Here is a 72,089-nt window from a genome sequence, read left to right as displayed (position 1 = left end):
TGTATAAATGACCAACAGATATATGCAAAAATATTCAGCATCACTAATCATCAGGGAAAACAAATCAAAACCACAAGATATCATCTGAGACCCATTAGAATGGGCATTAAAAAAAGACAAAAGATAACAAATGTTGATGAAACTGTGGAATTAAGGGAACATTATTCGCCATTATGGAAAGCAGTGTGCGAGTTCCTCAAAAAATTAAAATAAAACTACTGTATAATCCAGTTCTCTCACTACTGGGTATGTATCCAAAGGAAATGAAATCAGTATGTTAAAGTGATATCTGCACTCCAATGTTTATTGCAGCACTATTCACAAAAGGATATGGAATCAGCCTGAAGCGTCCATCAGCAAATAAATAAAGTATGATATGTATACAAAATGGAATACTATTAAGCCATAAATAAGAAGGAAATCCTGCTGTTTAAAATAACATGGGTGAACCTAAAGGACATTATGTTAGGTGAAATAAGTCAGACATAGGAAGACAAACACCTCACAATTGACTCATACGTGGAATCTTAAAAAGTTGATCTCATAGGGAGTAGGATGGTGGTTACCAGAGGCTGAGCTGTTGTGTGTTGGTGGGGAGAAGGGGCAGTTGGGGAGATGTTAGTCAAAGGATATAAAATTATAGTTCAATAAAAGGAATAATTTCACGGGATCTATTAAACAGCATGGGGACTAGAGTTAATTATGATATGGTGTATTCTTAAAATACACAATCATATCAGAGTGGATATTAAGTGTACTTACTACAAAAATGATTATGTGAGGTAATCCATATTTAATTAGCTAGATTTGGCTATTTCACTATGTATATATACTTCAAATCATCATGTTATATAAAACAAATACATAAAATTTTATCTATTTAAATAAATAGATGAAATACATAAATAAGTTTGAAAAAAATTATTTCTCACTCTTCTAAAGGCTAGAAGTTAGAGATCAATGTGCTAGCAGTTTCAGTGCTTGGTGAAGGTTTGGTCTTTGCTTCCTTTTTTTTTTCCAAAGCCTGTGAAATTTTATTTGTACAAAAGAATAAAAATAGCTATTTAAAAATGATTGATTTAAACATGTTTTTCCATTTTTCCTGTTCCTTGAACATGAATCTGCTTCCAACTCAGAAAGATTTAAGATAGGTAATTACTAAATACTTCCCTTACAAAAAAACAAAGAGCTGAGTTTCCCATTTTACTTACGATAAACCAGATTATTTTCAATTGTGAATATTGGGAACTGCATGAAAGAGATGATCAGATGTGTCAGCAGGAAGGTATGAGCTGTACAAAGTCATTACAAAAAGAACTCAAAGAAAATAAGATGATAAAAACAAGAGAAAAATAAGAAAACACAAAGCAATATAAGAAAATGCCAGATATCTACAGCCTTCATCTGAAATGTAACTTGTGTTCTACTTTCAGCATAAAACAAAACCAGAGAACATTTCTTGATGCGTATCACAGAGGAAGCTGGTACCAACCACTTTAGGGGGAGAGATTCATCCTAAGAAGGGAGAAATGTACAGTTAGCAACTTCCTGGGATTATATATGTCTTGATCTTCCTGCAGTTCTGTTACTAAAAGTGACATAAAGTAAATGATTCAATGTATTATGGAAATGACTTGTTTGTCACCACATTTAGAACAAACTACTCAAAGTCACAGGCACTGGGTCTGGGAGAGCAGAGGTGGATGGCCACGAACTCAGGTGAAGGATGTTTATCTTTGTGAGGCCAGAGAAGGGAAGCAGGGCTCTACAGCCTGGAAACTTCTGCACTAATGTATCTCCTCATAGTCAGCTCATGGTTTTTTGTTTAACTTCAGATCAATCCTGTGTCGGTTTTTTATTCTTTCACTTTTTATGGCTGCTGTGGTGACTCCCTGAGGCAGTAGAGGAAGCAGCCTTCTGAGGTTTCATTCCCTGCACAGATCCATCCAGATCCTCAGGGTCCTCCTGGCTGGGCTAATTTTCCTGATTGTGGAAGTCTGGAGAATGTCACTTTCCATCCCAGTTCTTGGCTCCCTCTTTCCTTCCTTCCTTCCTTCCTTCCTTCCTTCCTTCCTTCCTTCCTTCTTTTTGAAATTTCCACATTTATTTTTCTTTCATGTGCATAGAAAATGGCAGTGAAGTGTCCTACGAACGAGGCAAGGAATGGGCATGGCGCTGCAGTACCAGCCTGGACATTGTGCTTCCAAAGTACACCATGCATGGTGAAGACAAAGGGTGTCGCAGTTTGTTTTTAATCGCTCACAGTTCCTTGGGCTTCCCATTTGTTTTTGAAGTTTTCAGTTTCTTCAAATCTCTTTTCAAGTGACACTGCATTACAAATGATGGCACTTAACCAATGTGGCATTTCCATATTTACACCAACAAAACAAATTTACAAGACATAATAGCATACAATCTTGACATTTAGTAATAGCAATAAAACGTGGGCATCATTTTATTTTTTCGGTACAAACTATCAGAACATGACTTTATTCACATTAAAAAATCATCTTTAATTTGGTTTGACCTACACATCCCCATTTCATTTCACCCATTTCTCAAACCTCTCATCACGTCACCCACACCTTCACCAGACTACAAAATATACAAGTAATTAGATCTAACACCTAAATAGAGCTTAGAAAGTCCTCTCCCAAATGTTTCCTCACTTCCCTGATAATTCCTTAAAAAAGAAAAAAAATGCACTTCACTCATTCCTTCCACTTCACTTTCACATTTCAATCATCAAATCAGCAAGATGGACTTTTCACCTCAATCCAAACAAGGTTGGAAAGAAAGAGTTCCTCTGTCGGGCATCTTGATACTGCACCCATGAGTCTGGGGACACTGGGTACTGTTCTACTCTATAAGAAGGTCGTTTAATGGAATAAAAGTCTACATAATTTGTGGTCGATTTCAGTCCATACTGTGTTGACTAATCAGTAGAAGCTGGAAAGTGAACTCGGTCATCAAAATAAGGATCTTCATAGCTATGAGGAGACTGCAAATACAATCTGTATGAATCAAAGTTATTTTGTTGGAGTCATCTTGACTATAGTATAGCTGTTGATGCTGTAGCTGTCTATTTAGTTCTCTTGCTGGTGAGGAATACGAAGTGATGTAAATTGGTGAAGGTTTGCTGGAGGCTGACTGAATGATGGGTGACATCTTTTGGTTGGTGATAGATAAGGAAGGATGTGATTTGAATCAGTCTTGCTCCAATGTCGACACAGGTGTAATAAAATGGTTCTGATTCCACCCATCCTTTTTATAAATGCTCCAGAGGTCCGGATCTTGCCAGAATGTATTCAAGACCTGGGCTGCTGCCTTCACTACTTTCAGAGATGATCTGTCGCCCCTGCCTTTGGTTATGTTCACCAGCTTCTCTATGCCTCCCGAGTTGGCCAGGGCTTTGGCGTTCTCCATGTTTTTGCTGGTGACCTCGTGCAGAGCACAGCAGATGGCTGCCATGGACTCGTCAGACAAGACGCTGGGGCCGTTGCTGCAGGGAAGCCGGTTGACTAGGTCTTGCATGGCGTATTTGCCTATGAGCTCCTTGTTGCGAACATCTAGTGTCATCTTCCTCAAGGCAGTTGCCACGGAAGAAACAACTCTATCGTTATCCATTCTCAGAAGTTCCACAAGGATGGGGAGCCCCTTTTATTTTCGGACGGCTGCCCGGATGTATCCTGCAAACTTCCAGTTGCCAGCAGAGAGGTTCTGGAGAGATCTGGCAGAGCCTTCCAAGGTGGCTGCGTTGGACCTTTCTGCTAGAAGAGTCAGATATAGCTTCACCACTGATGGGTGCCACAGCATCTCAGCCTCTTTGGGGGACTTCGACAGTCGTGGGATAAGACCAACTCCATCCCATTGATCTTCTTGCTGAGTCCTCTTTTTGTTTTTCTTCCCCCAGCAGCGTGGCTCAGAGTCTTTGCTGGGAAACTTTTTCTAGTAAGTCATCCCATTCATTCAGTCCCAGTAACTGGGCCTGGGGCACCTCCAGCTCCAGCCAATAGGACAGCTTCCTCAGGGTGCACATGCAATTCTCCATCTTGCTCTCGTAATCGGATGTGTTCATACACGTGTAGATCACATACAACAGCGAGTCCACCAGCCCCTCGCAGGACCGCATTTGCTTCCAAGCTTCTTACCCCGCATCGCTGAGGTTCCTCAGGCAACCTGTTGTACTACGCAGAACTAGTGAATTCTGAAATTTAATTTTATGGCCATCATCAAGAGAGTTATTCCATCTAGAATGTGGAACGATCACAGTGTTTGTCAAGGTTGAGAGAGCATCTCAAATAATTGTCATTTTTACAGCATCACATGAGGATAAATTCCAAAGAACTCCTGTAACAAGCTCCCTTACTTCTGCATCAATATTGATTTTCTCAACAGTCACAACAAGGCAGATATCTTACCAACATCCTTCATTGCTATTTTATTTTCATCTGTAGACTTGCTGAAAAAGAGGTTTCGAAGGGCATCACAAGCGTTCTTCTGAACTTCCAAAACTCTGTGGTCCAAAAGGTCAACCAGATGCTTGATTCCCCCTAACCTACACACCTTCATCTTCACGTTGTTGTCGCCAAACCACAGGTGCTGCAGGTAGGCTGCTACATTTGCCTGAACACGTGGGAAATGGTGCTGAAGGATGTGAATGACGTCAGGCAACTCAGGATCATGCCAGGCAAACTCGCTGGGGTCCTTCTGAATGCTGTCTATTGATGGGGATCTTGTGGTGCCATCATTAGCTGGCACTGTGTGCTGAAGCCTGTTATAATTGCACTCTTGCACTTGGTATTGTATGGGCCTGGAGGGCTCCACATAGGTATTCAGAGCATAATTATTTCTTTGGTATGTACGGGTACTTCGTTGGCTGGACATCCTTTGTAGATTTCCAATACCTACTGCTGGCTCCCTCTTTTAAATGAGCTAGTCCTGAACTCCTGCCAATGCACTTAATGCAGCTGCTGAGGTAACTGAGGATTTAATGAAGAGCTGCTTAGCTTCTTTAAACTTCTGGTTCCTTCTATCATTTTTGCTATAGGAGTTTTTTTGGTTGGTCAGATACCGATCCCAGTCAGAAGTAATATTGCCATACATCTGAGTGTCTTCCAGGTAGCTTCCCTCAAAAGCACAGATCTGTCACTCCAAGTTTGCCAGTGTTTCCCATGAAGGCCATGCCCTTATGACTTACTCACCTCCTAAGGGCCACATCTCTTAATGCTTTCACATTGGCCACTACATTTCAACACATGAATTTTGGGGACACATTCAGACTATAGCATATCTATTCTTGCATTTCATGTATCACTCTTGATACTGCACATTCCACCATGCCTATAACTTAGGTGTAGGTTGAAATATGATGGCTGGTGGACTAGCTCTCTGAGAAACATGCAGAGGATAAGAAATTACTCTATTTTTATCACTCTCTAGACCTAGGATCATTCTAAAATTGAATGGAAAATAGTTGGGTGACAACTATATTCCCCTTTCTAAAGAATTCTAAACTTGCTCGAAGATAACTGGTTAGAAAACAAGACTAGAATGAAAGTGGATGAAACCATAACAGAGACATAAAAAACCATTACAAGTTCTTAGAGAATTTATAACTAAGTCTTCAAAAGCAATTGCAACAAAAACAAAAATTGACAAGTGGGACCTTATTAAACTAAAAAGCTTCTGCACAGCAAAATAAACTACTGACAGAATTAAACAGATACCCTTCAGAAGGAAAGAAAATATTCACAAACCATGCATCTGACAAAGGTCTAATATCCATTATCTATAAGGAACTTAAACAATTCAACAAGCAGAAAACACATAACCACATTAAAAAGTGGGCAAATTACATGAACAGACACTTCTCAAAAGAAGGCATAAAAGTGTCCAGCAAACATGAAAAAATGTTTCACATCACTAATGATCAGAGAAATGCAAATCAAAACCACAGTGAGATACCATCTCACACCAGTCAGAATGACTATTAATCAAAAGGCAAAAAATAACATACTGGCCAGGCCGTAGAGAAAAGGGGACACTTATACACTATTGATGGGAATATAAATTAGTTCAGCCACTGTGGAAAGCAGTTTAGAGATTTCTCAAAGAATTTAAAACAGAACTACCATTTGACTCAGCAATCCCATTACTGGATATATAGCTAACTGAGAATAAATCATTCTCCCAAAAAAGACACAAGTGTGTGTTCACTGCAGTACTATTCACAATAGCAGAAACAAGGAATCAACCCAGGTACCTATTAATGGTGGATTGGATAAAGAAAATATGGTACATATACACCATGGAATACTACACAGTGGTAAAAAAGAATGAAAGCACGTCCTTTTCAGCCACATGGATGCAGCTGGAGGCTATTATCCAAAGTGAACTAAAGCAGAAACAGAAAACCACATACCTCCTGTTCTTACTTATAAGTGGGAGCTACACAGTGAGTACACATGACATAAAGATGAGAACAATAGACACTAGAGACTACTAGATGGGAGGAGGGGGAGAAAGGGTTGAAAAACTACTTATTGGGTACTATAGTTACCACCTGGGTGATGGAATCATTCATATCCCGAGTCTCAGTGTCATGCAATATACCCATGTAACAAACCTGCACATGTACCCCCGGATCTAATATAAAAGTTGAAATTCAAAAAAATTCTTTGAATAAGTGTTTTGTAACCCACTTTCCCCTTTCTTTCTTCTACTTGTTTTACTTTTCCCAAAGACTTAAATGAGTTCTTATCTTTCATAATGAAAAGTAATTTTTTCACTTTTTTATTATTTCAAAGTTAACAATTTTTTAAGTGTATTTAAACGTAAAATTGAAGGTTGTGTGATACTAATTATATTTGTTCAACTGAGGCCCCTATGCCTGAAATTCTGTGTGTGGGAAGAACACACTGTCAAAAGGGTAGAATAACGAATCAATGTGGGAAGGCTGAAAATTCTCTGAATCTATCAAAATGTCACAACCAAATTCAGTTTAATTAAAAGCTAAAAAAAAAAACAACCCGGTGTCGAATCCCACAAAATTGTTTTAGAAGATTACTCTTTGCAATATTAGTACTCAGTATTTTAGCTTCTTTCTAATCCACATTACAAACCTGAATTTCAACTATGATGGATGCTTGCCTTTTTGTGAGAATAGGATACTGGAAATATCTGGAATTTCATAGCTAGAGATTTAGTATGTTATCCACCTCTGATGGGATGCTCTTGACTCAACTGGTCAATAAAAGTCAGAGAATGTTCTCTGGGTAAGATTGGGGGCACTTACAATATAGTAGCCTTGCCATCAATGCTTTTTTTCTCCTTCTGCCTCACTCTGTTCTCACATATACTACAAAGTAATAGGATGGATCAATGCAATGTCCCTAAGAGCATTATTCACACTGCAGATTCCTCAATAGCAGGAAGCACACATCATCATATTTGTATCCCCTCAGCTTGCACCAATGAAGGAGTAAATAAAATGCTAAAAAAATTCCAAGAAGAATATAAGTACTAAAAATACAAATAAGTATAGTATTTAGCAATATCCCTCTTTACTTTTTCAATGGAATTGTGTTTTAATAAGGTCTGTAGTATCCTCATATGATTTGGGGCATATCTGATAAAACAACATTTGACACAGTTTTGAAATGCCTCCTTCACTTGGCTTCTAAGATAATACTGTCTTCCTTCCCTCCTCCTCCCTCCGTCTATTCTCAGTCTCCTCTGCTGACATTCCCTCATCTCCCTGCCTCTATACATTGGAGAAGCCAAAGAAGTAAATCCAGGATTTCTTTTATTTTCTATTTAGTCTCACTTTCTTGATGCTATGACTCTAAATACTATCTACATGCTGATGACTGTCAAACTTACATTTCTAACATGAGCTTCCCTCTTGAACTCTTGATTGTTAGAGGGAAAACTGACTGCTTAACATCTTCATTTAGATGTCTAACACACATCTTGAACCTACCGTTTCCTAACCAGAACAGTCTTCACCTTTCAATACAGGACAACAATGTTCTAGTTGCTAAGGCAGAAAACTTTGTCATCCTTAATGTCACAATTTTTCTTTCTCCCTCCATTCAAACTCACAGCAAATTCTCTAGCATTACATACAAACTATATCTATCATGCATTCATTTCCTGTGTTTCTGCAGTAGACTTTTGACCTCACCACTTGGACCTTGCAACACTAATGTCTTTTCTCTAGATAGCAGCAGAGTAGTGCTGCTAAAATATGTTAATCCATGACAATTCTCAAATCAAAACTCTCTAGAGCTTTTCCATAGCATGTAGAATGTAAACCAAAGTCCTCATAGTGGTTGAAATTTCCTACTGATCTGGGCCCAGTCTTATCACTGATTTCCTACAACTTTCTTCTTTGCTCACTCCACTCCAACCATACTGGCCTCCTTTCTGTTGTTCTAGAATAATAGGTAAGCTTTTTACCCAAGGCCTTGGCTAGAATCCCTCCCTGAAGTCTCTGTTTAATTCACTATGTCTCTTTCATCAGGCATACTCAACATCCACCATCTCAAAGAGAATATCCCTAGACATCCTTAACTAAAAGTGCAACTCTTTCCCTTGCCCTAAACAACTAAAAAAGTTACTATCCCATTTTCCTTCATTTTATCCAAAAGAATTTACCAGCATCTAAAATACCATATAGTTTACTCACTAATCTTGTTTGTTGCATTTTCCCCACTACATCATAAGGTTCATGTCATATGGCTGTCCTAGGGTAAGGCCAGCAAGGCATCTAGGTTGCAAAATTTAAGGAGATAGTCACTCTTAGGTCATGCAAGTGCATTCATGCTTGTCACAGCCCTGCTTTCATAAAGGCAAAGATTTTATTTATTAACTGATACTTTCAAAATGCCCATCATAGTGCCTGACATATAGTGGATGTTTACTAAATACTTACTAGCTTAATGTATCTCAGATACTTAATAATAGTTTTAGAAAACCCAGTATGTCCCCATTAGTATCTGCTGATCAGTATTGTAATTTAATAAGAACTTAATCTCCAGTGACCCACTTTGGTTAAGTTATTTCACATTAACAAGTTGTAAAATGCCTGGTAAAGTACAGAGGTTCACCTTTTTCTGCAGAGCATATGTTTCAAGACCCCCAGTGGATGCCTGAAACCATGGATAGTACCTATATATACTATGTTGTTTTCTTATACATGCATGCCTATGATAAAGTTTGATTTAAAAATTTTACACAGTAAGACATTAACAATAACTATTACTAAAATAGAACAATTATAACAATATACCTTAATAAAAGTTATAAAAATAAAAGTTTAATAAGTTATAAAAATAAAAGTTATTTGGTCTTTCTCTCTCTCAAAATACCTTTTTTTTTTTTTTTTTTTTGAGATGGGGTCTCGCCCTATCACCCAGGCTGGAGTGCAATGGCGCAATCTTGACTCACAGCAACCTTCGCCTCCTGGGTTCAAATGATTCTCCTGCCTCAACCTCCCCTCCCAAGTAGCTGAGATTACAGGTGCCCACCATCATGCCCAGCTAATCAAAATATCTTATTGTAATGGACTAACCTGTTTCCAGACTGTGGTTGACCCCAGGTAACTGAAACCACAGAAAGAAACTGTGAATAAGGAGGGACTGCTGTATTAAAAATTTACCTATGGCTGGGCACAGTGGCTCATGCCTGTAATCCCAGCACTTTGGGAGGCTGAGGCGGGCAGATCATGAGGTCAGGAGATTGAGACCACCCTGGCTAACACAGTGAAACCCCGTCTCTACTAAAAATACAAAAAAATTGGCCGGGCGTGGTGGCGGGTGCCTGTAGTCCCAGCTACTCAGGAGGCTGAGGCAGGAGAATGGGGTGAACTTGGGAGGCGGGCTTGCAGTGAGTGGAGATCGCGCCACTGCACTCCAGCCTAGGTGACAGAGCAGAGCAAGACTCCATCTCAAAACAAACAAACAAACAAACAAAAACTTACCTATATAGGATATGTTTACACCCAATTTAGAAATGGACTTGATAACAAGTAATTCTTTACCCCCAGATAGATACTTAAATCTCCCACATCCAAAGATTGTATAACACATAACCGCATTGACCACAAGTAAAATTCAAGGTGTTTACATTTTGTTGGGACATAATATATGAGTAAAAAAGAATAATTTTCGCTAGTGTACCGAAAAAAACTAGGGTATGATATTACCAGAAGAGAAGTGCAGAATGTTTTTTAAGGACTTATCTAAACTGCGAAAATATAGATTTGCAGGGAAACTGTGTGGACACAAGTTCTATTGTATCCTACTTACATATCTGGCATCCTACTCAGGATCTGGTTGTGGGAGAATTATCAGGGTAATCCCTCTGAAGAAAGGGGAAGGTATTGATTAACTGATGGAGCCTCTGAGGACCTGTGGCCTCAGAGTCTTTCTCTGTAACTAGTATGAACCCTGAACACTGAAAGAACATATGCTTCCCAGGTAAGGGAGAAATCTGTAAGAAATACAGGCATGTTGACCAGGTACGGTGGCTCACACCTGTAATCTCAGCACTTTGGGAGGCTGAGGCGGATGGATCACCTGAGGTCTGGAATTCGAGACCAGCCTGCACAACATGGAGAAACCCCGTCTCCACTAAAAATACAAAATTAGCCAGGCATGGTGGCACATGCCTGTAATCCCGGCTACTCAGGAGGCTGAGGCAGGAGCATCAAATTGCTTGAACCAGTGAGGTGGAGGTTGCGGTGAGCTGAGATCACGCCATTGCACTCCAGCCTGGGCATCAAGAGCGAGACTCTGTCTCAAAAAAAAAAGAAAAAGAAAAAGAAAAAAAGAAATGCAGGCCTATCTGAGAGTTATTGCAGGTCCAGTTACACACCACACGGTAAAGCAAATCTTGCAATAAAGTGAGTGGCATGTTTTTTTTGGTTTCCCAGTGCAAACAAAAGTTATGTTTATACTATACTAACTAGTCTAAGTGTGCAATAGACTTACATCTAAAAAAAAAATACATACCTTCATTTAAAAATACGTTATTGCTAAAAAAAAAATGCTAACAATCATCTGGCCTTCAGCAAGTCATAATCTTTTTTGCTGGTGAGAATTTTGCCTCAGTGTCGATGCGAGCTGACTAATCAGGGTGGTGGTTGCTGAAGGTTGGGGTGGCTATGACAATTTCTTAAAACAATACAACAGTGAAATTTCCATTGTTCGACTCTTCCTTTCACAAAAGATTTCTCTGCAGCATGTAATGTTGTTTAATACCATTTTGCCCACAGTAGAACTTCTTTTAGAATTGGAGTGAATCCTCTCAAACCCTGCCACTACTTTCTCAACTGAATTTATGTAATATTCAAAATCCCATTTTATCATTTCAACAATGTTCCTAGAATCTTCATCATGGGTAAATCCATCTCAAAAAACCATTTTCTTTGCTCGTCCATAAGAAGTAACTCCACCCATTAAAGTTATATCATGAGGTTGCATCAATTCGGTCACATCTTCAGGCTCCATTTCTAATTCTAGTTCTCTGGCTATTTCCATGACATCTGCAGTAACTTCTTCTATTGAAACCCTGAATTCCTCAAAGTCATCTATGAGGGCTGGAATCAGCTTCTTCCAAATTCTTGATAATGTTGGTATTTTAACCTCCTCTCATGATCACACATATTCTTAAATGGCATCTAGAAATGGTAAATCTCTTTCAGAAGATTTTCAATTTACTTTGTCTAGATCCATCAGAGGAATCACTATCTGTGGCAGCTATGGCATTACAAAATATATTTCTTAAATAACAAAACTTGAAAGCCGAATCACTATCTGTGGCAGCTATGGTATTACAAAATATATTTCTTAAATAACAAAACTTGAAAGCCAAAATTACTCCTTGATCCATCAGCTGCAGAATGCGTGTGGTGTTAGCAGGCATAAAAATAATATCACTTTCTTTGTATATCTCTGAGATCAGGGCTCTTGGGTGATCAAGTGCATTGTCAATGAGCAGTAACCTTTTGAAAGAAATCTTTTGTTCTGAGCAGTAGGTCTCAAGAGTGGGCTTAAAATATTCAGTAACCCATACTGTAAATAGATGTGCTGCCATTCAGACTTTGTTGTTCATTTAGAGGGCACAGGCAGACTAGATTTAGCACTGGCTTCATGTTAAAGTCACCAACTGCATTAGCCCTTAATAAGAGAGTCAGCCTGTCTTTTGAAGCTTTGAAGCCAGGCACTGACTTCTCTTCTTTAGCTATGAAAGTCCTAGATGGCATCTTCTTCCAATAAAAGGTTGTTTCATCTACATTGAAAATCTGTGATTTAGTATAGCCACCTTCTTCAATGATCTTAGTGAGATCTTCTGCATTATTTGTTGTAGTTTCTACATCAGCACTTGCTTCTTCACTTTGAACTTTAATGTTATGGAAAAGACTAATTTCATTAAACCTAATGAACTAGCTTCTGCTACCTTCCAACTTTTCTTATGCAGCTTCCTCACCTCTCACAGCTTCATACAATTGATGAGAATTAGGACCTTGGTCTAGATTAAGCTTTGGCTTAAGGGGATATTGTGGCTGGTTTGATCTTCTATCCAGGCTACTAAAATTTTCTCCATATCAGCAAGAAGACTGCATGGCTTTCTCATCACTTGTGTGTTCACTGGAGTAGCACTTTTTTTTTTTTTTTTTTTTGAGACGGAGTCTCGCTCTGTCGCCCAGGCTGGAGTGCAGTGGCGCGATCTCGGCTCACTGCAAGCTCTGCCTCCCGGGTTCACGCCATTCTCCTGCCTCAGTGGAGTAGCACTTTTAATTTGCTTCCAGAACTTTTCTTTTGCATTTACAACTTGGCTGTTTGTTGCAAGAGGCCTAGTTTTAGACCTATCAGGGCTTTTGACAGGCCTTTGTCACTAATCTTAATCACTTCTAGCTTTTGATTTAAAGTAAGAGCTATGGGACTCTTGCTTTTACTTGAACACTTAGAGGCTATTGTGCAGTTATTCTTTGGCATAATTTCAAAATTGTTGTGTCTCAGCAAATAGGGAGGCTTGAGCATAGGGAGAGAGAGATGAGGCTGGTCACTGGAGCACTCAGAACGTGCACAATATTTCTCAGTTAAGTTTGCCATTTTATATGGGTACGCTTCATGGCATCTCATAAAAATTACAATAATAACATCAAAGATCACTTATCACAGATCACGGTAACTGACATAATTAATAATAATAATAATAAAGTTTGAAATATGAGAATTATCAAAATGTGACACTGAGACATAAAGTGAGCACATGCTGTTGGAAAAATGGAGTCAGTACACTTGCTTCATGCAGGGTTGTCATGGACCTTCAATTTGTGAAAATAACATAGTATCTGTGAAGTTCAATAATGCAATAACCATAAAACGAGGTATGTCTGTGGATAGAATCCATGAAAACATTTTTGAATAAACTTGAGAAAAAGTAAGGAGAAGAAAATGCATCACAAGGAGAATTAACTGACAGGGAAGATATTTGACCAGTAGTTCCACATGAACTATTGGAGGAACTATTCTCTATAGTTCCACATGAAATGTTGATCAAACAAAGCATCTATTAAAGCTCAACAAAGGTGTAGTGAAGTTCAAAGAAATGATTAGAAGATAACAAAAGAGATGAAAAGCAAACTGGATTATTTCTGTGGGGAGGGATGATATAATGTAAAGTATTCCAGAGGCAAAGCAATGTTACAAGCCACAGGGAAAATTATACTAGAGTGAAATTATAGTCAGGGTGGCAGTAGAAAGAATTGAGGAAATTTTGCAATCCAAACAGGTAAAGATCTAGTACAAAATATAAATGATAAACATTATAGGTTTGAAAGATAGATATGCAGCATAAACCTAAGTAATTTTCCTTATGTGCATAACCAAAACTTAAAGAATAATTATCATAACATATATTGGAAGAAACCTTTCCCAAAATAATATGTGACTCTGTAGATGAAAAGAACTTCAGGTTTTGTGGTAAAAATATTGATACAAAATAATTAACACAAAGAGATAATCCTGTAAAGCTCATTAAAATTCAATAATGAAGAAAAAAACCTTAAAATATCCAGGTAGGAAAACATAGTGATGTACAAAGGAGAAGAATTTCTCCAGTGAAAAACATATTGTAAGAAGACAGTGGAGCAATAAAAGATCTGAGTAACATGATGCCTTTATATACTCTTACCATAAAGGTGAAGATGTACATTCTGAAACACCAATTCAGGAACACAGCACTCTTGAAATCCTACTTGATCATATCCAAATATTGAAGAAATAAATCAGAACAAAGAACTCAGATATATTAGTTTTGTATTGCTGCTATAACAAATTACATGAACTTGGAGACTTAAAACAGCACAATTTTTAAAGAATCATCTAGTTTTGGAGTTCAGGAGTCCAAAACGAGTGTCACTGTACTAAAATCAGGGTATCAGTGGGACTTCTAGAGGGTCTAGGGAAAAATCAGTTTCCTCGCCTTTTCCAGACCCTAGAGATTGACAACATTCCTTGGCTCATGGCCACTTCTTTCATTTCCAAATCCAACACGATAGTATTTTCAAATGTGTCTCTGACTTTTGCATTATTAGCTTCCTCTGTCGCATATAAAGACCCTGGTGATTTAAATTGGATCGATCCAGATAATCCAGGATTATCTTCCTATTTCAATATTCTTAACTCTGGAAAGTTCTGGAACATAATGTAACATATTCACAGGTTCTGGGGATTAGAATGTGAATATCTTCAGGAGTTATTCTGCCTACCACATCAGTTATAGGGAAACCATGGTAAAGGACTGACGTAAATATTAAACCTGTCTAAAAACAGAAATAAGACATATATTGTATAATTTCAGCAATGAATTAGAATATACATATTATAAATAGAATAGAATGTACATATAAATTTTGAACATATAAAAATATATTTTTTGATAAAATGAATAAGTAAAATATTTTTAAACAATTGAGAGATATACAATAACAGAATGTAAACAATGATTATCTCTCAAAGGTGGGATGTTGTGGCTTTTATTTATATTTTTCATTATTTTCCCAATTTCTATAACAGATATGATCTGTTTTATTCCTGTGTCTCCAGGTTATTCAATTTTTGTTGTTGTTAAGATTCTTGAATGTATTATTATTATTATTATTTTTGCCTTTGATTTAGCCCCAACACACATTTTCTCCACAAGAATTTAACTGTTTCTTTGGGAATACAGCATCTTAATGCGGGTTAAGACCAGGTCCTTTGCCATAAAACAGATCTACATTTAAATCCTAGCTCTACCACTTACTCACTACATAATTTGGGGCAAATTATGTTTCTTAGTTTTACTATTTTCAAGATAATAATAATGACATAGGGACTTTGTTTTTTCTGAAAAAAATAGGAGGTGTTATATCAATTGATTAATGGTAAGAAAACCGTAAACTTTCTACAAAAATGAAGATGATTATCAGATATTATGTTAAAGAAGTTAAAGAAATTAAACATTTTACAAAATGTCTTCAAGAAGAATTTTTGTAAGTAAAACTTCTACAAAATTTAAACTAAAAAATACTCTGTTTCTTGAAAAAGCAATAATCGAATAACATACACATGAAAGGCATATGAATTTGGAAGCCAAGAGTAGAATTTTTTTAAAATTAAGAAGGATTAGTTTGGAAAAGCTTTGTGAAGGATATGAGTTGAAAATCAGGTTTTGAAGTAAAGTGCAACAAGATTTGGCAGCTTAAAGGGTGAAGGATATTTTAGATGCAATAATAAGGGAAATAGGTTAAAATGTTGACAAGGGTATGGATATAGCAGTTTTTTTTTTTTAAGGAGCAATTTGTCACTGTATGCTACCTCTTGCAAAATCTGTTTGTAAATTCATTTATACTCTCTTTCCAAAATTGCAGTGAAACTGTTAAGACTAAAAAAGTACAGACACTATAAAAACAAGAAAGACAAGAATTAAGTTTTTTTAAAAAAAAAAAAAGAGTTAAGAGTGGAGAAATTTTAATTCCACATTTTCTGCCACAAAATATCTATTCTGTCCAAAGACTGCTGAGGTGAGAAGCTTTGTTACGTTATGATCAACACACTTTATTTTCTTCTCCAGCTTATTTATTGGTCCCTCCCTCCTTTTATTTTCCTTCTTGCTAATAAACATTTTATGTTCCAAATTTTAACCCCTTATTACATGGTAGAGATTTGAGGTTGAAAAGGCAATGTATATAGCTTCCTTTTAATTCTAGTCATGAGAGGCCACCAGTGTTTAACCTGGACATTGTCAATTACCTAAATTGTGAAGTAAATGCACAACAAAGACATAGCCAATTGAAATGTGTAAGCAAATATAATAAGAAGTTCAGTATTCTCTTCTGATGTTCAAGTGGCTGGCCTTCCTATGGGCAGTCTTCTCTCTTCCATCATCAGTCACAACATGTGAAGTTAAGAGCTACAAAGCAGTATCTGCATTTCTCTTTAGTTGATTTAAATAAAAGTCAAGCCATGGTTCAAAAAGAAGTGGGTCTTCACTGGTAGAAATATAATTCATTTTGTGAAAAGCAATGAGGAAGACAAAGATGTAAGTCTGGGAAAGTTGAGAATTTCCAGTGCCAACAGTATAAAAAGCAGGAGAATAAAAACTCACTGCACACTAGAAAAGATCAGCATCTTCAGTAATAACATTCTTGAATCCTTACTATGCAGAGGAAGCTCTTCTCATTGCCGGAGATCAAAATCTAAAACATATCTCAGAGCCTTTTTGGGGAGATAAGACAAGAGAAATGTGAACAGGAACAAGAAAACAAAAAATAAGTCAAACAAAGAGACACCAAACAGAGAAACCTTTTGGGAAAGTATTTGCCTTCTTTGTCTGTCCTCAACCAGAGAACATTCCTTTTCCTCTGCAGAATTCATTTGATTTGATCTATTAAAAAGGACAGAGCTGATTGAAATGAGAGTTTAAATGTGTCACTAGTAAGACCTTTCGATCTTTGGCTCCTCCAAGTCTGCTTCAGAGCACTCTGTTCTTTCTGTGCTCATTTCTCACCAGTATTTCTTTATCCCAAAGAGTCAAGTACCAAAAGTAATTTTAAAATAGATGAGTGCAAGTGTTCCGGGACCAAACTGAGGTTCGGGCTGCTGTTTCTCATGGCCCAATAACGAGATGCAGATGAAGAAGAGAGCTTTTATTTCTGTAACCAGATACAAGGAGAAGGCCTGAAAAATACCACCAGACCAACTCAAAATTACAAATTCTCCCAGAGCTTATATACTTTCCAAGCTATATGACTACGTGTAAACGTGCATTCATCTAAAGACATAAGTTATTAACTTCTTTTAATCTATAGCTAAGATCTGAGTCCTGAAGACCTTCCTCTGGAGCCTCAGGTAAATTTACTTAATCTAAATGGGTTCAGGTGCCGGAGTGATTACCTTTCTCTTGTCTGCTGCTAAATCATGGAGGTTTGGGGAGTTCCTTCAGACCCCCAGTAAACTTGTTTGTGGAGGCCTGGGGAGTTTCTTCAGATCCCTAATAAAACTTGTTTAATCCCAGATGGGTCCTGTTAAGAGTTTATTCATTATTTTGTCATGCTTTAAGGCCCAGGAAAGGCCTAGGCAAAATGCTCGGTGGGCTGTTGTTACATTCCAGCCTTTGCATAAGGGCACGGGCTCTTTCAGCTTTTAATATTTAACTACTCAGTCAGTACTGAGACAGTTGTTATGGAGGCCTGTGTGAAACCTGGCCTGCCACACAAGGTTAGGGAAAAAAATGGATTCAACCAACAGATCGTGTCTTCTCCCTAAGAAATCACTTTTGCAATGAAGAACAAGAAAGAAGCCTTTTTAAAATCACAGTTTGAGGTGAGAAGTGATTCCATTTAACTTTGAATTGAATGAACTCTGACATGTTTGTACTGCATTTTCCAACAATTTGGGGTAAAATTTAATACTTTAAAAAAATCTTGATATTGCATCCCTACTACTACATTTCCTTGCTTTTTAACACCAATTCCACTGCTTTAGATTGCTAAGAGATCAAGTTCTAGGTTAAAAATTAGAAAACCAGGCTTCTGTTTGCATGTCTGTTACTGACTGTGTAGGACTTGGTGGAAATTCTGCACATCCATTTGTTCAGAAAAATCATTTTTTAAACAACCTCACTGCTAAAGAATAAAATACAAGAACCTATTGTTGAGCATGAAATTAAGGAAAATTACTAGTAAGAAAAGAAAAAAATGATTTGGAAAATTTTAAAATTATTTTATTTATAGAACTGTGAGCCATAGATCCCAAAGCCTCCCTCTGTGTTTTTGTTTAACAGCTTTGTCAAGATATAACACATATATTACACCATCTCTCCATACACCCTAGCCCTAGGCAACTACAATCTATGTTCTATCTCTATAGATTTGCCTTTTGGGGTATTTCATATTAGTAGAATTGTTACAGGAAAGGGGTGTCCATCCAGACCCCAAGAGAGAGTTCTCATGCAAGAAAAAAATCAGGGAAAGTCCATACAGTAAAGTGAAAGCAAGCTTATTAAGAAAGTAAAGGAATAAAAGAATGGCTACTCCATAGAGCAGCCCCGAGAGCTACTGGATGCCCATTTTTATGGTTATTTCTTAATTATATGTTAAACAAGGGGTGGATTATTCATGCCTCCCTTTTTTAGACCATATAGGGTAACTTCCTGATGTTGCCAGGGCATTTGTAAACTGTCATGGTGCTGGTGGGAGTGAAGCAGTGGGGACAACCAGAAGTCACTCTTGTGGTCATCTTGGTTTTTGTGGGATTTGGCCAACTTCTTTACTGCAACCTGTTTTATCAGCAAGGTCTTTATGACCTGTATCTTGTACCTCCTGTCTCATCCTGTGACTTAGAATGCCTTAACTGTTTGGAAATGCAGCGTAGTAGGTCTCAGCCTCATTTCACCAAGCCCCTATTCAAGATGAAATTGCTCTGGTTCAAATGCCTCTGACAGAGTAATAGAATATGTAGTTCCTTGTGATTGGCTTCTTTTACATAGCATAATGTTTTCAAAGTTCATAAATGTTTTAGCATGTACCTACTTCTTTTTATCATTGAATAATATTCCATTCTATTAATATTTATTGACTATTCATCCATCAGTTGTCAGGCATCTGGGTTGTTTCCACCTTCAGCTATTATGAATAATGCCACTGTGAACATTGGTTTGCAAGCTTTTGTGTGAATATGTGTGTTAATTTTTCATGGGCAAATACCCAGCAGTGGAATTTCTAGTAATGTGTAAATTTATTTAAATATGTGAAGAACTGCCAGACTGTTTTTCAAAGTGGCTGTATCATTTTATACCCTCAGCATATTCTCTCCAACATTTATTATTATCTATTTTTTTTTTAACTATAGGCATTCTGGTGGGTGTGAAGGACATTTTGGGTTTGCATTTCCCTAATGGTGAATAATGTTGAGCATTTTGTGATGTCTTTATTGGCCATTTGTATATCTTATTTGGAGAAATATCCATTCAGATTTAAATTGTCATTTGTCATTTTATTTTTGAGTTGTGACAGTTGCTCTGTTTTTTCCCAAGCTTGCAAGTCCTGTAACTCCTGGCACAGGGCTGATTTTACTTGATTATACAAAGAATCCACCTGTTCCCAGCAAGCCTTCTCCTGGCTATCCATTCTAGAGCACAAGTTACTTGATTTGTAAAAAAGGTCTTCATGGTAAATTTAAGCTGGGGATTCAGATAAAGCAAAGTTTAGTTCCAGAGATGAATGAACCCACTTTACATTGTCAGAAAATAAAAGCTAGGCAGGCTTTCCTCATTTTCAGCAGATGCCAGAGAACTTGGAGACGATTAATTTACTCCCCCAAAGAGCTTTAAATATATTCAACTACAGGGCATTTTGTTAGTTTCAAATGGGATTTGATTTATTGTCTATGTAAATGCCTCTTTTTCCATATATTTTAATCTCTATGTCATCCGAATTTCTTTCAGAAACAGGAATAACAGATCTTTGGGGAAATAAATACAGGCAAAATGTGAAAATGGTACTTACAAATTTTTATCTACCAAAAATATTACTTTTTCATCTTTTCATGCCATAGAAAATGATCAGTGTCTCTGGGAATAAAGTCTAAGGCTACATGTTGTGTAGGGAAGAGAAAGAGAGATCAGACTGTTACTGTGTCTATGTAGAAAGGAAAGACATAAGAGACTCCATTTTGAAAAAGACCTGTACTTTAAACAATTGCTTTGCTGAGATGTTGTTAATTTGTAGCTTTGCCCCAGCCACTTTGACCCAACCTGGAGCTCACAAAAACATGTGTTTTATTAAATCAAGGTTTAAAGGATCTAGGGCTGTGCAGGACGTGCCTTGTTAACAAAATGTTTACAAGCAGTATACTTGGTAAAAGTCATCACCATTCTCTAGTCTCAATAAACCAGGGGCACAATGCACTGTGGAAAGCCACAGGGACCTCTGCCCTTGAAAGCGGGGTATTGTCCAAGGTTTCTCCCCATGTGATAGTCTGAAATATGGCCTCATGGGATGAGAAAGAACTGACCATCCCCCAGCCCGACACCCGTAAAGGGTCTGTGCTGAGGCGGATTAGTAAAAGAGGAAAGCCTCTTGCAGTTGAGATAGAGGAAGGCCACTGTCTCCTGCCTGCCCCTGGGAACTGAATGTCTCGGTATAAAACCCGATTGTACATTTGTTCAATTCTGAGATACGAGAAAAACTGCCCTATGGTGGGAGGCGAGACATGTTTACAGCAATGCTGCCTTGTTATTCTTTACTCGACTGAGATGTTTGGGTGGAGAGAAACATAAATCTGGCTTACATGCACGTCCAGTCATAGTACCTTCCCTTGAACTTAATTATGACATAGATTTTTTTACTCACATGTTTTTTGCTGACCTTCTCCTTATTATCACCCTGCTCTCCTACTACATTCCTTTTTGCTGAAATAATGAAAATAATAATCAATAAAAACTGAGGGAACTCAGAGACTGGTGCTGGTGCAGGTCCTTGGTGTGCTGAGAGCCGGTCCCCTGGGCCCACTGTTTCTCTATACTTTGTGTCTTATTTCTTTTCTCAGTCTCTCGTCCCACCCAACTAGAAATACCCACAGGTGTGGAGGGGCAGACCACCCCTTCAATGTTGTATATCAAATTGTAAAGGTACAGTTGTCTTTACCAACAACTTACAAATTTTTATCTACCAAAAATTTACTTTTTAATCTTTTCATGCCATAGAAAATGATCAGTCTCTCTGGGAATAAAGCCTAAGGCTACATGTGGTATATCAAATTGTAAAGGTACAATTGTCTTCACCAACAAAAAGAAAGTCATAAAGTCTTTCTAGATGAAAGAAGGTAAAGAGTAGAATGAATTTTTGAGTTAATGAGTTACAGTATTTTCCATCATTTATAGTGACCTAGAGCTGCATCTCTCCCCATTAACCTGCCAGAGCCTTTTGTTGTGTGGTGGTATCATGTAGTATCCATTCTTCTCCTACACTGTAGGTAAGGCCTAGACAAGACTTTAGATTAGATTCATATTTTTTGGGGGTGGAGGAATGGGTTAGATACAGCCTCTCCCTTTTAACAGTCATATTATCTCTTCCAGTTCCCATGTGCTTCACCAGGTTACTTTTAATCAAGTATTCATTTATCAAGTTACTCCTCAACCCTCTCACTCAGAAATATTTGCATTTTCACATAACATTATAGAAGAAAAATCTTTCATAACCAAGAGAATGCATTTCTCATACTACATTAACATTCTTCTAGGGAAACTTTTGTTGGTTTGTTGAATATTTTTTCCCATTTTTTAGAAGATAGTAGCAGGTATTCTTCATAGTCCCACTCAAAAGAAAAAAAATTCAAAATTGGCTTGCATACATAGTTCTTTCATAGCTTACCTTTATTTTTGTTTAATCAAAAACTGAGGCTCAATTTGACAACTCACTTAATTCATCCCCCTAATCATTTGTTTTGATGAAAAAGCCAGTTTTACATTCCATAGGAAATTTGCCATCATGGATAAATTATGAAAAGAATATGTCAAATGCTTTAGGGGATTTTAAAAAGAGAATAATAAAAAAACTTTTTTTTTAACAATAAAAGTATCACAGTAAAAATGCAAATAACCCCCTAGCACAATTACTTTGAAAAAAACCCACACAATTTTTAGTGTTTAATTATTTGTTTAAAATATGAGCCATTATACTATACAAATAAAAGTTTTGCAGGCAGTAACTTTGGTTATTTTTCTAATGTTTAATATGAACTGTATATTTCTGGCCTGCTCTGAGACAAGTGAAAACACATGATAGCAGCTGTGATTAAGATAATCTCTTACTTCTGTAGCTTGTCTCCTGGCCTCTTGGAAAACTTGGTAGGCAGCTGACCAATCTGCTACTCTCTGTGCATTAATTTTATAAGAAAGGGACTCTAAGACAGATTCTCCATGGACTATAAACTTTAAGAGGGAATTTCTTCACATTGGTTTAATTTCCTGGTTGGAGATTTATTATTTTTTTAATTGGTGGGTTTCTGGCCTTTTCAAATCCTGAAAATCATTTTACCTGTAATTGTAGTCATTAGAATATTGATTACAGACACAAAAAATTAAAAATTCAACCAGAAATATAATCAAACTAGTATTTTTTTAGAGACAAATCTCATGTAATAAGCTTTTAGTTACAAGGAACAGAAAGTTCAACCCAGAATGGCATTAGGAAAAGGGGAATCATTGGTTTAGTGTAGACTCCAGAGCTATGTGCATTTTCATTTATATCAAGTGGGAACTCAAAAGAAAGTTCAATTCCCTAAAAATTTCAATATATAGATTTGAAGCTCTTCAACGATGATGAGTCAGACCCAATCATGTGACCAAACCTGAACCACCTGGTATCTGAGGTTTGAAAAAATGTAATTGGATTAAGCTCATGAGATCACTCTCAGAAGCTGGACATAGAATCAGGCTTTATCTATGTCAGTTTCAACACTTTTGGCTACATGTAATAGAAACTCAACCTCATATTAGCTTAACATCTAAAGATATTTAGTTAACACTAAATATCTTATTTATCTTGTTATCTTCCTTGTTATTATCTTGTTATTTATCTTCCTATTATCTTTGGATGTTATTATCTTAACATCTATCTACAGTTATCTTTAGATGTTATTATCTACAGATAATCTGTAGATAGATGTTAAGATAATAACATCTAAAGATAATAGGAAGATTAGAGAGATTACAGTTTCCAAGCATAGTGAAATAGGATTCCAGGTTCTCTGCAATTTTCTTGGTCTTGGTTTCCTCCATGCATAGTAAAGTGTTCTACCATGAATCACCAGGTAAGTAGAGCAAACAATTTTAGTGAGAAAACTAAAAGACACCCACAGTTATTTAACACCCAGTCTTTACCTGGCTCTGTACAAGGCAAACACATACAATACCTAACCTTCCCAATTATACCCAGAGAGAAAGCAAGACATTGAGAGGTTTCGTAGTATGCCCATACTTGCATGTGTGTGCACCAAGAAGCAAGAAGCCAAAGACAGATGCTTCTGACTACAAAGACCATTCTCACTTTACCATACCATGCAACAACTTGGACTATCAGGTAGGTGTATATATATATTGAACCTAAGCTATTACTAATTGAGAATATCATTTTGCAAAAATACAAAGTACATAAGCCCGATTAAAGACAAGGACATGGGGAAGGCATGTCTTTTTATATAGACTGAGGAACATGTGAATCCTTCTCTCTTCTACTGGGTGTTCCAAGGGCAGTGTGCAGTCTGAGTTTCCAAGGAAGCAGTTTAGAAAATGTTCCACTGCTTTCATTTTCACAGAATAGACATATAAACTACAAAGTAGTAAATAAACTGTAATCCTGCGACAAATTCTGCTTTCTGCATTCTTCACTTTTTTCTCTAATTTGTTTGGCTAGTATCTGACATAAACTTGTGAGTGAACATAATATATATGTATCACACAGGATCCTCTTGTGTGAAATTCACATTATTTATAGGGTTGAGCTATTCATGTATATTTCTTATAAATCAAGTATGTCAGTGGTCTCATTCCATTTCATTAATAAGACATTCAGCTCTTCTACTGACCAGGGCAAAAGGTTTTTCATAAAACTAATCTGTAGCTATAACCCAGTAACTTTTTTACCTCTCAAGTGCTGTAAACAATTTATCACTCTAGAGTCTCTTATCAAAATTCAAGAATTCTAGGTTTCTTGACTGTGGAGAATTCCCTGAGACATTAAGCCTGACAACAAATATCTCTATGGCTACAATGTGTCACGGTAAAAATAATTGCATGTTCAGAACAGGCATCCTGGAAGCTTTCCACAGGGCTCATCCTGTTAAAGAAACTGCTTTGACTGAGTTTTGAAAACCAGCACCTGATTGAAACAAGAAAGAGAATGTTCCCTTTTGGAGGTGCCTTTTTCTTTGCCTTCGGTCTATGAGCATTTTGTTCACTAAGAGCAACATACAATATTCAGATTTTCTGCTGGACCTGTTAATACACAGTTCATAAATTTTCCCAATTCTCCAGGTTTTGTTTTCAAATTTAGTAAAAAGCTACTCTCACCCAACCATTTGATATTTTCAAATGTTGCTGTGAAATATCAGGGTTTGCATCTTGAACGACAAATCTCTCCCTTTTAATTCCTCTGTAACCGACATGCAGGATTTTGTCTCATCACCTCACATTTAAATCCATTCTTTGGACCTAATAAAGACCTATGGATGGATCAGGGCCACTGATAGGTCAGGAAGCATTTGGGGCTTCTCTTGTTAAATTATCCTATTAGACCGTATATGCCTCCTTTAAGTTTCAGGGTCTATCAAACTGGATTCTATCTTTTCTGATTCTTTTCAATAGTTGAAAAGGTAAAGTGAATAAATAGGAAGGATTAGGAGGAGAATGGGATGGAGATAAAACAGAAGGTGCTTACAGAAAAGATATCTGAAGCATCTTCTCCCCTCAGGTGTGGATGTAAATTGCAGGCAGAACAAGGCCAGGTAAGTAATTGAGGCAGGATAGTGGCCCAGCTACTCTTTGATAAGTAGCCACTTCCTGCCTGCCTGCCTATAGCTCTTAGTAAAAGATGTTTTGCTTTCACCTTGAAGAATGTGCTTATATAACATCTCTATGAATAATAGCTGGACATGCGAGAAATCATCCATAGTAAGGTACATTCCAGAGCCACCAGGCTGTGATGGATGTAAAGGACTGATTCCCAATGATTGTCCTTTATGAAAACCTCATAAGCCTGCTTGTTTGTTGTTTTGTTTATTTGTTTTTGTTGTTGTTTGCCTGAGGTGTTCATCTTTAGGGGAGATTTTATCTGCTCAGAGATAGCAAAAGAGAAGCCCTTAGGCTCAGCTAAATCATATTTTCCATGTGTTTTAAAATTGTTAAGTCACAATGCTTTTAGTTGGAACATGTGCTCTCGAGTTAGTTACAGACCCCCCCCCGCCGCCCGCCCCCAACACACACACACCATTTCTTACCAGTATATACCAGCCACTCCTCACATTCCCATTACCTTCTTGGCCACTGAAAGCATTTAGGTTTCCCCTTCCTGCCTCAGTTAGGTCAAGGCACTCTTTTTCCAGAATCTAATGTTTTATATGAAACTATCATATCCTAAATCCTCCAAAACCATTGATTCATGAATGATTCCTCCTTTTATGAGCGCATTCATTCAACACCTTTGGGCTTGCTTTGTGCCAGGCACACTCTGCTACATCCTTGAGAAGATACCAGTGTGTTTGAGACATTATCCTTATTTGTAGAAGTTTAGAATTTAGTATGGGAAGCAAACATGTTTGTCTCCAGAATGAACATTTCATAATTGAAGGGTCATCATTGGATAGGGAGAGGGAAAGTGGGTAGAATTCGCTAAGAAGTGACTGGTGCCTGAAGAACCCATGTGTATTGTTGAAATTTTAATTTGTTGTGGCTGATGGAACAACCACATAATGAGACAAGGCTTGACCTCACTCCTTCCCCATAGCCTCAATCAGTGACAGGTGAAAATTATAATTTAATTGAACATCTCATAGGAGGGTAGATTTCAGGATTTTATGTAACTTAATTTTCAGGATAAAACATCTTGAACTAAAATGCTGAAGGCTGAGCTGTATCTGAATATAAATTGCAGGTATTCCTTTTTCGTCTAGGTATCTTGGTCAGCACTACCCAATAGAAATAGAGTCATAAATGTAATTTTCAATTTCCTGGCAGCTATATTAAAAAAGTTAAAAGCGGCCGGGCCGGGTGGCTCACGCCTATAATCCCAATACTTTGGGAGGCTGAGAAGGGTGGATCACCTGAGGTCAGGAGTTCGAGAACAGCCTGGCCAATATAGCGAAACCCCATCTCTACTAAGAATACAAAAAATTAGCCAGATGTGGTGGCGGGCACCTGTAATCTCAGCTACTTGGGAGGCTGAGGCAGGAGAATCGCTTGAACCCAGGAGGTGGAGATTGCAGTGAGCAGAGATTGAGCCATTGCACTCCAGCCTGGGCAACAAGAGCGAAACTCTGCCTCAAAAAAAAAAAAAAAAAAGTTAAAAGCACAAGTAAAATTAACTTTAACAAGATATTTAATTTAACCTAATATATTACAAAATTTATTTCAACATATTTTTATTATTATACTTTAGGTTTTAGGGTACATGTGCACAATGTGCAGGTTTGTTACATACGTATCCATGTGCCATGTTGGTTTGCTGCACCCATTAACTTGTCATTTAGCATTAGGTATATCTCCTAATGCTGTCCCTCCCCCCTCCCCCCACCCCACAACAGTCCCCAGAGTGTGATGTTCCCCTTCCTGTGTCCATGAGTTCTCATTGTTCATTTCCCACCTATGAGTGAGAACATGCGGTGTTTGGTTTTTTGTCCTTGCCATAGTTTACTGAGAATGATGGTTTCCAGCTTCATCCATGTCCCTACAAAGGACATGAACTCATCTTTTTTATGGCTGCATAGTATTCCATGGTGTATATGTGCCACATTTCCTTAATCCAGTCTATCATTGTTGGACATTTGGGTTGGTTCCAAGTCTTTGCTATTGTGAATAGTGCCGCAACAAACATACGTGTGCATGTGTCTTTATAGCAGCATGATTTATAATCCTTCGGGTATATACCCAGTAATGGGATGGCTGGGTCAAATGGTATTTCTAGTTCTAGATCCCTGAGGAATCGCCACATTGACTTCCACAATGGTTGAACTAGTTTACAGTCCCACCAACAGTGTAAAAGTGTTCCTGTTTCTCCACATCCTCTCCGGCACCTGTTGTTTCCTGACTTTTTAATGATGGCCATTCTAACTGGTGTGAGATGGTATCTCATTGTGGTTTTGATTTGCATTTCTCTGATGACCAGTGATGATGAGCATTTTTTCATGTGTTTTTTGGCTGCATAAGTGTCTTCTTTTGAGAAGTGTCTGTTCATGTCCTTTGCCCATTTTTGATGGGGTTGTTTGTTTTTTTCTTGTAAATTTGTTTGAGTTCATTGTAGATTCTGGATATTAGCCCTTTGTCAGATGAGTAGGTTGCAAAAATTTTCTCCCATTTTGTAGGTTGCCTGTTCACTCTGATGGTAGTTTCTTTTGCTGTGCAGAAGCTCTTTAGTTTAATTAGATCCCATTTGCCAATCTTGGCTTTTGTTGCCATTGCTTTTGATGTTTTAGACATGAAGTCCTTGCCCACGCCTATGTCCTGAATGGTATTGCCTAGGTTTTCTTCTAAGGTTTTTATGGTTTTAGGTCTAACATGTAAGTCTTTAATCCATCTTGAATTAATTTTTGTGTAAGGTGTAAGGAAGGGATCCAGTTTCAGCTTTCTACATATGGCTAGCCAGTTTTCCCAGCACCATTTATTAAATAGGGAATCCTTTCCCCATTGCTTGTTTTTGTCAGGTTTGTCAAAGATCAGATAGTTGTAGATATGCGGCATTATTTCTGAGGGCTCTGTTCTGTTCCATTGATCTATGTCTCTGTTGTGGTACCAGTACCATGCTGTTTTGGTTACTGTAGCCTTGTAGTATAGTTTGAAGTCAGGTAGTGTGATGCCTCCAGCTTTAAATTCTATGACATGATAATAAGGAGATATTTGCACTCTTTTTCGTACAAATTCTTTGAAATCTAGTGGCTATTTTACATTTATAACACATTTTCATTTGGACTAGGCCCATTTCTAGTGTTCAATGCTACATGTGGCTAGCAGAGCTGTTCTAAGTGCTCTTAGAGAGTCTGCAAATATCTTGGAGCATGCATATGTGTGAGGTAAGTAAAATGTTAGACCTAAATAATTTAGCTACTTTATCCATTTAATGTCCAGAGTTTTGGAATTAATGTATTTGCTAGCTGATTAATATTTTTACTCAAGCAGAAAATAGTTTCTAGTGGTTCCATGTTAATCGTGGCCATTTAATTCATCATAAACTTATTTCAAGAAGAGGTTGCCATTTGCACAGTTATGGCAAACAAGCTGAGAAGAAATTTGATTTTTCTTGATTACATATAAGCATGTAAAATGTAGTATCTGGACTTAAAGAAAACCTTTTGGTATGATAGAACACTGAAATAGATTTCATTTGATGAACTCTTATCTTTATGCAAAGATAATGAACTCCATTACAAAATTAGTCCCCATAAATTTCCTTTTTCTTTCTCATTGTTATGATTATCAAATGCTGATTCATAAACTAGATGTCATAAAGATTTATTTAAGTTTGAGGACAATATCTTCACAGCCAATGACGAGCTTTTCATTATTGAAATTTATTTTCCTGGTCATGTACCTTCTGCCTTTACTACTGTACTGTGTGCTTGTTTTTACCACTGCACACTGACTGAGTGTTCTGTAGCTCCCTTAAGGAGAACTGTATTTTGAAGAGTTCCTTAAGGCTGTTTATGATGGCACTTTGTTTATTTGTGCTCTGGACACATAAATATTAATAAATCTATTCAGTCAGTCACATATTTTTAGACCTCAAATGTGTCAGACGTGGTTATCTTAACAAATTTATCTCTATCCCTATCTCCCTCTGATGCAATTTCAGTTAGCCAACCTACTTAATGCAATTGCCTAAAGGGATTTCTACTAAGAAAAGAGTACCAAGGAGGGGACCAGCTGTTTCACAATCAAGTTTACAGAACAGTTTCCTAGAAATGAGCATATGCAAAGCTATAGGAAGTGATTTAAAAGTGTTAACTCATGTAATCCATTTAACCTCATTAATAACGTTTAATCTCATTACAACCTTGTGAGAGGAAGAGTATTATTTCGCTCATTTTTACATATTAGGAAACTGATGGTCAGAGATGCTAAGTAACTTGCCCCACAACTATAACTAGTAAGTGGAGTTGGGCCCCGGCATTCTGGCCCCAGACGCTGTGCTCTTAACAGCTGCCTCACACCCCTTTTCCACTGATACATGCAAGAAAATCCACGTGATTCTCAGCATGATTTTTGCTGAGCCCTTCCAAGGAGGCTGAAAGGAACAGAGGATACATTACTGCATGGAACACACAGGAAATATTTTATTAGTTTCCAGATGAAGCAAAGTATAGAGCACAAATATTTCAGTAGAGCTCCACAGTTCTCCTCAGGGAGCCCACTCTAGCATCCATGGCCCCCCAGTCAAGGTACCGCCTGTAGTCCCCTGGCCTCAGCAGGTACTGCCGCTCCCAGTAGTTGGGCAGCTCATAGAGGACCCAGGAGCCCTCCAGTACATTGAAGGAGTGGATCTCACTGAGGTGGAAGCGGTGGTGAAGAGAGGAGCAGTCCTCAGTGATCTCCACCATCTGGCCCCTATAATCCTCTTGCTCATAGATCCTGAGCCTGTGGGAGCTGGCCCGGGGGTTCAGCAAACAGCAGATGAGGGAAAGTCAGAAAACCTGACCTCATTTCAGCAGGCACTCCTGGGGAATGGACTTTAAAAAAATCTTTGCTGTATCAAAGGTGACCAAACTAAAAGAAAGAGACTGCTAATACCAGGGGCGCTGTGTACAGTTGGGCAGGTTGTCCACTGTGAAATTCAAGAGGGTGTCATTCCCCATTCATTTGGTATGAATGATGCTCCCTAGGGCTTTTGGTACAATCTACATGAACAGACACACTGGTTCTGCTCAGGACCACTTTCAGGTATTTTATGTATTTGTTTCATTCTCTCCTTTATAGATTTGTGGTGGTTTGGGGCTCTCCCTGTAGGACGTACAAAATAATCAGATTTTGAACAAAAAGATAAATGTGTCCCTGGCAACAGGTATTATTTTGAATCTCAATAACATTAGAAGCTAGAGGGAGAGGAGGTTGAATTGCTTTTACCCAAGCAAGGCACAGATTGGTGGCAATTCAGGAAGAGAGTCCAGCCTGGGCAATCCCTTCATCCGTGCCTTTCTGCTTTAAGCCCTGCTGCTCTAACATGCTGAAAAGCAAGAGCCGTCACAAAGACTAGGTTTCAGTTCTCAGCTCCAACATGTGCTCCTGCAAATCAGTTTTAGGTAATAACCAAAAATGGAAGTTCAAGATCTTGAAAGAGGCCTGTACAGCATCAAAGAGTATAAAATCTTTAGAAAAATAGAAAGTTAGGCTGTTTCTCCTGAGCTATTCCTGCCTTTCTCTCTTGAGCTGTTCTTCCTTCATCTGCTTGTTTCTTTCCCTTGTCGCAGTATGTTTCCTCTTCCACCACTAAAACCCTCTTTAGGAAAGATTCTCAAAAGCAATTCCTCTTGTGGTATGCACAACTGCTAATAAGGTATTTTACATTGGTCAGCATTCCGTGTTTGCAAAGGACTGACACGTTGCTTCATTTTTTCTTCACAACACCCTGGAACATGTGGAGCAACATTAATGCCTTTTCCCTTTTTACTAGAAAACTAAAGACTGGATCTTACAGTCTGTAATTAGAAGAGTTGGAACTTGAAATTAGAAATCTAAGTTTTTGGGCTCCAATGCCAGACTGGGTCCTTATCAAGCTATTAAACCCTGTGAGGGGATTTCAGACTTCACAAAAGTGGTTCATTTTCCCAGGACTCTGTCACAGTCAACTTAGGGAATCCCTAACTGTGAAATTCCAGGCTGCTGGGGCTTCATTTAGGTAACAGTGTGCCTTCCAGGAGCTATTGGAATCTCGTCGTTGGTTACTGGTTTGCCCAATCAGAAGGCAGGACTTGAGAGGCCCTTGATGTTCATAATGATAGTTAATACTCGGGGGTGGGGATTGGCCTGTGCCAGGTGCCCTCCTTTCACCCTCATTGCAACCTTAGAAAGGAACTACTCTTATTAGTCCTAATTCATAGGTGAAGAGTACCGAGCTTAGGTACTCTTCAAGAAGTAGACAAGTACCTAGTTCTGGACCACCTGAGCGCAAGGAATTAATCTGTTGCTCATTCATCACCTGTGGCATAGACGCTCTGAGCTAATGCCACACACAACTTATTTCCAGTAGAGGTGAATTTGACTTTAGCAAAATAAAATAAAGTGTCCAGTTAAAAGCACTGCATCACATACTTTTTCAGTGGGAGGAATACCTTACGGTTGTTAATAAAGGAAAAGAGAATATAGTTAGAGCCAGAAAAAAGAAGGCTGCCATCCCATCCCATAGCCTGTCATGTGAATCATCCATGTGGATCACTGATGCGACTCGAGGGCACGGAAGGGACCCGGCCGGACTGCACTCATGTGGGGGATGAGGCGGCAGGAGCGGACCGAGTCGCTGAGGCCCATCCACTGCTGGTGGTCGGCATAGTCGCCGCGGTGCAGGAAGTACTGGAGGCCCGCGTAGTTGGGCTGCTCATAGAGCATCCAGCAGCCGCTGTCCACGCGCACCGAGTTGCAGCGGCTCAAGTAGGGCTGCAGGGTGGGGTGGTCGCTGCTGCATTCGTGGCGGCCCTGGAAGCCCCGGTCCTCGTAGAGGGTGATCTGCAAGGCAAGGCGAGGCAAGGCGAGGGCTCACAGGCCTTCCCCTGCCCCAGTCTCCGGCCCGCACCATGCAGGGAGCTACTGGGGGCGCAGGCTGGGCTCACCTTCCCCATGGCTGGCTGGGCGCACTGCGGGGCTGAGCAGGTGGGGCGGTATTGTCGGGTGTTGTCATTGTTTGAAGATGAATTAAGGGATGATGGTTTATTTTTAAAAACCATTGATGATTAATAGTTATTCATGATGCTTTTTAAATTTCAAGTTTACTTTTAATCTAATGTATATAGCTTTGTGTGGAACAGATCCCTTTTTAAGTAAAACTTTCCATAAGACTGAAAATAAATAGCATGTCTGTCTATAAATACATATGTATATATGTACATATGTACATATATGTATGTATCTATGTACATATGTACATATATGTATGTATCTATGTACATATGTACATATATGTATGTATCTATGTACATATGTATGTATCTATGTACATATGTAGGTATATATGTACATATGTAGATATATGTATGTATATATGTATATATGTACATATATGTATGTATATATGTACGTACATATATGTACATATGTATGTATATATGTATATATGTACATATGTGTATATAGACAGACATGCTATGTATTTTCAGTCTAATGGAAAGTTTTACTTAAAAAGGGATTTTTTTTATATATGTATACATATAGACAGATATATATAAATATATCTATATCTGTATATAAATATATATAAATATATAATATATATTAGTTATATATAATATATAATATATATATTAAGAAATCATGGATAAGATTTTTTTCTTTTTTTTGTATGAACAAAAGAAGATAAATAGCATAAAATACATTAGGCACAAATCTTAGTAGGAATATTATTTTAAAATCTGGCACAAATCTTAGTAGGAATATTATTTTAAAATCTATATTTATCCTCTCCTCCCCAAAAGCTCTACTAAAGCACTTAAGCTTTTCCTCTAAGCTCTGGGGGTAGAGGGGTGGGACTCACAAATAGTCATAGAAAATAATGCAAAGTAAAATGAAGAATTCAACTGCTGTCAAATAAAGAATGATTACTAAGTATGTTGATGAAGAAAATGAAATACTTGAGATCACCAGGGTCTCAAAAGTACTTTCTCCTAAAGGCTCATAGCATGTTTACCCAAAGGGATTTGGAAAAACCTGCTTCTTCCAACTGCTTTATTATTTGAACCATTTGATCAATGTTGAAACTATTCCCAAGACAAAATTCAAGTAATAAATTTTCTAATAACTGGATTTCTTCCTGAAGTATGTTTTTAAGCCATTTTGAGGATAAAATATTTAAAGCCATTATCTTCCCACTCTAAGTTATATGAACTCTGTAACTGAGTTTGTCTCAGTAAAAGGCAGTTGCAATTTCCTAACACTGATCACAGAAAATTACCGAGGTTCTCAAAAGAGAACTAAAATTATAAAATTAAAAACATTGGTTTCTAAAAACACTGTAATAGAATATTTGTAATATAGTTAAATATTTGGTCTGTGAGTTTTTAAATATAATGTATAATATGCATTTGCATATAATTAACCTTATGATAATAATTCACAAAATTCTACTGGCATCCTTTTATACAAAATGAAGATGTTCAGTTTAGAGATCTCAGAGATTTTAGAGGCCATCTTTATCATAAATTTCTATTTGTCACCAAAGAAGGAAAAACAGGTATCAGATAGCATGTTTATGTTTATTCTATTTTTAAAAACTGGAAATTAGGATACAAAAAAGTATGTCAGACTTGCTGTTGCATTCCCAAATTACCATTTAAAGGATAAAGCAACTGTTTGCTCAGATGTAAATTACCTTCACTATATTTGCTCCTTAGAGAAATTTCTTTCAAACGCCTATCTTAGTAAGTGTTGAGATAATTAAACCACCTTTTCTTAGAAAGCAAGGATGTAAGATAGCTGCTTTGAATAAAATAATTGAATATTTCTTTCCACAGTCTTACTCTAGTTAATATCTGATTTCTAAAATTCTTCTCAAACACTGTCTTCTTCTTATTGTTCTTTTTTAAAACAGCTTTATTGAAGTATTATTGACACATACAAAGAAATGTACATATTTAATGAGAATTTGATGAGTTTGGACATACACAAACACCCATAATACCATCACTACAATCAAGGTAACAGACATATCTAGTACTTCCCAAAGTTTCCTCATGCCCTTCCTTTTTTATTTTGTTTTATTTTCATGTCAAGAACATTTAACACAATATCTTTACTTTTTTTTTTTCAATGCACAATACCATATTATTAACTACAGGCCCTGTGTTGTACAGTGGATCCCAAAATCTTACTCATCTTGTGTAACGGAATCGTTATATTGATTAAACAACTCCTCACTTCCTTCACCTCCAAGCCCCCGGAAACTGCTATTGTATTCTCTGTTTCTGTGAGTTTGACTATTAAACATACCTCATAAAAGTGGTTTCGTGAAGTATTTGTTCTGAAACTGGCTTATTTCACTTAACATAATGTTCTCCAGCTTCATGCATGTTGTCACCAATGGCAGGACTTTCTTTTCTTTCTTTCTTTTTTTTTTTTTTTTAGGCTGAATTATAGTCTGTTGTATGTATATACCACATTTTCTTCATCATTCATCTGTGGAATGACACAAATTGTTTCCATATCTTGGTTATTGTGAATAATGCTACAGTGAACTTGGGAGTGCATTTTCTTTTCAAGATCCTGATTTCAATTACTTGAGGTAAATACCTGTAAGAGAGATTGCTACATTATCTGGTAGTTCTATTTTTAATTTTGAGAAGAAACTCCATGCTATTTTTCATATCTACTGCACCATTTCACATTCCCACCAACAGTGTATAAATAATTCCAAATTTTCCACATCCTTACCAACACTTATCTTGTATTTTTTTATAACTACTGTCCTAACAAATGTGAGCTGATATCTCATTATAGTTTTGATTTGCATTTCTCTGATAATTAGTGATGTTTAACAAGTTTTCATTTACCTGTTGATCATCTATATGCCTTCTGTAAAGAAGCATCTGTTCAAATCCTTTTCTCACTTTCTCCCTGTGTTATTTGAATGCCAGACATTGTGAATTTTACAGTTTGATGGGTGCAGGGTTTTTTGTTTTTTTTTTCTTCAGTCATTCTAAATAGTGACTTACTTAATTTTGTTGCACAGTTATGTTACATGATTCAGTTAGATCAGTTAGAACCTTTAAATATTCTTTTAGGCTTTTGGAATACTATACCCAATGCTGTGTGTGTTTGAGCCCTCTTTGCTCTGGCTGGTGGGAACAGGAATGATAGCGATAGCTAACCCTGTGTGAGCTCTGGGAATCTTGTTAGCCCCATGTTACAAAGTTACTAAATAGACATCGGAAAGATTAATAGAAGGTGATGACAAAGAGAGTCACAGTAGGTCTAGATTATTAATGGGAACAGGGAGAGAACATAGCAAATGGAAGACATGCTCATGAGTGGATCACAATCATAGGCCAGATGCAATTGTGCTATTGCCATGTAAGCATCTCAGAGCACGAGTATAGTATCTAGCTGTCTCTCCCAGTTCTGACATTGACTAGCAGACAGTTTTGGAATAAACCTTCAGACCTGTTTCCTCTGGAGAATACATGTTGGACTCCTGCTAATTTATGAGCTTTACCTAAAGACTCTGCCTGAGTAACCTGGAGAAAGAAACTGCACAGAACCTATTGATGACTTATCTTATGGAGAGTCAGTAACAACTATCAGTTGATTTCCATTTTATAGATGATATTTGGCATTCTAGGTATTATTCAGATTACAGATTATTCTAGGTATTATTTCAGAGGAAAGTACTGCCAACAATTCAGATGAAGAATGTTGAACAGCAGAGCTTCTGCACTCAGCCAACTAGTAGATTTTCAAATATAAGATTAAATAAATTATTTTAAGCAAAAGGACAAAGACAAACTCCTCAGATTAGACTAAAAGGAATATTCATGGCTTACCTTCATATAAACTAGGGCATTGAAATTTAAAGAGATTATTTAAAATAAGAAGGAAATATAGATGAGGTCAAGTTCTCATCCTTGTCTTTCCTCCTTCACTTATGCATCTAGGTTAATCCCTTCATGAGGAGATTTAAACCTTTTGTATGTAAGTTCATTCTGCCCTCTTTTAGCATCTCCTTGCTTTTAGATCTGTCTGCTCAGATTTAATTTGAGGTGAGTTTCTACATTATTATTCTGAGTTTAAGAGAACTAGAATTCTGAATCAACCGCTATTTCACCCAGAAGCAGTAGGTACAGTCAGTTTCCTGGAGGACTGTGATACCACAAGATGAATTGTTCATGTGTGACTACAGCAAAAGAGCTGGAAAATTCTTAACAAATTAATAGTAAATTAAGAACAAGTTCAAACCTGAGGCATTCTATTGCTTTGACTATTCCAGGGTGTTTCATTCATTGAGTAATTACAAAGGCAGATTACTGAACCAAGTCATAAAATGAAGACTGGCCTTCCAGAAACTATATTCTCTTCTCACGGTATTTTAAAATGAGGTTTCTTTTATTAATATTCTTCACCTGTTTTACCCCAAAAGATAAGCAAGTAAAAAAGCCTTACATAGTATCAAAGGATATACTAGCTCAATGAAAAAAAAAATACATTAATGTCAAATATTTTGTTATGTGTGATTCCCTGTTACTGCAAATTATAAAGGCCCAAGAGACCTAACTATGTATTTCCAAACCAACAAAACAAACAAAAGCGGTGATCTGAGAGAAGACTGGAGATGTTAAAACTGTATTCTCAAGACTATATAGATTGACTGTGAAATTATTTTTCCAATAAATAAATCTGGGACAACTAGAGATCAATGGTTTTCTAACATGTGGGAGAGGAGAGGATATACATTATTCAGTACTGTTTTCATAGAATTTATAAAAGTTTTATACAGTGTTTTGATACCAGATTTTTGGGGTTTCTATTAAAGCATTTAGAGTATTCCAATAATCCTCTTTCTTTTTTGCATGGTGCTGGTGAACATCTGGTCCCATTATTTTCTTCTGTATTTCCACATAGACTATAAAGCTTTCATTATACATTCTTTCAATCAATGTGTATTTATCTCACCAATTCTGTTCAGCGCCATTGCTCTTTCTGCTTGACCTGGAATATATATTCCACTTTGTTTAGTGGACTTGTTACAAAACACTAATGAAGTAACATTCCTGCCCAGCTCACCAGCAGTAGTGGAGAAAATAAAAATCGTTTATCTGCATTTCAATTTCATTCAACTCAGGTCAATTCAGTGGGCATATTTAAACACTTATCATGTGCTTATCATTATGTTAATATATAGCAGTCACACATCAAAGATACTTATCAGGTACAGTGCTTTGTATTATTTCATTTATTCTCACAAAACTTCGCCATTTCTTTTCTCCGTTTTATAGGTGAGAAGACTAAGGCATCACTGTATCATATTGCTTTATGTAGTTACGAGAATCAGATGAGCAAATAATCTAGCAAATTGCCTACCTTGTAAGTTTTTAATAAATATTTTCTCCCACTATGTTTTTTACAGTTATCCAACTGAATGACCAGGTAGAAAATTCAGAGAAGTGTCATCCATGATTTTAGTAAATAATAAATACAGACACTACTGCCTGAAGAACATCAGGCAGAGGAGAGACAGAGGCTCCCATTATAAGTGGAGCTTGCTACACTAAGTGTCTTTACCCAGCAAACCCAGTGTTCTAGAGTATGATTTTCATTTGTTACTGTGGAAAATTGCAAGTGAATTGAGAATCTTCTGGTTGGAGACATTGCAAATTCCTTTAGTGCCTCAATCTCATGCTCCTTTGGAAGATTGCACATACCCTGCTTTAGGGAGCTGATTTTTCCTTTTTTAAAAATTCTCTTGTGAAGAAGAATTCTCTACCTCCCTTAACAAAATATTTGGTGTCTTGTTATACTTTAGGTCAGGAAACACTTCCTTGAAACTCAAACTCATCTCTTCTGTGTTTAGTAGAAAAGCAGCATGATAATATATGGAATTTCTTTACTAGAAGGGACTTTGGAAATCATTTGAATGAACATTCGGATTTTGCAGATGAGGTAAAACAATTGTGTCAGAATCCAGATTAGAACTTAGTTTCCTTTATTTTTAGTTCAACATTCTTTCTACTCTGCCATTCTGTCTCCTTATGGCTAAACAGAGTCCACTTCCATTCACTGCATGAAAGGTGGCACATTTGTATGTCTGCCATAGAAGTTTCAACAAGTTCCCATAATACTCAATATTACTACCACTCCACAATGTTATTATTTTTTAGAAATCATAGGTAAATGAACCTCACTGACATAGGTTTGCATACATTTACAAAAATAAAAATGGCTTCTTAAAAGGAGCCAATTCGTAGCTTGATTAAGTCAGTCCATTAATCCCATAGATGTTCAGCTCCACACAAGAGACCACATGAAACTTCATGATTATCTCAGGAATTTTATTATTGATATTTCTGATGCAGAAAACAACCACTAAATCTTCAGTTGGTGCCCCGGAACCAAAAAAAAAGTTCGTTGCAAGAGGAAAATAAACACAGCCTTATTGAGTATTATTAAAAAGAGGTGAAAGTCTCTCAGGCACAAGAAAAAGACTTGGTGGAATTGATCGGTAACACAGAGAGATCAGAGGGCAAATGATCCACACTTGAATAGGCATGGAGACCAAAATTCCAAAGGAGAAGAGAAATTTGAGAAATAGAAAAAATTTAAAGAATATCTGGACAAGCCAATACTAGCTATACAACTGGATGAGGAGTAAATCACAGATTTCCATGTCTTCTTTATAAAGCTTTTGTTTTCCAAATGAATCCATGTTAAATTTATAATTTTTAAAAACCTTGACCATATGCACACATGTGGTTTTGTCAGTTTTTTGTTGGATGAGAAATAAACAGAGATAGGAATTCTCTCTAAAGATAATGTTCAGAACAAAAAACACACAATTAACTTATTAAATTGAAAAAAGAGTTTCTAGAAAGCTGGCTGGAAATAGGGCTATCCCTGTGAGGTACAGAAAAGGAGCATATGGATGGTGCTTAACACTAACTTAAATTACTTCCAAGCCACCATTTTCATTTAATTAATTGTTATTTTATTCAGGTCCCAGTAGGTAGTTTCCAACTTTTTACTGCAGTGAACAATTCTACAGTGAGTATCCTTGTGAGCAGAACCTTCCTTCCAGGATGTTAATACTACTTCTACCATCTGCATTCCTGACCTGAAAAGTTCAGCTTATTTCTATCTTACTTTTCTTGCCTTAGACAGGTCTTTGGTTTGAGAATGTCACTTTGACATTGCCCAGGCTTTAGAGTTTCCCCAGTAAAATCTTAAGGAGAGCAGCAGGAACATTGCTAATGGGATTTAAAGCATGAGAAAAACAATCACAAATTTCTACTCCCTGAGGTGAACGCTTTGCATTTTAGGATGGGCTCTTTAAAAAGTATTCAATTAGGAAAAGAGGAAGTCAGATTGTCCCTGTTTGCAGATGACGTGACTGTATATTTAGAAAACCCCATCATCTCAGCCCCAAATCTCCTTAAGCTGATAAGCAACTTTAGCAAAGTCTCAGGATACAAAATCAATGTGCAAAAATCACAAGCATTCTTATACCCCAATAACAGACAAACAGAGAGCCAAATCAAAAGTGAACTCCCATTCACAATTGCTTCAAAGAGAACAAAATAGGAATCCAACTTACAAGGGATGTGAAGGACCTCTTCAAGGAGAACTACAAACCACTGCTCAACGAAATAAAAGAGGACACAAAAAAGTGGAAGAACATTCCATGCTCATGGATAGGAAGAATCAATATCGTGAAAATGGCCATACTGCTCAAGGTAATTTATAGATTCAATGCCACCCCCATCAAGCTACCAATGACTTTCTTCACAGAATTGGAAAAAACAACTTTAAAGTACATATGGAACCAAAAAAGAGCCCACATTGCCAAGACAATCCTAAGCCAAAAGAACAAAGCTGGAGGCATCACGCTACCTGACTTCAAACTATACTACAAAGCTACAGTAACCAAAACAGCATGGTACTGGTACCAAAACAGAGATATAGATCAATAGAACAGATAGAGCCCCCGGAAATAACACCACACATCTACAACCACCTGATCTTTGACAAACCTACAAAAACAAGCAATGGGGAAAGGATTCCCTATTTAATAAATGGTGCTGGGAAAACTGGCTAGCCATATGTAGAAAGCTGAAACTGGATCCCTTCCTTACATCTTATACAAAAATTAATTCAAGATGGATTAAAGACTTACATTTTAGACCTAAAACCATAAAAACCCTAGAAGAAAACCTGGGTAATACCATTCAGGACATAGGCATGGGCAAGGACTTCATGTCTAAAACACCAAAAGCAGTGGCAACAAAAGCCAAAATTGACAAATGGGATCTAATTAAACTAAAGAGCTTCTGCACAGCAAAAGAAACTACCATCAGAGTGAACAGGCAACCTACAGAATGGGAGAAAATTTTTGCAATCTACTCATCTGACAAAAGGCTAATATCCAGAATCTACAAAGAACTCAAACAAATTTACAAGAAAAAAAAAACCCCATCGAAAAGTGGGCAAAGTGTATGAACAGACACTTCTCAAAAGAAGACATTTATGCAGCCAAAAGACACACGAAAGAATGCTCATCATCACTGGCCATCAGAGAAATGCAAATCAAAACCACAATGAGATACCATCTCAGACCAGTTAGAATAGCAATCATTAAAAAGTCAGGAAACAGCAGGTGCTGGAGAGGATGTGGAGAAATAGGAACACTTTCACACTGTTGGTGGGACTGTAAACTAGTTCAACCATTGTGGAAGACAGTGTGGCAATTCCTCAAGGATCTAGAACTAGAAATACCATTTGACCCAGCCATCCCATTACTGGGTATATACCCAAAGGATTATAAATCATGCTGCTATAAAGACACATGCACACATATGTTCATTGCGGCACTATTCACAATAGCAAAGACTTGGAACCAACCCAAATGTCCACCAATGATAGACTGGATTAAGAAAATGTGGCACATATCCACCATAGAATACTATGCAGCCATGAGAAAGGATGAGTTCATGTCCTTTGTAGGGCCATGGATGAAGCTGGAAACCATCATTCTCAGCAACCTATCACAAGGACAAAAAACCAAACACTGCATGTTCTCACTCATAGGTGGGAATTGAACAATGAGAACACTTGGACACAGGAAGGGGAACATCACACACCGGGGCCTGTCGTGGGGTGGGGGAATGGGGGAGGGATAGGAGATATACCTAATGTAAATGATGAGTTAATGGATGCAGCACACCAACATGGCACATATATACATATGTAACAAACCTGCACGTTGTGCACATGTACCCTAGAACTTCAAGTATAATAATAAAAAAAAGTGATAGAAATCCAAAAAAAAATTGTGTGTAAAGAAGACAACAACAACGAAAGAAAGAAAGAAAGAAAGAAAGAAAAAAAAAGAAAGAAAGAAAGTAGTACCATTGCATGTGTTCGTTTAGGAGATTATTGAGATTTTTGAGTGTGGCATTCTACAAATGTTGGATTGGGGTTCGATTCACTTCTTATATGGAAAGGCAGGATCAAACCTTTCATTAGGAGTCTGTTGACAGGTTTATAAACCTGACTGGGTAATTCCATTAGGTATATAATACCAAATAATGTTAGTATAATATATCACAGCATAATGGAAAAGCTGGAAATAGGACTTGACTGGACTCCTTTGAGGATGATAAATGCATCACTAGTCTTGTAGTCTACTTGTCACTCGTTTACTTTCCTCGAAATAGCAACTCATGTGATACCAAAAAATCCACCAGAGAAAAAAGAATGGGGAGAACCCAGAGGGCACAAGGGGTAGACCCTCCTAGCTATTTTCAACACCGACATTAGGGCCGAGAGATAATGTAAGACACTGAAAAAGAGTCTGCTTTGAAGCAAAACCCATTCTTTTATACTTAGTCCATGTGTCTCTCCCTTAGTCTGTGACATCAGGTACTTGTTATTGAGAAATAGAATACTATTTGTTGATGTTTGAAAGGAAGTTTGTGTAAACTGAAAAAAAAAATTGTCTCATTTATTTCCATGTGTAAACTTGGTAAAATAATAGTTCACAACTACTGAAAAACCTATAGTATGCCAGGCCCTTGCTAAGCCTCTTACAGGGATTGCCTGTATTAATACTCTCAGCAAGCTTATGTCACAAGTGTTTTATTGCTCCCCATTTTACAGCTGGGAAAAGGAGGCACAGTCATATTAAATAACTTGCTCCAGATCACACAGCTAGCAAGCCATAGAATACAAACAAAACCGGGGATTACAACTGTAACCCAAGGTTTTAGCTTGTTCACCACAGTAGCAAGTGGATACTTTACTCATAAATAAATGGCTCAGTCTATTAGTTTAAAAATTCTATAAAACACTACATATATCGTACAAAGTAAAAATATTTTGCATTGATGTATTTCAACTATATAGTGATAAGGATAAAATATTTTCTGCTTTTAATAAAACAGACACTTCTAGAATTAAAGGCATCATCATAAAGCCTTTGAGTACTGCAGTTTCATAAACCGTAAAATAGATTATAACAGTGTGTCAAAGAATTGTTAACAAAATAGATTATAGATAGGATGCATTTGAACACAAGTAATACAAAACTGAATATAACTGGTGTAAATAACAAGGACATTCATATTTAGATAAATACATGGCAGTCTAGAAAAAGGGTACCCTTAGGAAAATGCCATGCTCTGATTGGCATTAGCCTAGGCTTTGAGGCATGGGGGAATGAAAGTACTATGGAATTGGTCTAGAGATGAGAATTACTTTAAGTCATGTGAGCTTTATTAAAGACAGGTAGATACCTGAGCCCCATCATTGCTTTGTTAAGAAAGAGGGAGGTTGAATAGCTGCTGCCTTATGTCCATTACATGTGATTATATCCATTACAAGTCAAAAGAGGTAACAACCATGCATGGATGTTTTAGAAAGCCTAGGTAAATTTTAATTTAACTCTTTCTTGAACCATTTCTTGTTGATAGTTCAATTAATATATGAAATAATATCATTTTAAAAGCATACTTTTACATTTAAATCTTTTAAATGTCAACCTCCCATACTATGACAGTTACTTAATGTTCAGTTGCCTTTTCCATCCAGAATTGCTTTTTATTTATTTGGTTCATGTGAAAACATTGTACAAGTTATAACCTATATTTATTAAATGGAAAGTACGAAAGTAGAAATTATGAATTTTTTTCTCCAAAGTTATTTATCCTTGTCAAGCTTTATTGAGAATCTAATAAGAATTAAGAATAGGGTAAAATAAAGTTACCTAAAAGACACACGGACCAAATATGATGAAGGTAAACCTTCGGATCTCCTAAAGCTGTACAAAATATTTCAGATTATGGTGCAGGAGAGATGAAATCAATTTAAATATATTATATTTTACTTTTGATTTGGTTGTTTTTCTTGAAAAACTAAGAAAATATTATCTATGAAAATTTCAAAAATTATTTTTGCAAACTGTGAAAAGCACATCGTAAGCAGCTGAAGAAGCTAATTCTGTTTTGCTAAATTTGACCAGATAGATTAGACCTTCCAGTTATTTTGGCCACCTAAAAATGGTAACCTTCCTAAGGTATAGGTGGCCTAGCAGCAGAATTATAAAGAGGAGAGGTCTTAGGTGGGTAGTCTAGTACTTTAGGATTGTATGGATCATCTAGGGTAGGGTCAGGTTTAGGCAACTGCCTTCTTTTGTAAATGAAGTACTGTGAATAAGTTTTTGTGAATACAGTTTTACAACCACTTTCATTTCTTTACATGTCATCTGTGACTGCTTTCACCTTACAGCAGTAGCATTGTATGACAGTCACAGCGTGACCGTAAGGTTAGAAGATAAGGAAGAATCATAAGACACAAATAAAAGAAAAAATATCTATGTTCATGGGTTGGAACAATTAATATTGTCAAAATATCCACACTACCTAAAGCAATCAGTAGATTCAATGCAATGCCTATCAAAATTCCAATGACATATTTCACAGAAACAGAAAAAAAAATCCAAAATTTATATGGAGCCACAAAAGACCCAGAATAGCAAAACAAATCTTGAGCAAAAAGAACAAAGCCAAAGTCACCACACTACTTATTTTGAAAATCAACTACAAAGCTATAGTAATCAAAACAGCATGATACAGACATAGAAACAGACACATAGACAAATAGGACACTATAGAGAGGCCAGAAATAAATCTACACATTTATAGCCAATTGATTTTTGACGAAGATGCCAAGAATACAAAATAGAAAAAGGGTAGTCTCTTTAATAAATGGTTCGGGGGAAAATGGAATATTCACTGTAGAGGAAAGATATTAGACCTTCATCTTATGCCATATACAAAAATAAACTAAAAATGTATTAAAGACCTGAAACATGAAACTATTAGAAGAGAAAAAGTAGTAGAGAAAAAGCTCTGTGACATTGGTCTGAGCAATGATTTTTTGAATATAACCCCAGAAGCACAGGCAACAAAAGCAAAAACAAATAAGTAGGATTATATCAAACTAAAAATGTTCTGCACAGCAAAAAAATAATAATAACAGAATGAAGAGACAACCTACAGAATAAGAAAAGAAATATTTTTTGAAGCACACATCTGGTAAGGGTTTAATATTCAAAATATACCAGGAACTCATATAATTTAACAGCAAAGAAACAATCTGACTTTAAAAATGGGTAAAGGACCTGAACAGACATTTTTCAGAAGAAAATATACAAATGACCAACAGGCATATGAAAAAATGCTCAACGTCACTCATCATCAGAGAAATGCAAATTAAAACCATAATAACATAACACCTTACACCTGTTAGAATGTTTGCTAGAAAAAAGATGAAAGATGAGAAGTGTTGAGTAGGATGTGGAGAAAGGAAATGTATGGATGGAATACTGTTGATGGAAATGTAAATTGATACAATTATTATGGAAAACAGTAAGGAGATTCCTTGAAACCTTAAAAACCTACCATATGATCCAGTAATCCCACCTCTAATAATATATCCAAAGAATATGAAATCAGTATGTTGAGGAGATATCTGAACTCCCATGTTGATGGTAGCATTATTCACAATGTCCAAAATACAGAATCAGTCTAAGTGCTGGATAGAGAAAATGTGGTATATATCCACAATAGAGTACTATTCAACCATAAAAAGGAGGAAATTCTATCATTTATGACAAAATGGATAAACTTGGATGACATTATGTCAAGTGAAACAAACCCAGCACAGAAAGACAAATATCACATGATCTCACTTTTATGTGACATTTTAAAAAGTCAAATTCATAGTAACAGAGTAGAATGGTGGTTAGCAGAGGCTGGAGGATGGCGGGGGGGAATGAGGAGATGTTGGTAAAAGGATACAAAATTTTAGTTAGATGGTGGGAATAAATTTTAGAGATCTATTGTACATCATGATGACTACAGTTAATAATGTATTGTATACTTGAAAATTGCCAAGATAGTAGATTTGAAGTGTTCTCATCAAACACAAAAAATAATGAGCATATGAGGTAATGGGTATGTAAATTACCTTGATTTAGCTATTCCACAATGTATAACCAGTAAATTGTCTTGAATGAATACATTTCTAATTTCTCCTTCTTATAGTTCTTTTCTTCAAAATTTTCATTTTTAACTTCCAGTTTGCCGTATGATGCCACCTAAACCTGAACCTCTTCACACACCCTCCAATGTATACAAATTGGAAAAGACAGAACATGAAACAATCCACATACTATACCTCAGCCAGCCTAGGAGAGGAAGTATGCAATTTACTTCAAATTGCCTATAAGCAGTGAATTGAATATTCAGATCCTGTAGACCTAGTTCCAGATCTCATACCTGAATAGAAAGTCATCAGAAAATGTGATGAGTGTTTGGAAAAGAGGAATTGGGTGTGGGAAGCCTAAGGGATAGAGGTAATGATGAAACACAGATGTAATAAACTCCTCAAATAGAACAAGTCACATCCCCAGAGGGAAAATGCAGAAGAAAGGTTGGTATGTCTGAGCGATGACTGTGGGAGAAGCCAGAGCATGAAAGTTCATGAGGTATGGAACCTGAGGCAGTAGTCTTGCTTCTGGGAGAAAAGAGGGTGACTAGGACATTGAAGGAAGAGAATCTCTTGGAGAGCCTATAGTGAAGGTAAAGAAAAACATAAGATGAAAAAATTGAGGATCCTTAAGAAATGGAACACAGTTGTAAAACTGCAAATAAATACCTAAACTCTTCCCTACCCACCTCACAACTAAAAGAGCATGCAAAAGACATTGCTCCTGACCAAGAATCTAGCCTTTCAAAACATAGTTAGCTTTTAGATACAACTGTTCTGAGCTTGTTGGGGTTGGGGAGATAACAAAAAATGAAAATGGCATCATATAAAATATTATAATAAGAGAACAGATAATGATAATCAAAACGTTTTAGCAGATAAAAATATTTTAAACTATATACACACAAGTGAAGAACACTAAACATACTGCTCAAATTTAAATGAAGTACCAACAAGTAAGAATTTGCAGATGTAAAAAAAATTGAATCAAAAATCTTTCAACTTAGAACACAAATAGACCAAATTTCCATTTTGTTAATGTAATCTTGCTCAGCTTTTAGGAGTTGGGAAACAAGGGTCCTTGAGCCACACCGGCATGCAGTCCCCTGTACAGCCATGTGGTCTAAGGAAGGTTTGAGAAATATACCCACTGACATTTCAGCCCAGTTACTGGCAACCTCTGTCAATGTCTTCAATTCTGACTTCCAAACATTTCTGAGTTCTCTTAGTTGAACACTATGCAGAGTCCATTTCCACATAAAATTTTCACTGGTATTACATTTATCTTAGGTATGTTATACATATCTTCATTTTCTAAATAAGTGATGGGTTTTATTACAGAAAAGGATTTTGATTAAATGTGCTTTCTTTACTTCCATTATTAGTTGCAGAACCGCAAGATCTGTCTCTCCCCTAAAAAGCTTTTTGATTTATTGTATATGGGTCCATTTAAACTGAGATGTCTCTTCTTTCAATTCATAATAAACATGTTTTTAAAGTGTTATTGATGAGTATTAATTATGTTTTCCTACACCATACTAACGTAGGTTATATTATGAGATCTGTGCCTAAAAGTTTTATGCACTATTGTCTTGCGGTACATACATTTCTAAGAACAAAGGTTTTGCCCTTATCTACTTAGTTTTTTTATATTTCTAGTAACTACTTTTTACTCATTAGTTCTCTTCTGAAGAATGTAATTACATTATGCTTATTTCTAAGGAGTAGACAGAAATAACACTAATCTCGTGTTGAGGAAAATCTGAGACATCTTTTAAAACCAAAACTGTAAATGTGTTTTAATTAGAGCCCACTAAATTTTTATTAAATTTCATGAATTTAAAAGGCTGCAGACCTTCAAGTAAGATTTGGTGTGATTCTACAACAACTTCTTCACCTAGAAAAATTTCTTGAAACCTGAAATCCTTCCATCACCACCTAAGTCAATGGAAGAAGACAGAACAGCTTTAGAACCAACCATACATGTTAGATTCAAAATATATTAAGCACAATCCTCAAGTGTGGGGAATATTTTTTTAAAATGTCCTGTTAAAAACAACAAGAAAAATATTTTTCTACTAATAATTGGTCACTAATCAAATTTCCTATATTGAGAAAAATGATTTTTAGGAATAAAACTAACAAATATTGAAACAGCACAATCTGCACAAATTCAGCAAGAATTTTGGCAGGTGGTTCTTTGCTTTGCTACTTGCGGCGGGAACAGGATTAATTGAATGGAAAAATATTTCAAATATTTTCAGTAAACTATATTTCCAATTTCCCCTCTAAACGCTACACAACCATGTGGCTTTCATGGATAATTATGTAACATGTTGCATTTCCTCCACATACTTTTAAAAAATGTTTAGTGCTTCTCCAAATTATAAGTAAATTTAATATGTATATTAATTTGTTGAGCTCTTATTTGATATTCAAATGAACAGCATTTGAGACTTAATATTTTCTAGATGAAAGAGATCTCAAAGATAATCTAATCCAGCCCCAGCACTTAATGGAGGACAAACCCAAAATGGTGATGTGATTTTCCAATGTCTCAACATTAGTGTGTGACAGAATTGGGACTGCTGATCACTGTTTATCCATTCCCTCTTTGGTGCGGTTTGTAACACATCCTGTGGACTCAGGCATGGATGCTGCCATTTTGAAGATCACTATATGCTTAAGAAAAGAAAACCTAGAGAGTCCACTCTGAAGATACATTTGTGTAAATAGTGCCAAGCCCTACACAATTTTGTGTTAATTTCTCCAGTGGAGTATTGCCAGGGACCTATTCCTCTTTCCCCTCATTCCTGAAAAATATTAGAAGTAGGTTGTTATCATAAAGTAATTTCAGAGGCACAATCCTCAAACAAATGCATCTTAAATACCAAATATGTAAACTTTACACGAATCCTGTGGCTATCATGAGAATGTGCCTTGCAGACCATCAACTACTAGAAGAGTCATTGTTCAAAGGCTAGCTGCTGCACTCTATAATCATTATATTTTGCAAAAACTGTGATTTGCAACTGATGGCTGAATGAAGCAGGGATACTCAGGGAGACCCATTCGTGGGAGAAAAAGCACTCCTTTGATGACTGAGTTTGGCTTGAGGACTTTAGATGATCTTAGACTACATGACAGTGTCAGGGGCTGCATGCTAGCATAGAATGCTTCCACTCATTATCCTCTCCCTGTTTCCTTCAGTCTGGGTCAGACTTGCTTCACAGTGTGAGAGCTCTCTCAGTACATTTTTTGCTTCCTTGCCATCTTCTCTCTTACAGGAATTTCCTCTAATAAAATCTTTCATATTTAATTCTCCAGGCCAGAGAGCTAAAGAATCAATTCCTGGCTTGCAACCATTTAACCCCATTGCTATTGTTTAGCATCTTTTTTCTTCCTCTTCTTTCTACATTTTGCCTCTTTTGACCAGATAGCAACTTCCACTCCACTGGGCATACCAGTGGTTTTTATGTCCACACCTAACATATCTCTGAGGTATATCACTAGATTTCAATTTTGCTACACAAATCTCTGTTCCTACTGGAGCCTTGGTAGACTTTCCACCTGCCATTAAAATAGAATTAGAAGACTGTTCGTGGAAGATGAAAGAAGTATTTGGGGGGCTATTCCAAACTAGCAGCTACCTTCAGCCATAATTTGGAAAAAGCAACCACATTTGTTAAGTAAGAGCCCATCTTCATAGGTAAGATCTATCTTCATAGACGTTTTGGATTTAAAATTATAAAAATCTTAAAATCCATATAATATTAACAGAGTACAGCATAAGGAACCCCAAAGCACTAAAAATATATGAATATAAAGATCTATTATTGTCTAAATTACAGGAACATGAATGAGTCCCTGAAAGTAGGAAAGAAATGTGTTATTATTAGTATCAGCTTGGTGACTCTGTAGAGATGGGAACCTGACTAGTCAACAGGGAAGTAAAACCACTGAAGCCCAAAAGAAAAGAGAAGTGAGAGGTAAGTGGCCAAGCAGTTAATACTGAGTGTCAACTTGATTGGATTGAAGGATGCAACGTATTGATCCTGGGTGTGTCTGTGAGGGTGTTACCAAAGGAGAGTAACATTTGAGTCAGAGGGCTGGGGAAGGCAGACCCACCCTTAATCTGGGTTAGCACCATGTAATCAGCTACCAGTAGATATGAAGCAGACAGGAAAACATGGAAAGGTTGGACTGGCTTAGCCTCCCAGCCTACATCCTTCTACTGTGCTGGATGCTTCCTGCCCTCAAATATCGGACTCCAAGTTCTTTAGTTTGGGGACTTGGACTGGTTCTATTTGCTCCTCGGCTTGAAGATGGCCTATTGTGTGATTTTGTGATCTTGAGTCAATATTTAATAAACTCATATATCTACATCTATATATATCTACATATATATACATATATATCTACATATACACACACATACATATATATATATAGTATCCTATTAGTTCCATCCTTCTAGAGAATCCTGACTAATACATATAACAAACACAGTGGGAAAATAATGGTGTTCACATGGAATAGTAAGTTATTACTTAGAAAAAGAAAAAATAAAATGTTTGCCTATGAGATTGAGGAAGGTGTATACTGTTAATAGGCTGCTATCAAAACATGAGGAAAAATTGCTTTTTTTTTTTAGCCACCAACTATTCGTATTTTTATTCTATTTTGTTTTATTTTGTTTTTATTTTTCCATAAGTTATTGGGATACAGGTGGTATTTGGTTACAGGAGTAAGTTCTTTAGTGGTGATTTGTGAAATTTTGGTGCACCCATCACTTGAGCAGTATACGCTGCACCATATTTATAGTCTTTTATCCACAACCATCTGTGTCCTTCTGCTTACCAAAGCTAGGGGATTTGTCTTTGTGTTATTCCTTTTAACTCCTTAGTTTGTCCATTTTCTGTTACTATAACAGAGTCCAGCATTATGCTCTTGGACTTCCCAGCCTCCAGAACCAAATAAATGCCTATCTTTATAAAGGTAATTTAGAAATTACTTATTAAGTTGTATAATTTATAAATTACTTGTAAAAGTTATTTATAAAGAACAGAGGCTTATTTGGCTCATGGTTTTGGAGCTGGGAAGTCCAAGAGCATAGTGTTGGTATCTGGTGAGGACCATCCATGGAGGAGGACCAGAGGTGGAAGCAAGCTCATGAGACAGAGAGAGAAATGGGGTGAAACCTATCCTATCATCAGGAGCCCACTCCCACAATAACAACGTTAATTCATTCATGAGGCAAGAGACCTCATGACTTAGTCACCTTTTAAAGGTCCACCTGTTAGTACTGTTACAATAACAATTAAATGTCAATATGAGTTTAGGAATGGACATTCAAACCATAGCAAGTCCCCAGCAGTGTTTGACACTATGTCCTCCTCATCACTCTCGATCCTTCATTCAGTGTTCTCATCATAAACTATCTTCTTTTGCTTTTTCTTCCTTTCCTTCTGATTTTAGCTTTTCTGTTTCCTTTGCCACTCCCTCACTGTTGATATTTCCAAATTCCCTTATCTTTGCTCTGGGCATTTTTCTCTATACTTTCACTTTTTCTGCATGTTGTCCTGAGCAGATCTACCCCAAATCTACATATCCACATGATGTAACTAAATCAATTTAAAAAAACTATATCAGAATCTTTGAGTAAGACTTGGACATCATATATTTTAAAAGCTACCTAAGTGATTTTAATGTACAGACAGGATTGAGTAACCCTGACAAAGGTCTATATATTGAGATTATAAATAAATCTTATTATTAAGAAAAAAAGTCAGTACACAATTTATAGTGTAATAATCTATTACAACCAGCAGTAGAGCATAAGGATAAAGAGCTTCTGGGGGAGGGATGGCTCCTGTTTCTAATGGTCCTTCCAAGTTACAAGACACAGCATTTGTTATTTTAGTTCAGTAAATGGATTATCTTGCCAGCCAATGAAAAGTTTCTCTCTTGTATACCATGTTCCCAATGATAGGGAAAATTGTCTCTTTACTTGATTTCCACAGGCATAGACTCTTAGAATGCATGTATACGTATGCTTTCCTGAAAATTAAGAGTGATAGACATGGTTTACAGTGCCAATAAAGACAATTATAAAGACAATGTTAGATATAAATGTCATAAAATATCCTTCAGCCCATCTTTGCATCTTCCTTCCTTTAGCTTCATCAAAATACGATCCTTCCACTCTATTTGACTGGGCAATTCAGCACTGAAACCTCTTCTTAGTTACAAGCCTACCTTTGCAAATGGTAGCCTATTTGCAAATAACTCTACCATACCCTGTACCCAGGTTTCCATCCTTTAATAGAACAACAAACCTGGAAGATGCTTAGTGATTCTTCCACCAGTGTCTATAGAAAACAGGCTTACCTCATTCACTAATGCAAAACATGTGATGTGCTTGAGATTATAAAAGGATACATGGCTGAGCACAGTGGCTTACCTGTAATCCCAGCACTTTGGCAGGCCTAGGCCAGGGGATCAGTTGAGGCCAGGAGTTCCAGACCAGCATGGACAACATGTTGAAACCCCATCTCTACTAAAAATAGAAAAATTAGCTGGGCATGGTGGCGGGCGCCTGTAATCCCAGCTACCAGGCAGGCTGAGGCAGGATAATCTCTTGAACCCGGGAGGCAGAGGTTGCAGTGAGCCAAGATTGCACCACTGCACTCCAGCTTGGGCAACAGACTAAGACTCCATCTCAAAATAGTAATAATAATAATAAAATAAAATAAAGGAGTCAAAATGAAATTTAGCTTAAAATATCAACTTTTCTCTGGGTTCCACATATGTTGTTATATGTGAGTGTAGAATATGTTAACAATGTTTACCTCTAGGTTGGGGAGTATGGATTTTTATGATTTATTACATTTTTATATGTATTTATGGATATTGTATTAAAAATACATATTAATTTTAGAGCCAGAAAAAAAAACGTAAGTGTGAAAAACCCTGATATCCTGTTTTTTTTACCTGTTGCCCTTCAGTTATCTATTTTCCAATTATGGCATTATATTTCCAGTAAGCTTATCAGAATTCATAAATAACTCCTGACTTCTCAAATCAGCTCTCCTTTCACTTTCAACTTATTTCTTACTTTCATCTTCTTTTATCCATGCATCCATCCTTCCACCCATTCAATAGAGACTTATTGAACTTCATTACAATAGCACTGGACTTGGTGCTGTGTAATCAGTCTATGAAATCTTAATATTTTTCTTCTTTTTAAGTGTCTACCTACAATAAGAAACAAAAGAAGGATCATGACATAGTAAAAAGTACATAAGCTTTGGACTAAGAAATATGACTAAAATAATTTTACTACTACTTAATATGTTATTGCATTTAACTACAAAAAAACACTATGAGGCAGCTTTTGTTTTTTGTTTGTAAGAGATTTGAAAATGTTTAAAGCTTTCTGAAAGCTGGAGGGAATATATTCTCAATGAAAGAGTTTCCAGAAGGTTGCTAATAAAAAAGTTAGGTGTTACAAACAAAAAGCATTTTTGTGTTTTATAAAAAGTAAAATTCTAAAGAAAACTAATAGAAGTTTATTTGTAGTTCTATTAGCATATCATTGATATATACTTAGCCATTCTATATTTTGTATTTGATGTTTAACATTTTGTATACATATTTTCCTGTATCAATGTACTCCAAAGTAATTTTATTAAACATTTGTACATTTAATCATGATAATTCCCCATAATTTCCATCTCGATTGAGCTTGTGTGCTCTGTAACCAGTCTGTGTTCAAATCCCAGCTTCTATGCTTTCTAGCCATGGAACCTGGGAGAGGTTACTTATCTGCAAGATGAAAATAATAATTTTTAACTCACAAAGTGGTTGATTATAAGGATTAAATGAGGTAAAATACATTTAATGCTTGGAAAACCTAGTCCATAGTAAAAGTTAAAAGAGTTTTGTTATTTAAAGATAATAATAGCATATATTATTATAATTGATAATAATAACATATATTATAATTAATAATAATATATAATATGATATATATTATTGTATTAGTCTTTTTGTTGCATTCAATGTTCTCATATCAGCTGATGGCACAGTTTTATGCCAATTGTTTTTTCAATGATGGCTCTCCTGTTTCTATGCTTCTTCTGACTTCGTTGTTGAGAAACCCTGCCAAAGGTTTCTGCCAAACTTCTGCCAAAGTACAGAAAACTCCCAACTCCAGTTGCTTCCTTAAATGGCAGCAGAATGGAAAGATAAGGTTAAGTCAAAAGAGATTTGGATTCAAATTTCAGCTCTGTTGATAACCAGCTTTATGTCCTTGAATAAGTCCCCTATCTTCTTAAGTGTCTCAGTTTCCTCACATACAAAATAGGGCTAATAATGCCTACTGCGAGGATTGCTGGAGTCTGGATGTGGCAGGTATTCAATACATGAGAGTTAGAATGGGCTATTTTTGCCCAAACCTTCTGGTGCTTTGTTTGTCCTGTAAAATAGGCTCCCTTTCCCAGGTCCCCAGCTGGGCTCATTTCATCTGGGATTCACATATTCATCTTCCCTAATATGTCTTCTTAAATTCAAAAGTAAATGATTGTTCTAAACTCCCTGATTTCTATCCATTCCAGATCCACGTGATCTCGCATCTAAGAAAGTCTTTCTAAAACATCCTTTCATTTTATCGGTACACTATTCATTAAGAAAACAACTCTGTTGCCTAGATACAGAAAAAAAGATTTCGAACTGTTTGTCTACTATAACATTTCACAAAAATGACTAGACAGATTTTCAGAAAATTTGGAAGGTGTATTGGGAATGATCTGATTTAAAATTTGTACATGTGGTTATACCCCAAATTCAGTCAGGACACTTTAAGACAGCCAATTTTAGGACATCTGTCACTGAGGACAGAGCGTCCTAAAAATAGGAGGATATACTTGGTGTGATATGACTGAACTACTGAAATTGGGGAACAGTTAAATATCATTCAGAATTTACATTCTGTTGAGTGAAACCAAATCCAACCCAAGCAAATAACAGTTTTTTAAAAAATGACCCACAATCAAAAGTCACAAGGACAGACTTGTGTTTATTCCTAATTAATCAGCTGCTGTTTATTCCTAATTAAACAGCTCCATGTGGTACACTCCAAAATGAATAAAAGCAGGAGTGACTTTTCATGTAAGGCTGGTTAATGACTTTTCCAAGTGTTGCTAGATAAGGCAGTTGGTTGGATTATGAAACAATGATCTTCCTGAAAGAATGCTAAAACCAGGATTTAAGTTCCTAAAGTAGTTCTTAACCAGGAATGCCCAGTAAAATCACATGTGGGTGTTTTGAAATAAAGACCCCAACATAAAAAATATTGATTTGGCAAATCAGGGATGACACCTGTAACCAGTCTCTTACTTGAAAAGTAATAGAACTTTTCAAGAAACAAAGAAAGTAAGACATTTGGAAAAGATCTAATTACCAACCTCCTTAAAATGATCAAGACTGCCACTACATTTGAACTCATTCTTGGCTGAGGCAGTATTTGAGGGAATTCATCCCTCTGCCTCAGAGTAAGTTTGAACAGGCAACACTAAAATAATTCTGGCATTTATTCCTTTTAAATGCAACAATGTCTTTTAAAAATAAATAGTTCACATTAGCATTTTTAAAAATCAAGTGTGTTAAGATATATTTTTAAAAAGAAAAATATCAGGAGAGAAAAAGAGCCTATAATGTCATACAAACTTTAGCAGAAACTCTAAAGACTGAGTAAGGAAGAAAAGGTTAGTTTTACTTTGAATTGGGTTGACTGGCTACATTCCCTAAGTTTAAACAAAGCCTCAGCTACTGGATAGGTAAAATCTTAAGGAAGGTAACCTGCTGGATGATGGGAAGAAAAGCCAGGCTTAACTCCTAGGTAGATGCCAACAGACGCCTAGTGATCAGTTTTCAGAAAAATTTCTGTTAATAACTTAGCCAGAGGTTTGTTTCATTTGTTTGCTTATGTTTTTTTTTTCTAGATTTAGCTTTCCCTTTCAGAGAAAAATACATAAGTTTCAGGACAGATTTTTTTTTTCTAAAAATTCAGATCCAGCAAATAAGTCTTAAGAAATAAAAATGACAAGGCCACAGGGTGCACCTGTTATTTGGGCTGAAGATTGAGATTTCTCAAGTTGAAAAGTTGTCAACCTGCCTTTCTGTGAGCCAGTCCAGAGAAACACATAAACATCTCAATGTCCAAATGCTGAGGGGTTTTTCTGTCTTACAACCTTTTGATTCCTAGTATGCTTTCACAGATCATCCAAAGATCTACAAAAGGACAGTGGTCTTTTAATCCAACTAGCAAATTGGTTAGCTCTCTGAAGGAATATTTCAATACAAATGAGCAAATCATACTTTTTTGGTATAAATCAAATATAATTTCAAGCCACTTTCATCTTTTACTTTATTAAACCTGTTTGGATGATATCTCACTAGATATTTTTATTTGGCATTAGCCATCAATGGAAACAAAATGCATTCCAGTAAGTATTTGTTCTCTATCCCCAGTGGAATAAAGAATCAGTCTAAGCAATTTTGACTTTGGTATCTGGCTTGTATTCACATAAGGCCATTTGCTGCCTTTGTGGCTTCTGCTGGTCTATGGTTCTGCAACAAATAGAAATTATTTATCCTCACATGTAAATAGACCTAATTATTCCAGACATGTCTTCACATGTAGAATGCTATTTTTAAAACATGTCCATCAAAGTTTAGCATCAAAAGGTTAATTCAGAAAACATTCGTATTATTTAACTCATGTCAAAAAAATCAGAAGACAGTAAGATTTTTTTTTTTTTCAAAAAAGGGGGAAAAGAGGAAGTAAACTTGAAAATGTGGAACAACAGTCCCGTCACTTTAGGTACCAAATTTTTTTTCTCTCTCTTCCTAGAGGCTCAATCAGTTTTTTATTCTCGCAAAGTCTCTTGGCATAAAATTGACCATATTTTCTGTTCAGAAGCCTCCTTAAAAATTCAATGATAGGAAAACATTTATCAAAGAATCATTTTTTTTTTTTCTTATCAAACCCCTTCTCACCTCATCACTGATGGGTGAGGGAAAAGGTGAGTAAAGGTCATGGGCGGGCGCGGTGGCTCACGCTTGTAATCCCAGCACTTTGGGAGGCCGAGGCGGGTGGATCACGAGGTCAGGAGATCGAGACCACGGTGAAACTCCGTCTCTACTAAAAATACAAAAAATTAGCCGGGCGTGGTGGCGGGCGCCTGTAGTCCCAGCTACTCGGAGAGGCTGAGGCAGGAGAATGGCGTGAACCCAGGAGGCGGAGCTTGCAGTGAGCCGAGTTTGCGCCACTGCACTCCAGCATGGGTGGCAGAGCGAGACTCCGTCTCAAAAAAAAAAAAAAAAGAAAGGTCATGACAGCATCCATTGCTGGAGCATAGGCGCCTGATTTATGGGAGTAGAGTTCATCTGAGGTTATCTGAGGCCCACATATTCTTCTCAAATATCAGTATGATCATGAAACCCCAGTCTTGTTACTAGCCTAAAAGAAACTTTAATCCCCTGAGTGGATATGATATGTTTTCTGAAATTCATGGATTGCCTGAAAAGAAATAATTTATGATTCTACTTTGCTCTTAAAGTATAACAGGCACAAAATAAAATGATGCAGAGAATAAAGTGATACAGAGAGAAAAGCATTGGTCACTGTTTATTTCCAGCACTGTTTCATGAACTGATTTCAAAAGCTCTGACCTGGAAATCATGTTGTCTCAAGGCCCCTTTTTCAGCTTTCTTTCCATCCTGCCCTCTCTCTAACACACTAACCTCACAGGTCGATAATGGCTGCCTTATGGTTCTGTGATTTCCTAGAAGTGGGTTCTCTTTTGTCCTTTCAGCCTCTTAGTTATTCTCTGCCGGTCAGTCACTCATTTAAGAGATCATTTTATTTCTGTTTTCACGATTATAATATCTGTCTTCCTGATCAGTGGAAAAAGAAGTCTTGTGGGTAAAAAAAAGATCGATACAGTAAATGTTTTAAAACATGTTTTGCTTATTTCAAGAATATATGGATCTGTAATACTAAGGCCCTCATGGGTCTATAATGTTAAGCTCTCCAAGGTAACTCACACTCTTAATTCTCATCAGCATAGGCTATGGCTTGACTATTAAAATATCAATATAAGTATTTTGCCAAATCACTAATCTGTGTTCTAGATCCTTTGCCTACTTTGAAATAAACATGGTGTGAACTCCTTTTAAAGTAATACAAATTATATCAAATCTCTAAAAAAGAGAAACAGAATCACAAACACATATAACAGTTATACAGCTATTTCTTTGATTTATGTATTTGATAAGCCATTCCAAAAATGTGTCTAAATTCTGAATAATATTGCTTTAAGCTCATGGAAGATTTATGGATTAAAGATTGTCACTTTTTCTCCTTGAATGTAGGAACAAAGGTCAACAATTGAATTAAGATGCCATTGCCTAAGTTATGGCATCACAGAGTAAGGTCATTTTTCAGCATGAAAGAGGCAGTTCTGAGAAATTACTTAGTGTATCCCTTGACTGTTTTAGTTTTAGAAAGCCAAATATTTCTCTATTTATTTTATCAGAATAAAATAAATGTTTATAAGTTCCCTTAAGGAAAACATATGGTTTTGTTTGTTAAAATTACAGTACTTGGGGGTTATTATAACCAGAAGTACTGGGTGGCTACTCACAGCCAAGCTCACACTCCCCTTGTTCATCACCTTTATTTCTTTCCATACATATTTTCCCTGAAATAGAAAAAAGAGTGATCACAGTTTTTTCAAGTCAGCTGGATCTGAGAAACTCAGACAAACAGATCAATGGACAACAGCAGACGCAACCACAGCAGCTCATGCTGCAAGGCTGCTGTTATACATAGTCTTGCCTGGGCAGCTGCAGTAGACTCCCAACAGTTCTCTGTCATCCTCTCTTGATTCCCCTCTTGGCTATTCCCAGCACAGCAGCTTAGAGGAGCTCATCAAAATGTAAAGCTGTTCACAGCAGTGCCTAATGTAAAGCTCTCCAATAGTGTCTCATTGCCTAAAGGATGAAAGTCAAGTTATTGTACGGAACCGTGAGGTCTCTGCAGAGTAAGCCCTCTCCCTTCTTCACTTTCGCAGCCCTTCTCAACCCTTTGGTTTCTGGGTTCCAGTCACATGCCCGTTTTAACAGGTAGATATCACAGCCCCTCCACCACAGGACTATTATACATGCATCTGTACAGGCCTCTGACGTCCTCTATCTAGAATATTCCCCAATAAACTCTGTTTTTCGCTCTTCCTTTGTCCATCTTCCTGACCTACTTGGACACTTTCAGGAAAGCCCTCTGTGACATGCCAGTCTAGGTCAGAGTCTTCTGCAATATGCTGTCAGAGACTGACAGTTCTCTCCTTTACAGCACAAACTTCAGGTTTTATAAACCTATTCTTTGGCATTGTTTGATAAATTCTCTCTCCCCTATGAGACGTATGAGTTCCATGAATTCTCATTATATAAGAGAGCGAATGACACATAAGTGGTGCTAAATAAATATTTGCTGAAAGAAGATAGAAATTAATAATTGTCAAATATCATAGCAAAAGAGAGTTTTCTACATTTATTCTGAATTAACCAGTGCTGGTATTCCCTCCTGGTACAAAAGGCCTCTTGTCTGTGGGGAAGAAGACTTTCCTCAGGAAGTTTCCAGCAAGATCTCAGTTACAAGAATAATGGAACTAACAGTTAAATGTCATACAGTCGTTAAATTGTTAGCCTAGGCATCAGAGAAACTAAAAGAAAGACAAAACCTCTTATAATTTGTTCATACTCACTATATGGGTAATATAAGTTCAAAAATTTTACACTTTCTCTACCCACAGAAGTTAACATTGCTTTTTAGATTATCTAGTTTAGGGTTAACCTAAACCAGATTTAGAAAGGTCTTAGTACATTTGGGCTGCTGACAATTCTCTTTCTGAGTTATTCTATTTTTTTAGTTCCCTGGGAAATTGTGTAAGTGGATTTCAATCTCAACTATATAATATCAAATGTCCTACACATATTAACTGACACAGTCTAGTCAAATTTAGAAGTCTCGTTGGTTCCCGTGAATTGATGGCAGAAGATGTACACAAAACTGATAGGAAACTTCCTTAGAATTCATGCAACATTCAGTATAGCATTTATAAAGCCTCACGTTTTACCTTAGATGAGAGAAATATAAGACAATCATCTTTTCTGCAAGTATGCAAATCTTTTATACGGAATGAATCTTTGAATTTCCATTTCAGTGGTGGCTATGATGCTGTTCAAGACTGTTGCTTCTACAGATAATTACTGATGTTTACCTCAATGCTGCCTGTTGTATTGAAGCACAACACAACTTGGAATTAAAATGGATGCAAATTGAAATGTTTACTATTGTGCTCAAGGGTACAAAGACTACCAGTCTGTAAAAAAGAATATCATTTTCACTATTTTTGATCCAACTATTTGAACCGAGTTTCATTTAGAGGACATATTTTTAATATTAATATTGCACTCAGTGGGGTTTGCATGCTGATGCTGAATCACTATGTGAATCTTTAATTAATTACTAGTTTGAAGTCTTGAAGGGAAACTAAAGCAGATATCTGAGCCCTTTGTGTCATGTCAGAAGGGCATTCTCGTACTTCCCATCCACAATCCATCTAGTTGGGCTGCCCTGGGCTACAGGTACGTGGATTTAACATCTTTTAACTTCTCTTTGAGAAGCCAAAAAGTGAAAAGAGCACAAAATTTGCAATCAACTGACTGGAGTCAAACTTCAGTGCCCTTTGCCTGCCTTTTAGATGTAGAGGGATGAAAGTAATAGTTTATTTCCATGGCTAAACGAGTATATAGTACTTGTAAAACTCTAGTAGAAGGGGCCTAAAGCAGCTGGCCTATTAAAGCATTCATTCTCTGCAAGGGGGCAGATCCCTAGGAGAAAGGAAATAAAGCAGATAATCTCACCTAATATCCTGGTTAATTAGACCTATGTGTAAACAAAATAATGTCATTTGGTATAGCAGAATGCCCTGACAAAATGATGACTTAGGTAATAATCTCAGAATCTATGAAGCACGGCTCCCTAGAGAATGTAATGGAAATGGAAATATTTCAGAACTTAAATATTCCTTCTGACCATGTAGGATAATCCCACAGACCTCATTTAGTGGCTTTATCTTTTATTTTGGGCCAAGGTGTGATTGTGATGGAGAAGAAAGGGAAGGACTCAGCAAACTCTTCTGTGTCCCAGACTTCTCTCTGCTCCATCTGAGCCTCTTCATTGCCTGACAGGGCACAAGTGGAAGGTTATAAAGCAAACACACACACACACACTCACACACATGTATTTAATACAGGAACAATACAAACAATAACACATCATGACCTGGTGATGGCGACTGGAATATAGTTCAACATTTTAAGATTTTCTGCTTTTGACATTTCAGAAATGGTGAACTATCTTGTTTAAGATCAACCTCCCTCTCAAGAACAATTAGAAGATTTAAGGAAGAAAATGTAAAAAAAATTGTTTGAAGTAAAAACAGGACTTGAGAGGCGAAGATCCTGGAACACAGGAAAGCCCAGATTGGTGAGAACACAATTCACCAGGATTGATGCAGGTCATGTCTTTTTAAATTTTCTAAAATTTTTATTGCTACGTGTAAGTGTATGTATCTATGGGGTACATGAGGTGTTTTGATACAGGCATGCAATGCATAACAATCACATCATGGAGAATAGAGTATCCATCCCTAAGCATTTATCCTTTGTATTACAAATAATCAAATTATACTCCTTTGATTATTTTAAAATCTACAATTAAGTAATTATTGACTATAGTTATCCCGTTGTGCTATCAAATAGTAGGTCTTATTCATTTTTTCTATTTTTTGTACCCATTAACCATCCCCACCTCCCCACCACTGCCTTTCCCAGCCTGTGGTAATTATTCTTCTACCTCTATTTGACACAAGTCTTGTACCTAAAAAGAAATTGAATTGGTACTTAAAATCTTCCTGCAAAGAAAAGTTCACACAAAGATTTTTTTTTTGGTGAATTCTCTAAAATGTTTAAAGTATAAATAATACTCAACTTACAACTCCTTCAGTATACAGAAGAGGAGAGGCATCCTCTGTTCATTTTATTCCTTTTTTTTGTTCTTTTTTTCAAGTTTTCTGGACACATAATAGTTGTGCTTATTTTCGGGGTACATATGATACTTTGATATAAGCATACAATGTGCAATGATTAAATCTGAGTAATTGGGATAATCACCTCACTTATCATTGCTTGTGCTGGGGACATTCTAAGTCTTCTCTTCTAGCTATTTTGAAATATACATTAAGTGATTGTTAACCATAGCTACCCTATTGTGATATCAAAAACTAGATCATAATCCTTCTAGCTGTATTTTCTTTTAATTTTTAATTTTTGTAGCTACATAGTAAGTATGTATATTAATGGTGTATATGGAATATATTGATACAGGCATACAGTGTACAATAATTACATCAGGGTAAATGAGGTATCCATCACCTCAAGTATTTATCCTTTGTGTTACAAACAATCCAGTTATACTCTTTTAGTTATTTAAAAACGTATAATTAAAAATATTGACAAGAATCATGCTGTTGTGCTAATAATACTAGATTTTCTTCATTCTTTCTATTTTTTATACCTATTAACCATTCTCCCTTCCCCTTCCGCCCCCAGCACTATCCGTCTTCGCTTCTGGTAACCATCATTCTACTCTCTATCTCCATGAGTTCAATTGTTTTAATTTTTAGCTCCCACAAATAAGTGAGAGCATTCAAAGTTTGTCTTTATGTTCCTGGATTATTTCACTTAACCTAATGACCTCCTGTTTCATCCATGTTATTGCAAATAACAGGATCTTACTCTTTGTAGTGGCTGAATAGTACTCCATTGTGTATATGTACCACACTTTCCTTTATCTATTTGCCTATGGATGGGCATTTGGGTTAATTCCAAATCTTGGCTATTGTGAATAGTGCTGCAATAAACATGAGAGTATTGATTTTTTTGATATACTTATTTCTTTTATTTTGGGTATAAACCTAGCATTGGGATTGCTGGATGATATAGTAGATCTATTTTTAGTTTTTTGAGGAACCTTCAAACTGTTCTCCATAGTTGTGCTAATTTACATTCCTAAGTGTATGAGCGTCCCCTTTTCTCCACATACTCACCAGCATTTGTTACTGCCTATCTTTTAGATATAAGCCATTTTAAATGGGGTGAGATTATATCTCATTATAGTTTTGATTTACATGTCTCTGATGATCAATGATGTTGAGCACCTTTTCATATACCTGTTTGCCATTTGTATGTCTTCTTTTGATAAGTGTCTCTTCAGGTTTTTTGTCAATTTTTAAATTGGATTATTAGATTTTTTTCTTATAGAATTGTTTCATTCCTTTATATATTCTGCTTATTAATCCCTTGTCAAATGGATAGTTTGCAAATATTTTTTCCTATTCTATGAGTTGTTTCTTCACTTTATGGATTGTTTCCTTTTCTGTGCAGAAGATTTTAAACTTGATATGACCCCATTTGTCCATTTTTGCTTTGGTTGCCTATGCTTGTGGGCAAAGAAATCTTTGTCCAGTCCAATGTCCTGGAGAGTTTCCCTAATGTTTTCTTTTGGAGATTTCAATTTGAAGAATGAGATTTGTGGATACCCATTTTGATTTGACTTTTCTATATGGTTAGAGATAGGGTTCTAGTTTCATTCTTCTACATATGGATATCCAGTTTCCCAGCACCATTTATTGAATAAGTTGTCCTTTCTCCAATGTATATTCTTGGCACTTTTGTTGAAAATGAATTTACTGTAGATGTATGGATTTATTTCTGGGTTATATGTTATCTATTCTGTTCCACTGGTCTATGTGTCTGTTTTCATGCTAGTACTATGCTGTTTCAATTAATATAGCTCTGTAGTATGATTTGAAGAAAGTTAATGTGATTCCTTCAGTTTTGTTCTTTTTGCTTGGGATATCTTTGGCTATTCTGGGTCTTTTGTGGTTCCATGTCAATTTTATAATTAAAAAATCTATTTCTGTGAAGATTGTCATTGGCATTTTTATAAGAATTACACTGAATCTGTAGATTGCTTTGGATAGTATAAACATTTTAACTATATTGATTCTTCCAATCTATGAACACAGAATATCTTTGCATTTTTTGTGTCCTTTTCTATTTCTTTCATCAATGTTTCATAGTTTTTATTGGAGAGATCTTTCACTTCTTTAATTAGGTTAATTCCTAGGTATTTAGTTTATTTCTAGGTATTGTCACTGGGATTACTTTCATGAATTCTTTTTCTGATTGTTTGCTGTTGGCCTAAATAAATATTACTGATTTTTGTCTGCTAATTTTGAAACTTTACAGAAATTTATTAATCAGTTCTAATAGTTGTCTTGTTGAATTTTGTCAAATGCTTTCAACAGTTTTTTGTTGAATTTTATCAAATGCGTTTTAACAGTTTTTTGTTGATGTTTTTTCAAATGCTTTTTCAGCACTAGTGGAAATGACCACATGGTTTTTGTCCTTCATTTTGTCGATATAATGTATCACATTGATTGATTTGCTTATGTTGAGCTATCTTGCATCCCAGCAATAAATCCTACTAGGTCATGATAAATGATCTTTTTAATCTGTTGTTGAATTCAATTTGCTAGTATTTTGTTGAAAATTTTTGCATCAGTGTTCATCAGAGGTATTATAATGCCTGTGGTTTTCTTTTTTGGATGTGTCTTTGTCTGGTTTTGGTATCAGGGTAATACTGGCCTCATGAAATGAGTTTGGAAGTATTCCTCTTAGCTTCTGTTTTTCAGAATAGTTTGAGTAGGATTCATAATAGTTCTTGAAATGTTTGGTAAAATTCAGCAGTGAAGCCATTGAGTTCCAAGCTTTTCTTTACTGGGAGACTTTTTATTACAGCTTTGATCTCATTACTTGTTATTGGTATGTTCACGTTTGGGATTTTATCATGCAATCTTGGTAGGTTGTATGTGTCTAGGAATTTATCTGCTTTTTCCTAAGTTTTCAAATTTATTGCTGTAAAGTTGCTTATAGTACCCTCAAATCATCCTTTGAATTTCTATAGGATCAGTTGTAATATCTTCTTTTTTATCTCTGATTTTATTTATTTGAGGCTTCTCTCTTTTTTCTTAGTTAGTCTGGCTAAAAGTTTGCCAATTTTGCTTATCTTTTCAGAAAACCAACTTTTTAAATTGTTTTCTTCATTTCATTTATTTATTCTGTCATCTTTATTATTTCTTTTCTACTACTAACTTTGGGTTTGGTTTGCTCTTGCTTTTCTAATTCTTTAAGATGCATGATTAGGTTGTTTATTTGAAGTTTTTCTTCTTTTTTGATGCAGGCACTTAAGCTTATAAACTTCCCTCTTAGTACTGCTTTTGCTGTATCCCATAGGCTTTGTTATGTTGGGTTTTCGTTATCATTTATTTCAAGAAATTTTCTCGATTTCATTCTTAATCTCTTCATTGACCAACTGGTCATTCAGGAGTATATTGTTTAATTTCCATGTATTTGTATAGTTTTGAAAATTCCTCGTTATTGATTTCCAGTTTTATTACATTGTTGTCAGAGAAGATGCTTGATAGATTTAAAATTTCCTTGAATGTTTTAAGACTTGTTTTGTGATCTGAAACATGTTCTATCCCTGAGAATAATCCATGTACTGAGGAGAAGAATGTGTATTCCACAGCTGTTGGATAAAATGTTCTGTAAATATCAGGTCTGTTAGGTGCATAGTACAGATAATGTCCAGTGTTTCTTTGTTGATTTTTGTCTGTTCAATGTTGAAAGTTGGTTGTTAAAGTCTCCAGCTACTATTATATGGAGATTTGTCTCTCTTGTTAGCTCTAATAATATTTGCTTTATATATCTGGGTGCTCCAGTGTTTGGTGCATATGTATTTACAATTGTTATATCCTCTTTCTGAATTGACTCCTTTATCATTATATAATAAACTTCTTGATCCCTTTTTATAGTTTTTGCCTTGAAATCTATTTTGTCTGCTAGAAGTATAGTGACTCCTGCTCTTTTTTGGTTTTCATTAGCGTGGATGTCTTCTTCCATCCTGTCATTTTCAGCCTATGTGTATCTTTATAGGTGAAGTGTGTTCCTTGTCGGCAAGAAACTTCAGGTCTTTTTTTTTCCCCATTCGGCCACTCTATGTATTCTGATTGGAGAGCTTAGTCAATTCATATTTAATGTTATTATTAATAAATAGGGACTTGTGCCGTTTTGTTATTTGTTTTATGGTTGTTTTGTGGTTTCACTTTCTTCTGTCTATTCTGACTTTTTTTTTTTAATGTGAAGGTGTTTTTTTTCTGGTAGGATGTTTTAATTTCTTGCTTCTTATTTTTTGTGTATCTGTCATATGTTTTTGATTTGAAGTTACCATGAGGCTTGCAATAATATCTTATGATCCATTATTTTAAACTGATGACAACACTGGTTACATAAGCAAGCATACAGACAAGAAAAAAGAAAACTAATAAAAACTTTACACTTTAACTTCATCCCCTTATTTTGAAACTTTTTGTTGTTTCTACCTTATTGTACTATGTCTTAAAAAGATTTTATTATTTTTGATTGGTTCATCTTTTTTCTTTCTATTTAATACATAAGAATTTTGTACACCACAATTACAGTGTTATAATATTCTGTGTTTTTCTGTGTATTTACTATTACCATTGAGTTTTGTACATTCAGAAAAAAAATTTTAGTCTGTTATTTATTTTTTGAAAAATTTTCTTGTTTTTTAAAATTTATTATTTTTTACATGAATAAGTTCTTTAGTGGTGATTTCTGAGATTTTGGTGCACCCATCACCCAAGCAGTGTACACTGTACCCAGTGTGTAGTCTTTTATCCCTCATCTTCTTCACTCCCTTTCCTCCAAGTCTCCGAAGTCCATTGTATCATTTTTATGCCTTTGTGTCCTCATAGCTTAGCTCCCACTTCTGAATGAGAACATTCAATGTCTGGTTTTCTATTCCTGAGTTACTTCACTTAGAGTAATGGTCTCCAATTCCATCCAGATTGCTACAAATGCCATTATTTCAATCCTTTTTATAGCTGAGTAGTATTCCATGGTATATATAACATATTTTCGATATCCACTCATTGATTGATGGGCATTTGGGCTGGTTCCATATTTTTATAATTACAATTGTGCTGCTATTATATAAATATGCATGTGCAAGTGTCCTTTTTGTATAATTACTTCTTTTCCTCTGAGTAGATACCCAGTAGTGGGATTGCTGGATCAAATGGTAGATCTACTTTTAGTTCTTTATGGAATCTCTACACTGTTTTCCATAGTGGTTGTACTAGTTTACATCCCTACCAGCAGTGTAAAAGTGTTCCTTTCTTACTATATCAATGGCAACATTTTTTTTTTTATTATGGCCATTCTTGCAGTAGTGAGGTGGTATTGCATTGTGGTTTTGATTTGCATTTCCCTGATCATTAGTGATGTTGAGCATTTTTTCATGTTTGTTGGCCATTTGTATATCTTCTTTTGATAATTGTTTATTCATGTCCTTAGCCCACTTTTTGATGGGATTTTTTTTTCTTGCTGATTTGTTTGAGTATTTTGTAGATTCTGGATATTAGTTTATTGTCAAATGTATAGATTGTGAAGATTTTTTCCCACTTTGTGGGTTGTCTGTTTACTCTGCTGATTTGTTTCTTTTGCTGTGCAGTAGCTTTATAGTTTAATTAAGTCCCATTTATTTATCTTTGTTTTTGTTGTATTTGTGTTTGGGTTCTTGGTCATGAAGTCTTTGCCTAAGCGAATGTCTAGAAGGATTTTTCCAATGTTATCTTCTAGAATTTTTATGGTTGCAGGTTTTAGATTTCAGTCCTTGATCCATGTTGAGTTGATGTAAGGTGAGAGATGAGGATTCAGTTTCACTCTTCTACATATTGCTTGCCAATCATCCCAGCTCCATTTGTTAAATAGGGTGTCCTTTCCCGACTTTATGTTTTTGTTTGCCTTGTCAAAGATTAGTTGGCTGTAAGTATTTGGCTTCATTTCTGGGTTCTCTGTTCTGTTTCATTGGTCTATATGCCTATTTTGATACCAGTACCATGCTTTTTTGGTGACTATTGCCTTATAGTATAGTTTGAAGTCAGGTAATGTGATGTCTCCAGATTTGTTCTTTTTTGCTTAGTCTTGCTTTGAATAGGCAGGCTCTTTTTTGGTTCCATCCAAATTTTAGGGTTGCTTTTCCTAGTTCTGTGAAGAATGATGGTGGTATTTGGATAGGAATTGCACTGAACTGTTAGATTGCTTAAAATTTTTAATTTTGTCATCCATCTCCCATTTCTCCCATTTCATTTGCTTTTGCTTTTTCCCCTTTGCACTTTACTCTGATTCGCTTCCCTTCTATATCATTTTTCCCATTTACCTAGAAATTATCCTCCTCTTTATTTTTCTCCAAATCTGAAAAGTCATGTGCTCTTTTGAAGATGCTAAACAGTGGTGTGATCTGTCTTCTGGTTTTAAAATTTTTAGTTTTTTTTTTTTTGGTCTAATTTCCTCCCCATTTCTTTATGTATTTCTCTCTCTTTTTTTTTTACACTTGTTTTTCTTCCTTTTTCTCATTCTCCAACATATTTGCTTGATCCTGGTATTGACGAAAAGATAAGGTAAACAAGTAGAACTCTATTTTTTTTTTTTTTTTGCATGAGGCTTAGATAGCTTTTTAGATATAAGAGAGTGGAGGTTGTGATTCACAGCTTCCAGCAAAATTCTCAATTTTTAACGGTCTACTTAGGGTATTTCTCCCAACTTTGTTTTATAATACTTGGGACTCTGTTCCTAAAATCTAATTCCTAGCTAAATTCATATATGTTTTTCTTCTCAACAATATTGTAACATTGATATATTGTAATCAATCAACACTATTTCTTGATCTTTGAGGCATATAGAAATCAAAATATTCTTCACCTCTACTCTTCTTGAATCTTAGGGTTAGTTTGATTTCTGAGTCCAGTGCAAGTCAGTCCTTGTTAGTTCTAAATTGATTCACACATTTGTATTGCTTAAATTTTTTCTTTATTTCCCCATGGAGTTGCCCTTTATATAATTATTCTTCTCAGAATAAATTCTGGGAAGTAATTGTCAGAGCACTGCACTTGAACCTGACAACACTCAGCAGAATTCAAGGAAAAGGTAATTTATTTTATAGATAAATTATACAACTTATTTTTCTAACACTGTTATTTGTATCATTTTTAATAGTTTTTTACATTTTAGAGTAGTTTTAGGTTTGCAGAAAAGTTTTGAGGCCAGTACAGAGTTCCCCTATACACCACACCCAGTTACTTTTACATTATTAATATCTTACATTCATACAGCATGCTTGTCACAATTAATGAAATAATATTGATAAATTATTATTAACAAAAGCCCATGCTTTATTCAGTTTTCCTTAGTTTATACCTGTTCTTTTTCTATTTCAGGATCCCATCCAGGATGCCACATTACAATTAGTCTTTACATCTTCTTGGATTCCTCTTAGCTGTGATAGCTTCATCAGACTTTCCTTGTTTTTGATGACCTTGACAATATTGATGAGTACTGGTCAGGTATTTTGTAGAACGTCCTTCAACTGGGTATTGTTTGTTGCTTTTTTCACAATTATGTTTGTTTTATAGTTTTGGAAAGAAAATCACAGAGATAAGGTGCCATTTGCATATCATATCAAGGGGACATAATATCAACGTGACTTCTCACTGTTTATGTTAATCTTGATCCTCTGGCCAAGGCAGTGCTTGTGAGGATTCTCCACTGCAGTTTTGCTCTTTTTATTTCTCCCTTTCCAGACTGTGGAAGTAACTATGTGCAGCTTACATTGAAGAAGAAGGAAGTTATGCTTCACCTTCTTGAGGGTGGAGTGGCTCCATAAATTAAGAATTCCTGTGTATAGGAGATTTGTCTCTTCTCTTCCATTTATTTATTTATTCAATCATTTATTTGTATCAGTCTAAACTCGCAGATACTTATACTCTCGGTTATAATTCAATACAATTTTATTTTATTTTATTTTGCTTGAATCGTTCTAGCATTGGCCACCTGAAGCTTTTTCAGTTGGCTCCTGAGTCTCTATGACATACCACCAGTGATGTGTATGTGTCTGTGTGTGTCTTAAAGCACCTTGTTTTATTCTGGCTAGAAGATGTTTCAGGTTCATCTTTCATATTCCTTACTGTGCCCTAAATTCATCTGTTTCTACAAGGAGGGTTAGTTTATTTGACTGGAAAATGCTATTAAAAAACAGCATTTTCCAGTCTGTTTGGATACTAGGTGTGATCGTTGTTACTTGAGTGTTGTTGTTTCTAGACCTCAAAGAAAGTTGGCAAAGAAAGTAAGCATATGTTTTTATACTAATCCACGTATAAGCACACACACTAACACCCACCCCCAGCCCCCACATATGTACACACATATATATATATATATCTCCATATCTGTATCTATATTAAACTGAACATGAATTCATACCCATTTCTCCAACCCTAATCCATAACAACATGTTTCATTCTAACTTCTCCCCTTGCCTTTCTGTAGTTTTCCACTCCAACGATGAGAAACCTAGCTCCCAAACAACCACCATTCATGTACTAGTTGTTCAGTTGCAGTATGCATGTTATAAATTATCAATATTATTAACCCGGATCCCATGTGAAACTTTTCTCAACTAGAGCCCAGTGCTTTTGTACAGTGTGTTTTGCTTTTTGTCTTATAGACTTCACTCATTTCTGAAGTTACTTGGGTTAGTGTCTTTTTCCCTTCTTCTCTTCAGTGAGATTACTTTATACAGTTTTTAATAAGATAGGTTCTTTGGTCACAATATGCATTCAATGCTGGAATTCCCCCAACTTCCTAAACATTTTTTAAAATTTGCATATATTAAGGCTTACTTGTGCTATAAAATTATATGGGATTTGACATATGCATACTGTTGTGTATCCACTATTGCAGTATAATGCAGAATAGTTTTGCTGCCCTATACCACCCTCTTTGCTTCACCTGTTCAACCCTTACTCCTCTGAAAATCCTGGCAAACATTTGTCTCCTTCACATCTCTATACTTTTGGCTTTTCTAAAATGTCATATAAATTGAATCATGTAGTATGTAAACTTTCCAGGCTGGCTTATTTCACTTAACAATATGCATTTAAGATTATTCTATCTTTGTATGGCTTGATACCTCATCCTGTTTTATAACTTAATAGTATGCAATTGTATGACTGTACCACAGTTGTTTGTCCACTCCTCTATTTAAGGATAACTTGGTTGCTTACAGTTTTTGATCATTACAAATAAAGTTCCCATAAGTATTCACTTGTAGGTTTTTGTGCGAACATATGTTTTTTGAGCAGTTGGGTAAAGACCTAGGAGAGCAACTGCTGGATTGTATGGTGAAACTGGGTTTAGGTTTGTAAGAAACTTCCAGTTGTCTTCTAAAGTGGCTGTATCACCTTGCATCCCACCCCCAGCCATTACTGGTGGTTATTGCACCTCCACATTCTCACTAGCAATTGGTGTTTTCTTTTTTGCTTGTTTTATAGCCATTCTGATAGGTCTGCAGTTATATGTAATTATTTCTTTCTCTCCTTTTTAAAATTTGTTTTTAATTTTAATTTTGATGTTTTTCGAGACAGGGTCTCACTTTCTTGCCAGGCTGGAGTGCAGTGGTGTGACCACAGTTCAGTGCAGCTTTGACCTTCCTGGCTCAAGCAATCCTCCCACCTCAGCCTCCCTAGTAGCTGGGACTAGGTATATGCTACCAAACCCGGCTAATTTTTGTATTTTTTTGTTGAAATAGGGTTTCATCATGTTACCCAGGCTGGCTTTACACTCCTGTGCTCTAGCAATCTGCCCATTTCAGCCTTCCAAAGTGCTGGAATCACATGAGTGAGCCACCATGCTCTGCCTAATTATTTTGTTAAATTGCATTTCCCTAATGACAAATGATATTGAGTATCTCACAGTATACTTATATGTCATCTGTATATCTTCATTGATGAGTATCTGTCTAGAACTTTTACCCATTTTAATGAGTTGTTTATTATTGTTGGGTTTTGAGAGTTTTTTGTATTTTTTTAGATCAACTTCTTTATCAGAAGCGTGTTTAGCTAATATTGTCTCTCAATCCATAATCTATCTTGATTCCCTTTATAGTATAATTTGCAGAAAACGTTTCAGTTTTTAAAAAAGTCGAACTATTTTTTTCTTTCATAGATCATGCTTTAGTGTTGTATCAAAAAATGCATCAC

General features: G+C 36.2%; 1 protein-coding gene and 2 pseudogenes across 2 annotated transcripts; all 3 read right to left on the bottom strand.

Annotated features, from left to right (window-relative positions):
• Positions 1–1,787: 1,787 nt before the first annotated feature.
• Positions 1,788–10,324, bottom strand: LOC105738761 (annotated as a pseudogene).
• On the bottom strand, positions 2,675–4,905 carry LOC115832480 (annotated as a pseudogene).
• A 19,315-nt stretch (positions 10,325–29,639) lies between the features above and the next one.
• Positions 29,640–32,093, bottom strand: LOC100593245 (gamma-crystallin D-like). Of its 2 annotated transcripts, none has more exons than XM_012499242.2 (3): positions 32,085–32,093; positions 31,727–31,980; positions 29,640–29,898 (listed from the first exon to the last, which is right to left on the bottom strand). In XM_012499242.2, the coding sequence occupies exons 1-3, from the start codon at positions 32,091–32,093 to the stop codon at positions 29,640–29,642; spliced, it is 522 nt and encodes a 173-aa protein (XP_012354696.2). The 2 variants fall into 2 exon arrangements, with proteins under 2 accessions (XP_012354696.2, XP_003254061.2); XM_003254013.2 differs by having other exon boundaries at positions 29,640–29,913; positions 31,742–31,980.
• Positions 32,094–72,089: the final 39,996 nt, after the last annotated feature.

This window comes from Nomascus leucogenys, chromosome 22a (assembly GCF_006542625.1).
Source record: "Nomascus leucogenys isolate Asia chromosome 22a, Asia_NLE_v1, whole genome shotgun sequence".
Classification (NCBI taxonomy): Eukaryota; Metazoa; Chordata; class Mammalia; order Primates; family Hylobatidae; genus Nomascus; species Nomascus leucogenys.
The sequence above is the reverse complement of the archived record's forward strand: the minus strand, read 5'-3'. Positions and strand labels throughout refer to the sequence as shown.

Coding starts and splice junctions, on each gene's coding strand:
- LOC100593245 (XM_012499242.2), bottom strand. Junction 29,899..31,726: donor CCCCACATGAGTGCAGTCCG/GCCGGGTCCCTT, acceptor CAGCTCCCACAG/GCTCAGGATCTATGAGCAAG.